The following is a 60948-nucleotide window of genomic DNA, read 5'->3' as shown; positions in this document are numbered from 1 at the left end:
CAGAGGCCGAGCCCCGCGGCGGGCGGTACCCGGGGCCGTTGCTGCCGTCGGGCGCTGCTCGGCCACGCGCCACCTCCAGAGGCGCGGAGCGGGGCGCCCCCTCCCACTGCGACGGCCCGTCCCGATGCCACGAGGGAGGCGGGGAGGGCTCCAGGGCCGCGCACCTGCCCGTGCCGCCCGGTCCCGCCGCCATGGAGGAAGCAGCCGGGAGGGCACGGGTCGCCGCCTCCCCCTCCTGCCCGCTGCGGCGCGGAGCCGGCGGCCGCCCGCCCCCGCCGCCGCCCGCGCACGTGTGTGCGGGGAAGGCGCTCGGTACGGCTCGCCGCCCGGGCGGCGCTTACCCCCTCCCCTCCACCTCCTCCCTCCTCCGCGGCAGAGCAGCCTCCGCCCGGCGGCACCGGGGCCGCTGGCCGACGTGCAGCCGGGACGTCCCCGCCGCCGATGGCCGCCCCGCGGCCCGGTGCACCGCCCGACGCCGGGCGGGCGGCAGACCCCGCGGGTGCCGGCTCTCGCGGCGCGCTGCGCTCCCCGAGGCCGCTCCCCCGGGCTCCGAGCGGGGAGCCGCCGCCGCCCCCCGACAGGTGAGGCTTTGGGCCGCCGGGAGGGCGCTGCGGAGGGCGGGGCGGCCCGGCACGGCAGGGCTTGCGCGGGGTGCGAAGTTGCCACGCGGTGCTGCAAATGCTCAGCTCCGCCGCGAGAGAGGCTGGCGCTGAGGAGAGAGTTAAAGGCGGGCGGGAGGGCTCCCGGTCCCGGCTTCTTCCCAGCGGAGCACGCTGAAAAGTTGCTAGGTGAGGTTTTATGAAATGCGGTCGATGCGGAGCATCTCCCGCTGCGGGCGAGTCTCCCGCTGTCCCCAGTTCTTAAAAGAGGTTTCCCTGTTTGAGGTGAAGGGAGGCGGCGTTGCCCGCTCAGAGCGAAGCGAGCCGCTCCTCGATAGACAGCGGCTGCGGGCAGCGCCGGGCGGAGCGAGCCTGTTCGTGCCGCCGGGCTGGGGACGCTGGGGCTGGACCTTAAGGCGAAGAGCTCTGGTTTTGGGCGAGGAACGTGTGAGGTTTCATGGCGCATCTGATCGATTTTGGTAGACTGGAGCGCAGGATGTATTGAAGGATTGCATACAATAAGTTTTCACTCTTTCTTAGTGCTTCATACCACTTTAAGTGAATGTACTGTGTGGGTTTCCAGAAAGAGAATCATTGCTGTTCTGCACTGCTACTGTACTCTGATGGCTTTCCACACTTTTATACCAATCAGTATGCAACATCGAGAACAACGATGATGAATGTACTGAAGTTAAATATCAAGCTTGGAGCTATCAGCTCACATGTGCAGAAGGGTCTAATTACATGTTGGCAGGCTAAAATACCTGGGGTGTTTGGGGTTCTGCTCCCCAAATGAAATCAAGCAGAAAAAGTGCTCCCTGATAATTTTTTGTGTGACAGCTGTGTTCTGTAGCACAGCATCATCACCATGTTATTAATGCAGTGCTCTGAGCCAGTGCCTAATGGAGCTCTTCTGCAAGTACAGTAGTGATTATCTTTCCAACTCTTGCAAGTGCTGCTTGCTGATATTTGTGACACAATTAGATTTAAGTCGCCAGAAACTACTGAGACATTTGTTTTGTGGTGGAGCTAAGGAGATTAAACACAAAAGCAATTGGAGACAGAAATGAGTGTATTGCTCTGCACTGTTGTGTCTTGTCAATCACTTTGACTCCTGATTCTGGGGGGGGGGGGGGAAGTTTCAATTTGATGAATATATAGTTGCGATGTGCATGGGAAGTATGACTGAGAAGTTACATGCGTCTGCTATCGTAATATTTGTACATAGGGAATGGCATGAATACAGGAACAACAAAATATTTACCAATGTCCTTAGGAGCCAATATAAATATATCCGTGCTCTTACTCTGCAAAGACTTACCCGTATTCAAACAACTTTATATTCAGAGCTGAATACTTGGATTGCTTTCAAGTAGAGTTAAGCACTGTATGTTAATAGATTCAGCCTACTGATAAAAAATAACTGCACAAAAAAGCTAATTGCTGCAACCAGCAACTCTCGGGATCTTGGTGCCTTAGCATGGCACACAATGTAGTTGCTTCCTGCAATTTCAGTGGCAGCTTTTGTGATAGTTATTATTCTGTGTTTTATTGAACAGGAGAAAAAAGACAGACGGCAAGACTTTGGAAATCCCTTCAATTCCAAATCCTTTTCCTGAGCTGTGCTGTTCTCCATTTGCATCAGTTTTGTCAGCAAGTCTGTTGCCCAAGGCAACTTCAAGAACTAAACAGGTAAGATTTATAAATTATCATTTGACAAATACTAAATTGGTTTCATGAAGACTTGGAGAAAACCCAAGTTACCTATTGCAATATTTTTCTAATAAGGATGTTCCATATTTCTGTAATTTGGTGTAATTTTCTCAGTAGACCATTACTGGTTATAGAAAATGAGGTTTCAGAATCTGTGGCTTAGAAATTGACTGTTCTATCACAGACCGTAAATGTGACTCTGCAATTTTTCTTTTTATAAAGAGGAACGAGGGGCAGACAGTATTTTACATCCTTAAATAAGAAGTTAATTTCTTTCTTCCTCTCTACCTTCAATTATTGTCATTAGTGCTATAGCATGGAGAGTTTTGACAATCACTCAACAGCTCCTTTTGTTTGTAGGTCTAATTTTGCTAGGATAATTGAATGAAAAAGTAACTGCCAGGGAAGGAATAAATGCTGTGGACATGGCTGTGTTTTATATGTGTGTGCGTAGTTGATATTATATATAAGTGTATATCCATGTGTATTTTGTATGCATGTTTATAATGTTTACATGTTTAATATACATATATATGTATGACGTTTATATTGTTATGCATGTATATAACGTGTCTTGTTATTGTGCTTCTATAAGTACCCTAAAATGTAAGCAAAGGGGAGCTGTGAGGGGGCATACCGACAGGCCTTGTGTACTCCTAGTGCAGTGTATTCCTTGTCCCAGGCAAGGTAAGAGGATAAAGAGGAAGAGCTTCCAATAAATGGAGGTTGTAGATGTTGAAGATTTATTTTACCCTTTAAAAACTTACTTGTCTCGTTGCTCCCTTCTTATTTTGAGACTGGAAAGAATTCTGACATGGAGCATTCATGCAATTAAGGGTGCTATTCTTTCACAGTCTGTGTTTTGGTGGTCTATGAGATTTCTGTTTTGATAATTTTAGGGGCAATAATGGAGATATAAAAGCTTGTCCTGCTGATATTTATTCTTCTTCTTTTTTTTTTTTTTTTCTTTTTCTTTTTTTTTTTTCCATCATGAATTTGTATAGAAGTTAAAGTTTCTTGTAATTGTACTGACTTTACTGACTTTTCTGAAAGTGACCAGCTATAGCTGTTTCTGTGTGCCTTCTGTAAAGAATAGATGCCGTGACTTACCTAGCAGATTGCTGGGCTGATGCATTAATGAGATACCTTTTCTTTTTCTTTCCTTCCCTTCCCACCCCTCCACCCTTCCCCCCATTATATCTGGTGAACCCCACAGATTCTGTCTTGCCATGTGTTACATATTCTCTGAAAATAACTGTGGTGGCTTTCTGGACTATTTGTATTGCTTTTGTTTTTCTTTCTGCCAACAGCAATACTAATGTGAAGTATTTCTGGTCAGTTTATGTAAGCAAGGCTGATACGGTAGGGTAGACTCATGCTAGTTTCATGCCTGGGCAAGGCTGGAAGTATTCATAGTCTTTTCACAGAGGCAGGAAGAACACCATCTTTCAGAACATAAGGACTGGAAGCCACATTTAAAAAAAAAATTGTTCAAATTACTCATGTTGCTGGCTTAAATTGTGCTCATTGTGGTGATTTTTCTGCTTGCAACTGAAAGGTATAGATTTCCCAAGCATGAATTAATATGGAAAGGTCAACTGCCTGCTTTTGTGGCTTGCCATGGTTAAAATTACTGACTGGCATGATCAGTTAAGCCAGCTAAATGTAAGCTTCAGGCTCTCAGAAGCTGAAGTTCCTGTCTTGACAGATTTCACTTCAGTTTCTTTTTAAGTACTCTTGTTATACATTTTATGACAGTTTCTCCTTGCAGTCCTTCCGTTTCTCCTGGTTTTCAACTAAAGAATATAGTACTCTCTTGTAGAAGCATGAACAAAAACAGCTAGTTTACTTGCCAAGGTGAGTTAAAACAATAATAACGTGCATGGAGGGCCTGATCCATTTTCCAGAGTGCTGGAAAATTTAGAGTCTGTATGTTTTCTGGAGGCATTCTTACATGACCATGGTTACTGTCTGAAAGCCTTTTACCTAGGTGTGGAGAAATGGTGCTGGGCTAGGTAGGCCATTTGGCAGTCTCAGCATCACTGGTCTTTTGTTATTAATCTAATGTTATTAAAGTGTAAGCGTGAATGGCAACTATTGAGTTAAACTCGTCTATTTGAAATTCAAGTTGAAGTCTTCTAATATCTTTGTGGAATTATTTAACTGTGGAAATGAGAGGGAGTGATTGCTAAGTGGATCTGCAAATAGGAGGAGCAAACTGGCTTTGGCTTTGACTTCCAACAGTTGGCTGCGGAGGCCGTGCTTTCCATAGGAGGCACGGTATTTCCATACCATGTTCAGGTTTTGTCTACTTAGCAAAAGCTCTGTCTGCACGTACCTAATCAGTGTGCACTGAAACCTCTAACTGAATATAGCCCCAAGGTCACACATTACTGTTGCAATTTCCTAACTTTTAAGATAAGTGAGCTAAACTTAAGCACTCTTTTTACTTGCTCTTCTGCTACTTTTTTGTTCTTTGTGTACAGTGTTGACAGCTGCCAGAACATTTGAATATTTTCTGCTGCCTCTGTGATGATCTACATGTGTTTTCAGTTATTCTTATTTTAGATAGCTTTCTTTTTGATTTAGTTTGTGCTGTGCTTTTAATTTCAGGAATTATGAAGAAAAAAATACAGAATGAGTTTCTACTTATCTCTAATAGGTAACTATTATCAAAAGTGTACAACTCTTTTGTCTTATTTTTATCTCCAGAAGAGAGAATCTGTTTCTAGGGAATAAAAGAAGTTGTCAGAAATATCTGTCGGTGCCATTACCACTCTCATAACATCTATGACATCTGAAGGGATGGAATACTTAATTATCTTTCTTTTTCAAAATATGTTAGTAACATTATTTTCAACTCTTGTTTTCCTAAGCTGAAGTTCTTACTGTCTTTTCATGGTCTGTTACCATGAGCCTCTTAAAACATTGAACGTGCTGCTTGCACAGCATGTCTGTTTGTAGGGCTGACTTGATGGAAATAAGTTTGTATAAGCAAAATGGTAAAAGCCACATAGCAGAATAGTGGGTTGCCTCTGTGCTTGGAAAGTGGGACGTCTGTGTGTCTGAACATTGTTCAGTCTGTCTCATCAACACAGCTGTTGGTCTTATTTCTCCTCTGTTTGGGAAGTGTTTTGTGTTATATTCTCAGACTCATAATCTTGACATGTTAACAGTAATTAAAACAAGCTTACTTTCAGAGACAAACCTGACTATTTATTGTCTTTCTTCCTTTCTCCCTCACTTTCACCTTCACTTTCCATCTCTCTTTCTCTCTCTCTCTCTCTCTTTTTTTTTTTTTTTTTTTTTTAAAAAGAAGTGAGAGGGAGATGATGGGGATGAAAATAAGAAACGATAGAGTCAGTACAGTGACAAATCTGATTGTCCCACAGGAGAACTAGGAATGGAAAGAAGAAGCCTGCATTCAGCATGCTGAGACATGCAAACCTGTGCCACATCTGACTTCTTCTCAGGGGAGCATTTCATGGAGATGGTTGTCATAGTTTTATGTTTTTTCCTTGGTGTTCCATATCACAGCATCATGCAGTGCGCTGGGAGTTAAAGAGTTAATGCTGCAGTTCCATGGCTTGTCAGTATTTCTGGTCTCTTGGTCTCAGAAGTATGAACTACAACTCCCAGAAGACATCATTTGTCACTTTCTGTTTTCTGTTTGGAGGGAAAGATAAAATGGTCTGGGAGTCACAAGACTTCCCTCTTTGCTCCCTGGCTGCTTCACCTACAGCATTAGAGTAAGAACTTTAGTTTTGGAAACTTTCTCATTTTATTTGATTTAATAGCTTCAGTTCCAATCATATTGTATTATAATGTGTTATCTCACATTTCACTACTGTATTTAGTAAACTAGGTTTTTTTCCCTTATCTCATTGCCACTGTTTTCCTTCATCCAAGTTCATCTCCCTACCTTTTCCTTTCACCCTCTTCTTACCAGAGTGTGGATCTGTGGGTCCCTTTGCCCCCTTTGTCAAGAAAACTAGGCCTAACTGTGACATGGTCTCATGGAACTGATCACACCTGTGTTTGGGAATGGGTACTTTGAGGTGCACCATGAAGGGGAGTGAGTTTCCCTTTTTAATATCCTCACCCTTAAAATGGTAATATGAAAATGAAATCAGCAGCTGAATGTATGGATGGTAAAACTATTTTGTGGATTATATAATCTACTCTGTATGAAATCATCAAGTTTGGTGTCCTTAGAAGAAAGATAGAAGGGGATTGAGTGCTTTTGATGAGCAGTGGATGTTCTTTACCTTGACTTCTGCAAGGCTTTTGACACTGTCTCCTGTAATATCCTCTTAAGTAAGCTCAGGAAATGTGGGATAGACCAATTGTCAGTGAGGTGGTCTGAGAATTGTCTGACTAGCAGAGCTCAGAGTGTTGTGTTCAGAGGTGTGGTCTAGTTGGAGACAGTAGCTAGCAATGTTCCCCAGGATCCTGTGTTGTACAACATCATAAGTGACCTGTGTGAAGGGACAGAGTGCACCCTCATCAAGTTTGCTGAGGATACAAAGCTGGTGTGTGGCTGGCACACATCAGAAGGCTGTGCTACCATTCAGCAAGACCTGGACAGACTGGAGAGTTGAGTAGATGGGAACCTTTCGATATTCAACAAGAGTAAGTTCAGAGTCTTACACCTGGAGAGGAATAACTGCACATGTCAGTACAAGTTATTAGCTGAGCTGCTAGAAGGGAGCTCTGCAGAGAGGGACCTGTGTGTTGTGTGGGAAAACAGGCTGACCATGTACCAGCAGTGTGCTCATGTGGCCAAGAAGGCCAGTGGCATTGGCATCATAGGGTGCATTAAAAGGTCAGTGTTGTGCATTAATAGGCCAGTGAGTTGCATTAAAAAGAACATGACCAACAGGTTGAGGGTGGTGATCCTCCCCCTCTACTCTGTCCTGGTAAGACCATATCTAGAGTATTATCAAAAAAGACGGGTAACTTCTAGAGAGAGTCCAGGGGAGGGCCACAAAGATAATGAGGGACCTGGAGCATCTCACTTATGAGAAAAGACAGAGACATGGAACTGCTCAGCCTGGAGAAAAGAAGACTGAGGACTACTCTTAGCAGTGCCTACAAATATCTAAAGGGAAGGTGTCAAGAGAATGGGGCCAGGTTCTTTTAAATGATGCTCATCAACTGTACAAGGAGCAGTGGGCATAGCCTGAAGCTTAGGGAGTTCCATATGAACATAGGAAAGACCTTCATTCTGGGGATGACAGATCCCTGAAACAAACTACCCAGAGAGATGATGAAGTCTCCTTGTCTGGTGATACTCAAAACCTTCCTGGACACTTTCCTCTGAAACCCACTGTAGGGAAGCTGTTCTGGAAGTGGTGTTGGACTAGGTGATCTCCAGAGGTCCTTTCCAACCCCTGTGATTCTGTGCTAAGAGCATAGTGGGAAGTGTTGCCTTTCTTGACAGTATTTTAGGTGTTCGCTGTTGTTAGATGAAACCAATGAGCTCACATATGGAAACCTAACTGTGTCTTGTCCGTGTTCTGTAAGAACTGTTAAGGAACTGAACATGTGAAACAGTTGTGCATTTGCTATTATAATTTTCAAAATTAATAACTAGTAGTATTGTCTCCAGTTAAGATCAAAATGGATATAAGTAGGGTAAAATGTTTCTCGTAGGAAACAATAACTTTCCTTTCATTAGTATACTTTCATCTTTCTTTGCTCAAATGAACTAAAACCAACTCACTATATATTTAATATTGATTTTTAAGTCTTCCTGAAATCAAAACCTGAATAATTTGCATTGGAGTGCCAGTTCTCCCCCTCTTCAAGGATAAGCTGAAGAAGTGTTTCATCACAAAAGTAGTTCAAGGTAATTAGTGCCTTGTTTCTTTAAATTCAATTAGAAGTGCAAAAATAAATCTGAAGTGAATCTCAAGGGGAAGAACACTCAATTGTTTTGGTATATTTTCTTGCCCTGTTGGTATTCTAAACAAGTAGATATTTATATTGTTTAGAATTCAGATACACTCTCACACTGTTATTTCCAGGAAATCATTTGTATTAAAAAACCCTCAAATACATATTTGATTGTATGTAGATCACTCCGAAAGTAATGCCTCCTGTTTATTTCCACAGAAACTCCTAACTCATACTGAGACCACAATAACACTGATAGAGCAAATTCTCAGCTACAAGACACTGTTATTCAGCAGAGTCACCACCATTAGCTGTGCATTTTCATCAGTGATGAACAAGACACTATATGACAAGCTTGTAAAAATGTGTGTGGCTGTCTGGAATGTGGCTTGTGTTTCACCTCGCTTTTGCCTCTGCTGAAACATACCACCACCATCTCACTGAGCTCACATCCACTGTTTGGTCTCCATAAACATTCAGCAAGCACTGATGAATGTCAGTGGGTGCCATTTTTTCCACACGGAGTGATTCAATGTTAGCTCTTTGCTTCATACGCCTTTCCATGTCAGACACCATTTTATCAGACTGCCCCTCTGCTGCCATCTGTTGCACAGCAACAAAATGTAATGGGATATTGGTGGGAAGGTTCAGCCTCTATTGCTGTACCTCCAACATATGCCTCTGAGGTCTTAGGCCAACATGATAAAACAGGTGATAGTACTTCTGGATCCTGCAGTTGAATGGCATTTCCCTTTTTGTATTAACAGGTTTTCACATGAAGCCCTTTGGCAAGGAACTGAGAGGTTATGGCAAAGAGTAGATGTTTCTTTAAATGTTTGCTGTTCTAATTTTATGATTTATGTTGAGCTTTGACTGTTGTAATTGGAGTAAAATTTTTAGTTTTTTGCTGTTATAATTCAGAGTTTTCCAGTGTACCCTTTTGAAACCTCATTCTTGAAAATTTTACAGACAATTCTATAAACTGATATACATTGCTAAGGATGCAATACATACTCTTTTAGTGATAGATGTTGTGGCTGAAATACTCTTGTATTCTCTTGACTTTTAAACCGTGCAAAAGCACAAGCATTTTTATTGACCTGTAATAACTGATAGATTTTCAAGCAAGTACTTTTTGGTATGCTAATCTGGAGTTACAATATTGACTAACTTTACTGTTGCTTTAATGCTTTTAGAACTTAATTTGAAAGCCAGAAGTATTTATTCATTTATTTATTTATTTGGTGCTATGTTAACCTTTATTCTGGGTAATAAATGAGTGCTTGTTAGTATAATTGTGTTAGTGTGTACACTCTTTGTGTGGACAGGGTCTAGTTTGTGTCTCCATTTCCTCTAAGTAGTCTTTTACTTCTGTTTTCAAGCTTTGAAGGATAGGAACTCTTTCTCATGTTTGTTTCCTTTATTCTTAATAGGGCTGTCAAGCGAATAATTCTTTTGTTTCTTCTTACAATGAAGAGTATGCTATAGCGTCTAATGTGCATTTTGGGCACTCGAAGGGAAAAAAGTTCCAACCTTGTAGGACATGGATGCAGAGTGCTGAGGCATTTCCATCTCCTTTTAGTCTATTCTGCCTACCTCGTCTGTGCACAAAATTGTGTGTGAACACCCTAAATGTGTTAGCACTGGAAGGTCATGCCAGAGGTACCCATTTTTTATATATTTACTTTCACTGCTTGAATTAGATGTAAGGAGGTCTGGAAACTGCAGTTTAAATAGCATTGCTCCAGGGTTTACACTGTTTTTAACTGTCTTAGGGTTGAAATATCTTTTCCAACCAAAAGATGCATTAGTTAAATTTACTCTGTAATTCCAGTCTGTCTGTTTCTTGCCAGATTTCTTTCTGGGCTGGAAACCATTGCACATATTCTCTTTTATCAGTCTTTTTTCTTTCCAGCTCCTAAACAAGTCTTACTCTTCAATTACACACAAAAAAAGACAGTTTGAGATGCAGAAGGAAAGGGGAAAAGTCTTTGCAACCAATTTACAGATTAACAGAAAAAACATCCTACAAAGAACCAACTTAAAGAGCTCAAGATTTTTATTTGAAGTCTCTAATATGAGACCAGATTAAGTTGGTCTCCCTTTTGCAGTGACTCAGCTGGTGGTTTTTGCTCTAGTTTCCAAGCTCTGTTCTTTGTTTAAAGGGCTGTTCCCTCCCAACAAGGAGAGGTTTGTTGCTGTTACATTAGATTAAAATTATTTAGAGTACTATTACAACTCACCATTTTAATGCACACACCTATGTGTTTTGACCAGTCATCTCGAAACTGGAATAAAGTCACAGGTTTATTTAGACAAAAAGTAAGAAGGCAGAGCTGAACAATTTCAGAATTTACCAAAAAAAGAATATTGCCCGGCTTATGGCCTGGCTGAAACATCACCTTGGCAAAATGTCATAATAATCCCATGTTTATGTCCTGTCTTTTTGCAGTTTATTTTCACATTGGTTCATTCATTATTGCATTTATTTTTTTTTTTTTAATGAGGAAAATAAACTTCTTTCTGTGAAACTTGGTATCAACCCTCAATGTTGTTATCAGTTAACCTTGTACTTTGTTGCTGTCCAAGAACCACCCAAGCAAACATTCTAACTTACAAAAAGACAAGCTACTTTTGTTTATTTGTTTGTTTTTTTCTCCATTGTAATGAATAAACAAACAAGGTCAGTCTAACTCTACTGGTTACTAAGGAATTGCCTCTGTAAGCTTGTTGCTTGATTCACATTTGTCAGAACTGTTATATTTATTTATTTGTATTTGTAGTGTTAAAAAAAAAAAACAAAACACACAAAATATCATCAGTACTGTCAAAGATTCTGGTCTTATTTTTGCCAGCGTTTGTCAGATTTGAATGATTGTGATCATTCTTTTGTATTTGATTATTTCAGGCTTCATCAACCTGAAATTCAAAACTGAAGTTTCATATCTTCCCTGTTAGAACTGTTTTCTCATTACAATAAAATACCTCCTCTGAATCATTTGAGAAGGTACGTTTGGAGTGACAAACATCTGGTACCACTGCAGAGGGTTCTTTGTAAAGAAAACCCCTGTAAATTTATAAACTCTGATTCTCCAGAAATGTGTGTTTGGTATTTATCTCCTGAATTCTGAGCTGACCACCTGAGATTTTGGTTCCATGGTCTCTCCAAGGTACTGTATAATTATGAGGTCACTGAAGAAAGCAATAATAAAAACACTCAGTTTCTTTGAATATACAAAAGACTTGACAGTTACAGCCCACTGAAGCTGCAGGGAACTTCCACTTTAACGTTGCTGAGTTACTTCTGATAATTCAGCTTTCTTCACTCTGGCTTTAAAAGATTAACCTCTGACCAATGGAGCCTGAATCCTCATAGAATATGTGGTAGGTAGTAACATTGTTCTTACTCATTAATGATACCAGCAATGGCTACATTTATATAAAGTTTGTATGAAGACAGGATAACTGAGATGGTTAGGCCATTCTTTTGCAGCTTCACACCTTTCATTGACAGATGAAATACAAAAGACTACATACAGGTTTTCTAAGCAGGTATTTTTTGAGGCGTTTCCTCATTGATGGTACTGTCAGTGAGTAAGTGAGACCCTTGGGAAGGGGATGCCAAACTACAGTATTACAGCACCAGAAAGCTAATGATATCTTCTCTTTATGGATCTCCGCCTGAGCTGTCTTTTGTTCCAAACAGATAAACATTTCTATCTGACTTCACAGGATTGCACAGTTTGGGTTAATTAGAACAATGCTTAATAACATTCATAATTTTGGATCATTTATTCTAGGTTATTATTAAGATGGATATTGAAAAATTTTGTGGATTGCTGTTTAAAGGCCTTTTTTTTTTTTTTTTTTTTTTTTTTTTCTATACAATCATAAAAGAATTAAACACCAGTGTTTTGAAAGTAAAGTTCTAGATGTGCATGCTTATGTCTGCATTGCGTGAGAGCTCCATAGGTCATTTTTTCTTTCTGGTGCCACAGCAGTTTCAATTTTCAACAGATGAAAATAGGACACATGTTTTGTGTTTGTTGCTTTTTTTTCCCTTCATTTTATTTCTCCTCAGTTTTTTCATCTTGCCTAGCAAAGCCCTCAGTTGTCTTGCTCTGATCTGCTTTGGCAATCTGACTGACTAGTATTGTAAACATATTCTGCTAATTTTATAACAAACAATTTAACGAAGTATTAAATGAGATGAAAGTTGTCAGTAGCAGACAGTTGCGTTACTCAAAATACTTCAGGTTTTGTGGTTTTTGTAGCTTAATCATATGATGACTGTCACGTTTACAACTTTTGCCTCCTTTGAATTAAGAGCTGTGCGACAGGTAGAGAGAGTTGCTGTATAGTAGAATCTGTTGTAAACTACTTGGTACTTCTGTAAGTTGATCAGAAATCTTAGATTTTTGATAATGTAAAGCCTTGTTATCCTAGCATTCTTTATTAAATGAAGAGTAGAGCTCAGACTTAAATTTCTGTTCTGAGTTTTAATGTAGTTCTTAGAATATCCTTGAATCTATGCAGTTCAGATATTCTGAAAGTTACTGTTTGTTCAAATCACAACTTGAGAATTGAAGGAACAAGCTGAGAAATATCGTATTTCTCAGTGTAAATGTTGCCACAATACAATAATAAAGATTTTAAGTACATAGAATATACCTTCATGTAAACATCATTATTAAGCCTGATTGATTTTTACCAGGTGGAATTATCTTGTGATTGTTAAACAATTTTATATTCACTATACATGTGCATCTTTTTGTCAGTTAGTTACAAGAAATATCTGGGAACTTACTTGTTGTGTAATGTGTTAACTCCAAAGCCACTAATACAGTATTTGGGGTTTTTTTCCTCCACTAATTTTTGCTTTGTGGTCTTTTTGCTCTTTGCACAGGTACTCTGTGCTACAAGGGCTGCTCCAAAAGTAAAGTCTCCCATTTTATTATAATGACCCACAACATCAGAGGCAGTATGGGGGTATGGCAGTAGAGGCTGAACCTTACCACCAATATCCTATTACATTTTATTGCTGTGTAACAGATGCCAGCAGAGGGGTGGTCTGACAAAATGGCGTCTGACATGAAAGTGCTTATGAAGCAAAGAGGTGTCATTGAATTCCTCCATATGGAAAAAATGGCAACCATTGACATTCATTGATGCTTGCTGAGTATTTATGGAGACCCAGCAGTGGATGTGAGCACAGTGAGGTAGCAGGTGGTGCATTTCAGCAGCAGCAACAGCAACAGTGGTTTTCCATGAACTTGTAGATTTTTATGAGCCTGATAGGTAGTTTCTTGTTCATCACTAGTGAAAATGCACAGGGAAGAGTGGTGACTATTTTGAAAAGTAGGGTTTTGCCACTGAGAATTTGCTCTATCAGACAGTGTTATTGTGCTCTCTGTATGTGTTATGGTTTCCATGGAAATAAGTACGAGGCATTACTTTCAGCTTGATCTACTTACAATCAAATATGTATTTGAGGGGTTTTGTTTGTTTGTTTTTACACATGATGTACTGATACAGCTTTCAATGGGGTTTTTGGGCCGTAGGGATTCCAGAGTTTTCTAGCAGCCGATCATTTGTATTAACAAGATGAGACATTTCTCTATCAAATGGTAAAACCCCGTAATCATAAGCAGGAGATGGCTGTTGACCACTGCTCATATTCTCCTTGTTTGTCTTGAGCATGTTTAAAATGATTACTTCTAAGGGAATTAATTCCTTTATGAATGCCTTCAATTAGGTAATGAAGATAAAGGGAAACCTTCAGGACGGCATACTTAATTAAGTAAGCCTCTCACGTTAAAGTCCTGATAGGAGTCACCTCAAGTAGAAAGATTAAAGAAAAAATGCTAATCAGGCCAAAGAAAATGTTGCAAGAAGGACAATTGTGGGAGGAAGAATTAAAAGGGAGGAAAAATTAGACCTTTGCTCTGATAACAACATGAACTTTCTTTTCTCCAGCTTCAGTCACAGAACATTCATTTACAGTTAATCAGCTCATATTTAGCCCAGTAGTATTCATGATACTTAATACCTAAATCTTGAGAGAGAAATTTGTATTTGTTGTCTTAGAGATGTGCCTGTGCTTCTAATTTGTTTAGTAATGGATTGTTCCTATTTCTGGTAGGTATGTATATGCTGCACACTGGTATTTCTGTCTGTTTGCTTTTCAACTTGGTATTAGATCCACAGAAAAACAAGATATAGTAGATTGCCTTGCAGTCAGAATTGGATTTTTCAATGAGTGCATTCTTGGGCTATAAATAGCTTTTTTATATTAGTTTTGTTTTGATAACTCCTGTTACTGATTACATTAAGGCCTTGAGCTTGTGAACAGCTGCAGGCACTTGATAATGACACAGTAATGGTATCAAATGTTAAGAAAACAGGCTAGAAGTTTACAAGAATTTCTTGTAATCACTAGAATTCACTGCTATATGGCGCTCTTACAGTATGAGGGTTTTCTTATGACTTGATAGAAATGTTGTTAGCAGTGTGTGTTTCAATTTGTTTTGAACCTGTTGATTCCAGAAGTAGGCAGCTAAAAACCTTTGCAAGGGCTATTTGTGTAACAAGGATTTCAGATTCCACAGGTTGGTAGGGAGAATTGGAGAACATGCAGATCTTCACGGTGCTCTTTGATGCTTTCAAATTTAGAGCAGCATTAATGGATAGTGTTCTGCTTTTTACTATTGCTCTTACAATGTGAACACTTCCATAATCATGAATTACAAAGATAAATAGTGTAAGGGGAGATTCCTTTTTTTCCAGACTTGTGTGATTTTTATTAATAACAGTAGCTTTCTGTAGCATAATAGAACCCCTCTTGGATTAGTGCATTGCAGCATTATGTGCAATTTTTGTCTGGTTGCACTTAAATATTTTATATCTGATAGTTTTCATTATATTTTTGAAGTGTTTCTTTTAATTTAGATTTTTTTATTTTTTTTTTCAAAGTATTGGGTTTTTGTGTGTGACAGGAGGTAACAGATATCTAATGTCACGTTGTCCTGGTAGGCTGTTTTGTTTCCTCTGTAGTACTGTATTAATGTTTGTGGTGAAATGTTCATTTTCTGGGTAAAACCTGAATTTCACAGCTTAAAAAACATTTTTTTTTTTTTTTGTATAATTTGTATGATTAGTATTCCGATAGATAATGGTAAATCACATTGTCATATTCATATATCATATTCAGATAATTTGAGAACACTAACTTCCAAAGGAAGTTTGTGTTTTGTCTCCTCTGGAGACTCCTCTGGGCAACCGGACAGCAGGATTCATTTCTACCCAGGTGTCCACAAAACTGCTGTTATGATCTGAAGACAATAGCTTCCTCATTTATGGGACTTAGGAACAACCAAGAAAAGAATACATTGTATGGATGTTTTGTTTTATTTCCCATCTTTCTTAAAATAAGATCAGAAGCAAGCTGGAAGGATTTTGGAGAAGTGCTCCTTTTCAGTTACTTCTAATACAGTTTTATGCTTTGTCCTTTGTACTTCTGCCCATGAGACAATAAGCTTTATTTATTAACACTAAAGATTAAACATTAATATGTTCCTGAATGAAGTCAAGCATTATAATTTGTTCTTTTCTAGCAAGCACTGGGCAAACAGATAGAAGGTTTCTATGTATGAAAGTCAATGCCAGATTCCTGTTATGCTTCAACAGTAACTGGTGAAAATGGATGCCAGGAATAGAATTGAATTGATGTGCAACTGGAATTTGTAACTGCTGTGTCAGTCAAGATGTATGGAAGACATAAGATGTTCTAAAGCAGTAAATCATTGGAACTGCTGAAGGATGGACTAACAATAGTTGGATGCTACTTTTCCCAAATCTTGAATGAGTTTTTAAACAGAAGTGACTCAGCTTTCAGGCTATTTCAGTCTTAGAATCCTAGAATCACAAGGTTGGAAAGGACCTACAAGATCACAACTGTCCTCCCATCACCACTGCTACCACAAGCCACTAAACCATATCTCATAGCTCCTCATCCAGATGCCTCTTGAACATCACCAAGGATGGTGACTCTACCACCTCCCTGGACAGCCATTCCAGTGCCTTACTGCTCTCTGAGAGAAAAAGTTTTTCCTTATGTCTGATCTTAACCTTCTCTGAGACAACTTACTGCCATTTCCTTGGGTCCTGTTTGTTGTCTTGGAGAAGAGGTCAAACACCTCCTCGTCGCAACCTCCCTTCAGAAATTTGTAGGGTGCAATGAGGTCTCACCTGAGCCTCCTCTTCTCCAGACTGAACAATTCTCTTCATACGGCCTGTACTCCAGACCTCTCACCAGTTTCATTGCCCTTCTCTGGACACATTCGAGGGCCTCAATGTATTTCTTGTAGTGAGGGGCCCAAAACTGAACACTTGTTAAACTCTTCCATTTGCATTACAGTTTTGAAGTAGGGATTATATTTATTGTAATAATATAATAATAATACTTATTAGGTTTTCTAAGTATGAAAATTAACATGTGGAAAATTATTCTTACAGACTTCTCTAAATAAGATTTAAGAGGATATTTTCTGTTGTGACTGAGATAAAACACATTTCCAATTCAGTCCAAGCAGTCTGAGCATACAGTGAGGAAAATACACTGTGGAGCTCTCTCGCTTGACTGCCTGCTGCTGTTCGTTGGTTTCTGTGTAACAAATACTAACATACTAACAAGGCTTCTGCTTCTGAAATGAAACTAGCTCCTTCTGAAGAGCAACATACGGAAACAGCAAAACCAAAGCCAGCTTTTCAGTACATATCTTCTCACTTTCTTCCTCCAATCCATATTTCTTTTTGCTTTAATTCTGTGTACGTATACTGCTAAACATATTTTCTTTTGAAAAAAGACTTGGTAAAGTGAAGCGTTAATCAGTTCGTATTCTTGACTTTCAGAAAGTAGTTTCTGAGAATTTTTCTCCAAGAATCTTTTTTTTTTTTTTTTTTAAATATATGTGTGTGAAGGCCAGTTTGACCTGGTTATATCATAGCTATAACAAGGGAGAAGAAGAAAGCTGACAAATGGGTTAGTCATTCGGTGATCAGGAGATCAGAGTTTGTGCAGTGCTTTCTTCTTTGCCAGCAAAAGAACTCAGTCTGCTGAGAGCTATGAAATGACAAATGTGAAGGTGTTTTTTCAGTGCACAGTTTAGGACGTAGAGTTATCTTGTTCTGCAATTGCACTGCTCCATCATGATATGTTCTTCGTAATGCCTACTTTGTATAAGGAAGAGCTGTACATATGGATTGTGCTGGTTCTTTTATTTTTATTTTTATTTTTTGGTTACACATTTGTCTCTTAAGATAGAATCATTTTATGGGTAGATAATTGTATAAAGAGGCAGAAGAGTAGAAATCATGTTGCGAGTTACTAGATAACTTGCAACTTGAAGTTACTAGATAAGTTATATGCATGTTGCTTTACAGGTAATCTATTCTAGAGTTTTTGCATAGAAATCAGACATTATCAGAGCTCTAAGACAGCATATTGCATGTACTGTTTGAAGAATAAGACCTTATGTTTCTTTGTATGATGGGCTGTAGGAATAGAAAGTCTCACATCACTTCAAAGGCTTTCTTTTCCTGTTGGGTAACCTTGTTGCAGCCGTAAGGAAACAGTTACTCGTCAAACCTATGCAAAAAACAGCCTGTATGTATTTCCACAGTTACGCCAGCTTTATGACTGATCCTTCCTATAATGGAGAGATGGAATTGACTGTGCCAAGAAGACAGGAGTACTTTGTTAACAAATGCAGGCTGTATAACAAATAACTTAAATAACTTAGCTAATTTTACACTGACCCAGTGTAAAAATATTCTGCCTTAGGTTTAAGAAAAATTAAGTACAAAAAAGTAGTGTCAAAGCTGTTTGTAAACTTTAGTGGAATTCTATTCTCTGGATATTTTTTAATCTACAAGGGCAAAAGCTGTGTCTGATTTGTTTGTTACCTATAAATGCCCACATTCCTGTTATGTCTGGCATAGCCAGGAATAAAATCAGCTGTTGTGACTCCATAGCCAGTGCCTTAAGTACAACACTGACCTTCCTCTACTAGCTGGATATCTCTGTTTCACATATTACTATAAAGCATTGGAGCTACTAACACTTACCAAGAGCTTTTCAATTCTTATCCAGTCAGTTTATTTATGTTTTCTTTAGTGACAAGAAGCAGAAATGGCTTATATTTTGTAGTATCTGATAAATATCTGAACAGTGTTTTCAGAACTGTATCTGGAAACCAAAATGGGAATGAAAAGCTTCATAAATAAATGGATCTTACTGGAAAGAGAGCTGGATTTGATTTTCTTCTTGTCCACCAGTAGAATTACTTGCAGACCTGCCGTGGACAAGTCAAATCCTTTAACTGCATAATACAAGGTGATTACATATTTGCCTTGAGGCATAAGTGACTTTAAAACCTATTTTTAATCTCACCTTAATCAACAGTATTCATCTTAGCTTTCATATGGTGAACTGATTCTGCAAGGTATGCACTCAGAAGTTGAGATGGCTTTTTTTTTTTCTTCCTTTTTTTTTTTTTTTTTTTTTTTTTTTTTTTCCTAACACAGTGTTTGGGAAATTTAAGAGACGAACATATTCCTTGATCTATTATCTTGTGCAACTGATGTGTGCTTTCATTAGTAAAAGTATATGACCAGAGTATATTTTTTGTCAAAAGTCAAATGATATCAAATTATTGACATTTGTAAGAAAAGTCAAACACAAGATTAGGTGTTTGCTTCTTTCTAAACAGATCTGGCCCTTGTATGTGGCTGGAGAAGGTTACAAAGAAATAGTCTTGCTGAAGAAAATGGTTCCCTGTTTTGTTTTGCAGACAAATAGGTCAATATTATTCATAGAACAAAAAGCTGCATGTGTTTTGGAAGGACAAGGACCTTCAATACTCAGGGTTAGGGAAAAATGGCTTGCACTATTTTTGTTTCTTTCCTAATGAAAGCCACTAATGCAGCACACTGAGATTTACAGTTATTGCTTCCCAAACATTTTTTCCATAAGATCCAAGGAAAAAAGATTGCAGAGGGAGTTTGTTGCTCTGGTGCTGCAGATGTGTATATATAACATCCCTAAGAGTAAAATTCCTAGAGGATCAAGCCCTGGTACCATGAGTTGTTTTCTGAGTTTTACAGCAAAGTTTTAAAGTCGTGCTATAAAATTTTGAGAACATGCTCTCATAGGAAATAAAAACTGTGCGCCTGAAAGGTAAAAACCTAATTGCAAACACTTGACATTTATCATAGCTGTCTCTACTGGAAAAGAATATTACAGAATTAACACTTAAACATGATCTCCAGAATAATTTTGTATTCCATTGTTTTCTCAAAACAGTCATAAGAATTTTGGACTGGAGCTTGACAGAAAAATAGAATATGTATAATATGTTATACTATATGTAATATCTAGAAGGCTGTGTACTGTGGATTCATTGCTGCTGTATGCTCAAAGTTAAAACTGGGCATTAATTACTGAGTTGTGATTCTTTGGTAGGGATGTATTACTGTTTAAGAGCTGCAGGTAAAGCTGTCAATTAATGGCAGGTTGTTGTTTTGGATATGTATGTTTTGTTGTTTTCTCCTGTTTTTATATTGTTCACCAACAGAACTTGCCTGAGGTGTACTGATTGTAGGATTTCAGAAAGGTAACCTAGCACAAATCTAAAGTATCTTACTGGTGCCAGTAAATTGTTGTGTAATTTTTGCTATTTACAAAACTCCACAGTAGCAAATTACATAGTTCACTCCGAAATTAATGCTTACTATTTATTTCAATGGAAACTAGAACTGATACAAAAAGCACAATAAAACCATTTAATAGAGTAAATTCTCAGCTACAAAACACTCTTTTTTAATATGGTCACCACCATTAAATATGTATTCATCAGCAATGATCAAGAGCCTGCACACTGCACTCACAAAAATCTGCACTAGCTGAGGTAGCCCTTGGTCACTGCTGCCACTACTGAAATGCCCACTGCCTCACTGTGCTCATCTCCACTGGTGGGGCTCTGTAAATGTTTAGTGAGCATCCATGAATGCCACTGGGTGCCATTTTTTTCCGCATGGAAGAAGCACTCTGCTACTTCATAGGCATCTTCTGTGTCAGAATCCATTGTGTCAGACTGTGTCTCCACTGCCATCTGTTTCATGGCAACAACATGGAATGGGATATTATTGGCAAGGTTCAACTTCTGCCATCATACCAACACCATCCACTTCTGGCATTGTTGGCCAATGTAATAAAATAGGAGGCATTACTTTTGGACCAGCTCTCATACATTAGACACATGGTTAACCTTTAAGATGCAAGTATATAATTTTTTCTCTTGTAGCTCATACTTTTCTCTAGACTGCATTACTTTAAGCAAAAGGAGATCTGTGCCTTTGCTTTGAAGAAAGTACTTTAAGCAAAAGGAGATCTTTGCCTTTGCTTTGAAGACAGTGATTCTTTGATAAAGAATCATAGAATGGATTCAGTGCTCTTATGCTCCGTTACCTTTCTGATGCCCTACAACCAGGAGCACTGATTGAGAAATGTATTTTATTTCTTGGAAGAGGCCAGAAAAAAAAAAGTTCACTGCTATAACCACTCAATAACCACTGGCAGAATGCAGTCTTTAAGAGGCTTCTTACTTATTTATTTTTAGTGTTTTTTATTATTATTATTTAATTTTAAATTATTATTAATGGTGTGTTTTTGAGTATTTTTGTTGCTGTTTTTATTAGGACAGTGAAAACAGGATTCTTAGTGATAGAAATGTGTGCTGTCCTGCTTGTTTTCATAGACAGAGATATCAGTGTGAGCCTTCCCAAGGACAGAAGACAAGTTTTTAAGCTCTTTGGTTGGTTGATTTCTGGTTAGTCCGACCCCAGGGCCTTACATAAGTGCCTTTGTGTAGGACTGGATTTGCATAAACAGAGGGGCATTAACTGCATCCTGACTCTGTTCTCTGCACTGACTCTACAGGATTGGGGTGATGAGAATTTAGACGTCAAGGAATATTGCAAAGTATTTTGTTCTGTTTCATGTTATCACCTGAGTGAATGTTGTCAAGTACTAAGAAAAGCAGACATGAGTTTGTTTTCAAGAAGAGCGACGCTGCCTGCAGTTATGCCAATAACTCTGCAGAAATGGGTATGGCATTTAAACTAGTCTTGTAACTCTCTTTAGTATGGGTTGTTAAAGCATTTGCTTAGAGTAGATTAACTGTGTTTTAAATAAATATGCTTATATTTACTTTTTTTCTTATTTTGTTTTTCTTGACTAGTAAGAATTTTTGCTTTCTGATAAATGCAGCTTTTAAAATTTCATTACTTAAAATATTTTTGTGTGCACACATATGCATGTTTAAGTATATTTGTTACTGTGCTTATTTTTCTCTGTTATGATTCCGTACTTTATGAAAGAAATTGATTTTGATCACATCCTTATATAATTTTTAAATATAACATGTCTGCATTTCAGAATATTGAAATTAACCTCTTTAATATACTGTTAGTAGTGATCTCAATGAAAGCTGATTGGAGTCCACTTATATAGACTTTGGGTTTTTTTCCACTCTTTCTGGCTTGCATCTTAGTGGTGTGTGGTTCCTGCACTCAGGGAATCAAGGTAACACTGTACAGTGCTTTGTAGTTGCCACTGTTTTCTTGTGTTTTTTTTTGTTGAAGTTGTTTGGTTTGCTTTGCTTTGGCTTGTTATTTTGTTTGTTTTAATCTTACTCAATTGGGGGAACAATGTAAAATCTTTTTGGCTGTGTGTACTAGGTTTGCCCTGAGTAATTCGGTGCATCAGCAATAACAGTAAAGTTAAAAATACACATGAACTATGGAAATATGTCACCTCTAAGCCAGTTGTATTAACTTACAAAAAGTTAGTTCAAACTGACTCTAAGTCATTTGTTAGTTTGATTTATTTGGTAAATGTGTAGATATCTTTTGTAAGTCCAAGTCCATTGCTGCATAATGTGCCTAGATCACTGTTAACAGACTCTTCTGCTACTCAGAGGCTTTTAATACACCAGTGATGTGAGGTATGAAATTTCACTGAAATACTGCTATGGTATTAAATGGTACTCATGAGCAATTCACACAGGATGCATCATGTACTTGTTATGGCATGAGTCCAGCAAGTCTCATAGCTCTTACTGATCTAGGATTTATGTTAGTCTGTATGATTACTTTATTGTTTGGGTTGCAAGGGAAGCCTGCAGAAACACACTCTTAGCATTACTGTTGTGTAAAGATTAGGTTATAGTTCAATCTCAATTATGTGATCATAATCTACTTTTCAGATTCAGACACGTGCAGGATGTGAATCTCTGCTAGACTCTTCTAAAACAGTATTTAAAAAAAATATATTGGAAGTTTAGCTTCTCAGCTCTCATTCTCCCAGCCCTGTGGTTCCCTACACTTCCTTTCTTCCTGCCTTCCAGCGCCCCTGTCCCTGTCTCAAATCTTCAGTTCTCTTAATTATTTTATTTTCAGCTGTTATTGGGTTACCGGCATGTTAGGCTCTTGAAGTGTTGTACTGGAGGGTTGTATTGGACTCCTCTCGTATGCTCAGAGATGCGTATAGTGTTGTGTGAGAAGGAAGAGGTGTGCAACTTTGTTCAATCTAATGTTCTGAAGGCTAGGAAACTCAGTTTTAACTGTATTGTATATTTTATTTTTGCTCTTGAGAGCTGAGCATCATTCTCCAAGCAATTTTAAGCTTTTTTCCTTTCTCTGCTAAGACACAGTGACTAAGTTTTCTGTGCATTCTCTCTGATTTTAAAACAAATATTTTCACACTACTGTTAAATTTGCAGTCAGTAATTATTGGCTTTACTTCTCTCTGACTGTGCACTTTGCAAGCCCAAAATAAAGATAATGGAGATGGGAAGAGGAAGCAGCACAGGATGTTGCATTAGGTGGGTAGCTATTGGATTGCACACAGCTGAAAAAGTTCTGAGAGATCTTTATACTCACTGAGAGCTCACAGATCAGTGCCGAATTTTTTGACCAGATTTGCTGTGATGTTTATATCTATGTCTATAGATGTCTCCCTAAATGTATCTCTTCTCTCTATTCAGAAGATTCTCTTTGTTATTTCTGTAGCACTAATTTAATTTCTGGAGAAGAAATACCACAGGGAAGAAAGGAAGGCAGGCAGCAGGCAAGAGAGTCTTGCTTGTAAGGTTAATATGTGTTTGTGAGTGCAAATACATTTATCATGGACATTAGAAATGTAGAGATCTAATTCACTCTCAGTTTCTTATCCTAATATGTAGTGTCTTCATGCTGATTGTGCTGAATTCTAGCTTTAAGTAGTATATTCCAAATAAATAATGTCTTTTTTTTTTTTTTTTTTTTTTTTTCTTCACACTTTCTGTTTTAAATTTGATAGGAAGCACTTATCACAGTTGATATGTTGTTTTTTTTTTCTCAAATAATATATTTTTAACTAAAGCTACAGAGCCTCATTTAGATTCTAAGAATCTTTTAGCACAGGCAGAAAAATGACTTGCTTAAAAAGCATAGGATGTTATCCATATTGGATATTATTATGACTAGATTTATAAATCTAGTATATTATCTATAAACTAGATGTATAATTAATCTAACACAATTAAATGTTTTTTGTTGTTGTTGTTTTGTGCAAATACCTTTGTGCTCCTCCAGAAATGTTTTTAAGACATTAGATTTAAAAGATCATAATGTTTTCAGCACATTGTTTTACAGCCTGTTACAGACTAGTTATTTATTAAAGACAAACATCTGCAGAAGTGCTATGTATGTAGATAAGTAGAAGAGTACTTATACATCTGATGCTGGATGCAAAGTGTAAGAACAATTCTGTGTTTTTCTTTTTCACAGCAGCTGAGAACTTTATAGAACACTGTAGCTCAATGTGAAGCAGGAACTATATTGTCCAGTGATTCTTGAAGGGATTACATTGTTTTTCCTAAATTGAAGAAATATTTATTCAGAAAGAAATCTTAGATTGAATGATTAGAAGAATAAATTGAATACTAAAAGAATGATTAGAAAAGGAGAATCTATTTTAGATTAAATGCTGGATTTCAGCAATTTCCAAGATGCTTTTGGATCTTTATTCCAGCTATTTTTTTCTGGACTGAATTTGTGTCCCTCTGTAATCAACATGCGCACCTCCCACCAGGTATGAGTGGTTACTTAAGTCAAATTGTATTGAGAACTAGCAATGTCTGTCTGCAAGGCTAAGAGTGTGAGAGGAAATTTTCAGTTTTGCGTTTGGGTTCCTCTAGATGAAAGGTCAATGTGCTTGTCTGGAAATCGTACATAAGTGCAATTTAAGTGACATCATAATGGTGTCATTAAATGGACACCTTTTATAAATATCTGGAAACACACAAAGTGTTCATGTATGAAGCAGCTCTTTATAAGGATAGTTTGAAAAATAGTCATTTTAAGATATATAAGCACCAACCATGCCCTTTTTGTCTTTCATACAGTATAATAAGATGAAGAGCAACATCCTGCTTCCTCTTGATAATATTAAAAACTTTGTGAAACTTTTTACAGGTGTTTATTTAGAATCATAGAAACATAGAATCCTCAGGGTTAGAGGGACCTCAGGGGGCCATCCATTCCAACTCCCCTGCAATGAGCAGGGACACCACAGCTATATCAGGCTGCCCAGGGCCTTATCCAGCCTCATCTTGAAAGTCTCCAGGGAAACTTCTTGTCATTGTTTTGTAATTTTGCTATCAGTATTCTGCATCATAACATCATTCTTGCCTCAGAAGCTTGTTTGATGGAGTATACAAATATTGTGTTAGCTATGAATGGATGAATTCCCTAGAATTCAGTCATCTTTCTTAATGTACTTGCAGATTTTAAGATAGCTACTTGTTCTGGAAGTTGACGTGACTGTAGAGATTATTTGTGGATGACAGTGGAGAAAGAGGGTGACAGACTTGCATTTTCACTTTGTGGAAGAGGTCTGGTTTGGTCCAGGAAATGTTCCAGAAAGAGCTACTAACAGGACCTGTTTTAGTGACCCTCTTTTGCAGTAAACAACCTACAAGGCCTAAATTCCATGCCCAGATGCTCACTATCTTGTCTGTGTTCCTGTAGTAGTTTGGGTTAGCTGGCAAACTTGGTGTTATTTAGAGACATAGTCTTCTTTGCTTCATCAAGAGATCTGTTCTGCTGAGAAACCAGCAACATAGGTTGAAAACCCTGGTAGAAACAATAGGTACTTCTTTTTATAGCCTGTATCTCTTCAGAAACACATAGTGCAGCCAGAACGCGGCAGTAACAGATTTTCTTTCTCTTGTGCTGGAACACAGCATTCTATTTATCTCTGACAAGTGAAGGGTATGTTAGACAAACTGCACTATTAAATACAAAAAGCCTCTTTTAAATAATGTTAGCGCTTTGACACAAATAGGGACAAGCTATTCAATCATAAGACTGATAAATTTCTGCCCTTAACTTTGTAGTGCACAGAAAGCAAGAGCCATGAGTATATTTTAGTGGCTATATACTAAAAACCCTTTCTCCTTCAATCTTCATACATGACTTCTTTGGAAAATGTAGTATTTTGTAGATAAATTCTATCATGTTTCTAGTTTGGGGAATAATGCACACTGGTGTACTGAGAACCATTTATATTCTCATTTTCCATTTCTAAGACTTTTTTTAAGAAATGAAATACTGAAGTTCCTTCTTCAAGTCAGATTCTTTGAGTCCTCTAGTATGATTTTCCATCACTTCTTCTGAGTAATAAAATCACAAAATGGCTTACAGTGGAAGAGATCTTTAAGGTCATCTAGTTTCAACCCCCATATTGTGGGTACATTTGCCTTCCTCTAAATCAGGTGCTAGATCAGGTTGCCCAGGATCCCATCCAACCTGGTCTTGAACACCTCCAGGAGTGTAGCATCTAAAACTTCTCCCGGCAGTCTGTTCCAGCACCTCACCACACTCTAATTTCCTCTATCACGCTGCTAGCTAATGTAATGCTTTTCATCCATGAGGTCCTTTTCCACAGGGCTCCTTTTAGTGAGTTCTTCTCCCAGTCCATACATATATTTGGGATTGCTATAGCTCAAGTGCAGCACCTTGCACTTGGCCTTGTTGAACCTAATTAGGTTCATGTGAGCCTACTTCTCAAGCTTGTCAGGTCCCTTTGGATGGTGTCTCTTCCTCCTGTGGTATCAACTTCACCACTATTTGCTGAGGGTGCACTTGATCCCATGATTTATATTACTTTTAAAAATGTTGAGTGGCACCTGTCTGAAGATGGATCCTGGGGGCATCTTATTGCTGACCTTCACGTAGATATAGAGCCATTGGCCACAGCACTAGCTGTGACCACTGAACCAGTTGTTTATCTGTCAAATAGTCCACACTTCATCTAACTGTTCTTGTAGTATTTCAGTTCGTCTAACTGGGTGTTTGTCCATCAGCATATGATACTTGTATTCTAAGATTTGTTATTGTAAAGTAAGAGCAAAATACAAACCTGTGAGTTATTATAATACATATAAAGTTAAAACTTAGGAGGCAGTGTGGAAGGAAAGGACTGAAGATGTTAAATAGCACAAGTTTACTAATAGGACTCATAAGCTTTTCATCTCCACTTGTCTTACCTATTTCATTAGCACTAAATTAAGTTTTAATGAAGAAAAATATACTTGAAAGTACACTCTTATTAACCTCTATGCAATAATCAAGTCCAGTATGAATATTGTTCTTTAAGTTGACCCATATTGCTTTTCAGCATTTTTGATGAAGAACTTGATTTCCAGGGAAAAAAATATGAAAATCATAGCCAGTAGCAAGATGAGTTTTGTGCCTTGCTAGTTAGTTCAGCAGTTGTCTATGCATTTTGTGAGAAATTTTGGTAGCTCCCAAGGAAGATAACAAGGGATAGGACACGTATATTTGGCCTAAATTACTTAATCTTTGTGTTGTGAACTGTGTTGTCTGGGTATAACTCAACCGTATAAGGGAGCATGGGGATTTTGTAACACTCAGATGTAGTGTTGCGTAAGTATAGGGGACCAGAGCTTGCTTACAAATGTATGTGTGTTCTAAGGATAGATTATGTCATATTCTCCACTGAATTTTGAAATTCCTTTCCCTTGCTTAGAGAATTCTGCTCAAGTTTCACTGCATTGTCTTCATCATTTACTAATGCAGGTCACTCCAAAAGTAATGCCTCCCATTTATTTCCATGAAAACTGAACCAGAAAGTGCTCAATAACACTGTTTAATAGAGTAACTTTTCAGCTACAAAGCACTCTTTTTCAGCACAGTCATCACCATTTAATATATATTTTCATCAGTGACAAGCAAGAGCCTGCATGCCACAGTTATAAAAATCTGCGCCTGTAGAGGTGACCCTCAGTTGCCACTGAAGTGTACCGCTCACCAGTTCACTGCACTCACATCCACTGTTTGATCTCTGTAAACATTCAGCAAGCATTGATGAATGTCAGTGGGTACCATTTATTCTGCATGGAACAATTCAGTGATGCACCTTTGTTTCATAGGCACTTCTGTGTCAGACACCATTTTGTCAGACTGCCCCTCTGCTGCCATCTGTCTCATGGCAACTAAGTGTAATGGAATATTGGTGGGGAAGGGCAACCTCTACTGCCATACCACCAATATTTACCTCTCAGAGCGTGGGCCAACATAATAAAACAGCAGACATTACTTTTGGAGTGGCCCTCCTATATATTTTTAGTGGATGAGATGTAAAACTCCATAATCAAGATCTGCATATCTATGTACTGGGTTTAAAATAGCCAGGGATTCATATGTGCCACTCACTGAGGTTGAAAAGTGATCTACATTTTATTAGCTGATTGTAAATAAGTGATACATAGAGGACAGGAGCAAGGAAACTTTTGCCTTTCTCATGGCTAGGAGTATTTTCATACGCTTCCATGTTAGATGTTAAAGTACACATTTAGCATTGCTCAATAATGTAATGCTATTCCATGGAATTTTACTACTTTATTATTATTATTGTCCATGTTGTTTAAATTCCCACACAAATTCCTAGTTTTTCATATGCACTTTACAAGTTGCACTTGGAATCCTGCTTTTCTTTGGGGTACCCATACTGGTGAAAACCTCATAATTTGAGACTTTTATTTAAATAAATTGTCCTATACGTCTTGCCCACTTTCCATGTAAATTTGTACATTTTTTAAAGGGCTTTATTACATTTTTTTAGTAGATTCCTTGGGATTTGCTACTCTTGATTCATTTTGGTGATGGCTGATTATGGTTTCACTTTCAGTGTTTAATCTGTATGTAATTTATTACTGTAGTTACTATTTAAAGTGTGATAAACTTTACAATGTAATTTTTGGTATTTAATGATCTATTTATAGTAACTCAGCAAAGCACCGTCCAACTGTAGTTGCTTTAAGAGTATCACTTTTTTTTTCTAAAAATAGCTGTACTTTGAGTTAATTGTCCGAAGTATGGAAGCTGCTTTCTCTAGACCTTCCCCTTTGATCAGTTTTATATAGAAATCTCAAATATTTTGTAGCTTTTATTGCTGTTTATAACTGCTTTTAGTCCTGAAGAAGTGCATGTATAAACTTCAGGATTAAATAATGATATTATTATTTTAACTTTATTGTTGTCTTTCAAACCTTGTTTCTCTTCAGTTTTACTGACGTTGTCTTTGAGATGACTGCAAGTCAGCATTGCACTCATTCTGCTATTTTTCTAACATTATAATGTAGTTGTCATAACCTTTGTTTGAAAGAACTTTGCTGGTATATTTCTGTACGTAGCTTATTATAATTAGGAGATCTGCATAATTGAACCTCATTTTTTATATAATACCACATATTTACACATCTAAAGCAGTAGTCATGAGGAAGTATAAGAGCCTTACAAATCTTAATGAGTTCAATCTGTTACTCTGCTGTACAAAAACAGATTTAATTTCCCATGCCCAATACACTACAAGGAAAGTGAAGGACTAATGATGACTTACCGAAACTCAGATGAAAAATGAATATTTTAAAGCTTAGTATCGCCTACAGGAAATCTCAAATGTTTTTGTTACTTTACCACAGTAGTACTTTAAAAGTTATGTGTTTGGTGGTGGTGTCTTAATTAAGTAATTAGTACCTCTAACAAGATATTCCACAGAGCAGTTATTCAATAAATCTCAGAAAAAAATTCATGTGTTTTATGTCGTGACAGGAAAAGCTGGAAGTTTTTTTCGTAAACGTTTTTAAATGGCAGATGTAGATTTCTGCAAACTGTAGAAATCCTTTCAGCCTAGAAATTCTCCTTTTGGATGAATGCTGGAGCTGACCTTTTAATTGCATGCTGGGATATCTGAGAGGAAAGTCTTGCATTCCTGTAGTTAACTTTACCAAAAGCTTTTTTTTTTTTTTTTTTTTTTCCCCCCTTTTTTGTATTTTTCTGTCTAGCCAGTTATGAGTTAATCTGTCCTTTAATATGAATTCAAAATTTCCTGGTTCTCTTAAAAGGAGGGTCTCTAAAATCCTATTGCTAGAAGTCATAAAATAGTGTAAGATGCTAGAAATTTCCTAACCTTCCTTTGTAGTTCAAATGAACTTCAAATTTTCTTGCCCTCTGCCAAGATAAATAAATGGGAGAAATAAACCAAACCAAACAAAAATATTATCTAGCAGGGGGCAAGGTTAGAAGTTGGAGAACAAGTGCTTCAGGCAGATAGCCTGACAGAAGTTAGCAGGAACTCTGGAGAAATCCAGCGCCCTGGATGATAAGACTCTTTGGGGCCTGATTTTGCATACTGTAACTGCATTTGATATAAATTAGACTGATTTTTTTTTTTTTTTAATATAAGTATAAAATGTACAATTACTTATTTATGGGGGTAGAATATTGTAAAAATTACAAGCTCAAATTAGATACTAGTGTATTTATTAATAAAAGTGGCTTGATATTTGACCATCTTAGTCTTAATGGCTGTCCAGGAGTAATCAATCAGAATCCTATAACTTCCAGGTCATCTGATGAAGGCACCCAAATGCAGACTCCGTGTGTTCTAAACTTCTTTTTTCTGTTGGATTTACCTGGCCTTTTTCACACTTCAGGACGCAGAGTTTGAAATTTGAAACTGCTCAATATAGGATATGGTCTTTCCATATGTTTATGTCATTTCTGCAGATTGGAACTTCCAGAACAGATGGCTTGAAAATTCTGAAGAATCAGACTTGGATGCTCTGTCTTAAAAGTCTATGAAACACATTATTTAATTATTGTAGTGGGGAGGTTGGTTCAATGTGGAAGAAAGCTTGAGAGACTTGAGTCCAGCCTTTATTTGCTCATTACACACTGCTCATTACACACTGATTGCTTTATATGCCCTTTTACTTACACCTTTCTTTTAATCAGTTTCTGATTTTTTTCTTCTTCCTCTGATTTTTGTACTATAACTGTCTTCTTTCCCTTTTCTTTGTTAAATCATGAGTTCAATTTTGAAACGCTTATTCTACATTCTGAGTTAAGATGATGAGTAACATAGAATAATATATTCTGTTTTGAAGCAAAATTTCTTAGCAATAGAATATTTGGAGAAATTAAAGGTACTTCTGGGAATCTGGCTGACTTTTAAAAGGTCTGTAGGCAGTGAAAATTATTGATGCTTGTCCTGCTCAGATTTATGCTTTCTTCTTTTAAGGAGATGTTGGGGTTGCTGGTTTCTTACTGCTAGTGACTTAAATGGAGAGTATTTAGATTATTTTTATTTATTTATTTTTCTTTTCTGGCCTTGGGAAGGGCTGAAATCACCATTGTTTATAAATTAGATGGGAAAGACTGTACGAACATGACTGAGGCAGCCTTTTTTTTCATTGCAATCTTCTAATAGTTATAGACGAGAGAGATTACACAGCTGGTTTTAGGAGTAAGCCTTAAAATGTATGGTGATGAAAATGGTAATATTAGCTTGCTCTCAAGTACAAGCTCTTTTCATGTGTGCTACTTTCTGGGAAAATTTCTAGGGAAAAAAAGAAAGAGAGGATGACTGGCTAAGCTAAGGTGTAATGGTAACTGTTAATAAAAATAAAAAAGTAGCCACTCAAGCATTCTTATCTTTATAGAAGATTAACACAATTGAATCTCTAGCATAGTCTTTTAAGTCTGGAATCATCTTCTTGGAAGAGAAGTATTTGTTGCAACACATTTGCAAGGAAAAATTGGAAGTTGATTTGATCCTTTTTCATGTGTTTCACTCCCTTTGGAACAAGTACATTCCCAGCAAATCTCACACTTGACACAGTTGAAAATGTGGACTGAGCAACTTTCTCTAATAGAAATCCCTCAAAGGTTACTCTAAATGATGAGATTTACACCATCCCATTCAATTCATTAAACTAAAACTGTAAAAAAAAAAAGTTCAGAAGGGTCTTTTAGGTAACTGCCTGTCTGTTGTCTCCTGCCATATTTGAATCCTTTGCTAAGAAGGGAAAAAATTGCAAAGCATGTATTTTACAATGTAGCACATGTCATAGCTGTGAGCTGGGGTGAGCAGTTGTCCAATACTTACACAGGATTTATGTCGCTATGCTGAGAAACTTCAGTGAGAAAACTCTCAGAGAATACAAACTCTTCTATTTTGTTGTTATTTTGTTTTGTTTTAGCTGTGCTGCTGTAGTCCAAGGCCACCTCCAAGGCTTTCCTTTCCCCTAGCTGAATGGCTGCAGGCACCTCATTATCATGACTTGTGTTGCTGTCTTCAGCATTTTAAAAAGGCTTTTTCTATTTCTCCAGCAATAAGAATCTAGCCATCTGCACTGCTACTCTTAACCCTTTTAGAAAGAGTTTCTCTAGAAATCATCCATCAAGGGCCTCGGCATGGGCTGTACGTGCTCTTGCTGTAAAGCAAGCCCAACACCTAACTTGATGAGTACTTGCAGAAAACTGTAGTTTCTGGTGCGTACTGACAGTTTCCATAGCCAGTGTACCAATGTGGTTTCTCATCATGTGGTTTCATAAATGAAAGCATGTGGAGATACATCTAGAAAGTCACTACAATCTTATTTTCCCCTTCTATAGTGTCTCTTTCTGGCGCTTTAGACTATACATTTCTTTAGATTCATCCTGGCAGAGATTTATCAGAAGACTAATGAAGCTGTCCATGCACTTTAGTACTTTCCAGAGTAGGACATGCTTTAGTCTGGAAGGCTGTTTTGTCTACTCAACTGTGCAGCTCGCCACCCCATTCACAGTGTACTCAGCCATGCTTTTGAATTCTCGTAAATACTGCAGGAATTTATATACTTCATGCTGATTTATCCTTGACTGCAAACCACAGTTTCTGTGTGTCTGGCATAGAGTTGTTTAAGTTGTTGTGGATGGGTTACAACCATGCTGCCAGCAGGCTGCATTGTTACCAGTCCAACTTTCTTACTGCAATTTAATAGCCAAAATGACAAAGATATGTCATGAAAGATTGTCTTGTTACCTCCTCCCTCGACACGCATTTGTAGCAGAATAAAGAAACTTCTAATCTACTGAGATAAAAAGAAAAACAACAAAAATTGTCTGCTATGTACTATGTTTTTTTTGCATGTACATCTTTCAGAACATTTTGTTTTCCTCTTCTCCATGTGGAGGTTGTTTCCCACATTGATGTTTTTGGTTCTGTACCTGTGTATATGTGCAGTTTTCTTCCCTTTTTTAGTGCAGCTCAGAACACAGTTGGCCTTCCAGGCTGCAAGCAAACACTGCTGGCTCATGTCCAGCTCCTTGTCCACCAGGAGTCCCAAGTCCTTCTCCACAGGGCTGCTGTCAAGGAGTTCTTCACGCACTCTGTATAAACACCTGGGATTACCCTGGCCCAAGAGCAATGCCTTGCATGTGGTCTTGTTGAACCTCATTAGGTTCACATGGGCCCACTTCTCCAGCCTGTCCAGGTCCCTCTGGATGGCTTTGCTTACTTCCAATGTATTGAGTGCACTGCTCAGCTTGGTGCCATCTGCAAACTTGCTGAGGGTGCACTCGAAGCCATCATCTATGTCATTGATAAATGATTATTGATTATTTACCAGTCCATTACAACTGTTTTAAAGTGGATGGACCAATCTATTCTGTAGATTCTGGACTGAAGATTAAATTTATGGATATTTCAGCTTTTTTTTTAATTTTTTGCAGGTAATTAAAGTATACAGTGAAGACGACAGTAGCAAAGCTTTGGAAATCCCATGTGATATAACAGCCAGGGATGTATGTCAGCTGTTGATATTGAAGAACCACTATATTGATGACCACAACTGGACACTGTTTGAAGAACTTACTCATACGGGTATAGGTAAGATGTTCTGTACAACAGTTTGACAGTAAAGTTGTGGGTTGTTGTTGTTTTTTAATTACACAGAGGTGTAATTGTAATAAGCTTGGAGAGAAAAAGATGAAAGAATGTGTGTGAATCTGTTCTTGAGGAGGGGATGTTGTTTCTGTTTCCCTTATTTTCTGATAGCATTCCAGTAAGGTGAATTTTGTGACGGTGAACTTGTCTCACACTGCTTCATCTGCATCTGTAAGAGAGATTTGGAAGGCACAGACCATTAAGGCTCTCTTTGCAAATTCTTCCTTGCTCTTCCTTGCTTTTCTTTGGCAATTCTCCCCCTTTCACTGGTATTTCCTGCTTATCTCTAGCAAGAGGTGGGATATTTTTACTGCAAATAAAATATTTCTTTTTCCCAGCATGTCTGAGTGAAATCTGACATCAAGGACAGAGAATGGTCACTCTGTGCTATCCTTTTTGGACAGTAGGGCTCAAGTCTTCACAAACAACACCAGAGAAAGCTATCTATTTTTCATTGTAACCAGTTTCTCCAGATTTATCGTGACTTTTGAAATGGTCCAGGGAAAAAACAAAACAAAACCACTCTTCTGAACTTACAGTTGCAGACCAGAGAGCTGTGCTGAGGTGATTTTATGCTTAGTATTCTAAGTTGCTAGAAATGAAACTCTTTGAATTCCTTCCACTTTCCTAGTGAGGAAAATAAAAAAACAGCCCACCTCTCTGTGTATTGTGCAGACGTACAATTGAAAGATCTAATATGTGGTTTCAGATTATGACTCTAATTTTAACTTCTGGTTTGTGTTACGTCTTGTAACATATAGAATAATTTTGCAGTATAAAGCACATTAAGGCAAGTTAAATACAGAGAAAATTGGAATGTTTGCAGAGGTCTGAACAATAGAGGGCACAGGAAAGCCTGCACTCAGCAAAAGATGAATTCAGAAGCCTGCTACAAAATGTATAATTAAATTGGTACTCTAATCAGATGGCTTCCTTTCACCGTACTACTGTTTGGGATTCTGATGTGTTTGGTTTTTGATTGGAAATTACAACAGAAAAATCTAGCAAGATTCATGCCATAAAAATGGATACTTTCAGTCTCCTATCACTCAACATTTTCATATTAGTTTTAAGCTCTGCTGCAGTGCCAGAGTTACCAGAACTTTTTCTACAACCTCATAGGCAGACTCAGCCAATACTGGTGTGAAGTGTGATCTATGGGGGGGCGTTCTGCATTTCAGAATATGTAGAGAACTCCTTGGATGCCTCAATTCTCTGAAGAGAGCAGCAATACCTGGTAACTGCAGTGCTGCCCGTTCAGAATAAAAATAAACAAACATTAAAAATATGTTCTGAACGTGTTATTAAACTCTCACCGTGTATGTATCTCACTGAGTCTGCAGGAGCCTGAACTCATGCATTTATGTAAAATAAACTTGACTGTGAGTCTCAAACTGTATTATGTTTAACAGTCATATTTAAAGATGAACTACAGAAGCTGGAAGTGTTTTTTTGCCCTTTTCTGCTGCTTTATCCTATGAAGACAGCCACAAATGATTTTTTATTTTTTTTTTTTCTTTTTCTTCATGCTTTGTAACATTTCAAAGATATTTATAACCTTTTGCACAGAATGTATCAGTTGCGAGATGCTTCCAGCTCAGAGTAAGGTCAGAGTTAAATCTGAGTCGAGACTGTAAATGACTGACTGCTGCAGAAGAGGAAGTATAAAAATGGCTTTAGACAGCACTACTGTATAAATACTAGAAGCTTTTTCTGTAATTTATAGTGCGACTGCAGTTTGAGTAATGTGTAGTAACTATTGAAGAATGCATTGCAGACAAGTATGGCAGAGTAACAGGGGCGTTGTTTCTCCAGGTTTGGTTATTTGCAGAGTACTCTGTCACTTGGCACCTTTGCTTCAATCTGAACGATTTACTGGGAGATTTCAGCATCAAATCATTAGTGAAATTGTTTTTCCCACGATTGTGGAGCTCTTGTGGTAGCTGGCAAGCAGGTGTGCAGACCTGCATTCAGCAGGTGGTCCGGCTGCTTTGGGCTTGATCTTAGAAAGAAGCGAAGTGCTCATTTCTGAAGCAATTTAATTTCCTAGATGGCGACAATGGGAATTCAGCACTGCTTGCCAAGGAGAGAAACAACCGTAGGCACCTTTCCTTTTTATAATACTGAATAATACTGGAATTATATTCATGACACTGATTTTTTCTGGAAAGGTTTTGCATGTTGATTTTGATTTCCATTGAGCATATTCTTAAGCAATGGATGAATAGCTTGAACAAAGATTTATCAAATGCTGGCTTAGTTTTGAATTGTCTGCTATTTGTCTGCTGGTAAGTTTTATCCATAGAAATGTGGACGGTCCTTTTCTGCTCCCAAGTTAAATGTATGTGTTTGAGTTTGGAAAGGAGAAATACCGTGAGAGAGTGCATCAGTACAAAGAGCTTAATAATTAATTTATTGATTGGCAAATATTTTCTTTAATATCTAACAGCTGCCTGAATGCTATTGAATTAGATAGGATTGCGATAGGATCTCAGTGCGCTGAGCGCAGCGTTCTGCTTTTAATCAAGATAGACATTAATTACATCACTGAAGCGTATCCTCATCTGTGCACAGAGATATCTGCATGTGAAGGTTAGAAAAGAAGAAAGTGAGGCCCAGCAGAGAAAAACCTTCCCCCCCCCCCCCCCCCCCCCCCCCACCGCGTAACCGGCCTCGGGGCGTTGCGGCGCCGCTCGCCGCTGCCGCGCCCCTTCTGGCCGCCGGGTGGCGCCCGCGCTCCGCGTACCGCCGCTCCGATGTGGGCGGCATCCGGAGCTGGCGTCCGGAGCTGGCATCCGTTACTGTAGCGCTGCACATGGCGTGATTCGGGCGCGGTGCTCCGGGAGATGGCCTTGTAGTCCAGGAGACTGAATTCAATGGTGCTGTACTCCTCCATCTCGCCTGGGACTGCTGGGGATGGCTGGGGAGTGCCTTGGATGATCTGTGTCCTTACCTGGGGGATCCGAATCACGCCTCCATTGCTATTCCTGTGCAGGGCAGGCAGTGAAAAAAGAGAGTTCCGTTTCCATAGCCGTTTCCTTCTGCAGAGGGAATACTCCTTACCCTGATTTTTTTCGTTTTTCTTTGTTTGTTTTCCTTGTTTTCCTTTTCCGGTGAGAGTATTGTGAAAGCGAGCAGTTCTCCTGTTGCTTTTTCAACAGATTTGTCTTCTGAGCTTCCCCTGGGTACCCCAGAGTCCCTTGGCCAGGCACCTGAACTGCCTGTCACTTCTGCTCTCCCATTTGTGTTAGCTGTCTGCGTTCACATAGGCAGCTTGTGAGAAGGCTTTTGGTTTCCCTAGATGGGAAAACGCTCAAAGCATTACCTATGCAATAGTATGGGGCAAAAGCATTTCCTGCTTTATTTTGCTTATCTCACTACCTCCTTGCTCCAGCTGGGTAGCTAGGGAGGAAACTACTTGGAATTTGTTCTGTTGCGCAGTACTGAATCTTCTTCCGTGTGCTTTATTTACTTAACATGGTTTAGAAGGATCTTTGTTTAAGACTGTGGCAGGTGGTTGTGGTGTTGCAGACAGTGGAGATGAAGAGCTAGCTGAGAGACAAGGAGGAACCCTCCAGTCAGCTGGAAGAGAAAAAAATGATCTAACTAAACCAAAGTGCAGCTTCCTCATGGCAACGTGTATTGATTTGACTGCAGGAATGTGTTCTGGGGTGCACTACCTCAGCATTTCACTTGCTTTAACAAAATGACTTGAATAAATTGTAAAATATTCGGTGATGTTATGCCTTCAAAGTAAAAACGACAGCATCTTTACCCACCCATTGGGGTGATGCAGAACGTCTTGTTTTTGTACCAAGAAGCAACTCTTGAGGAAATGGTATTTTCTTAAATGTCACAATGCCAAGCATTCAGCAGTTTTAAATGTCATCCTAGACGAGAGCTTTCTCTGAAAAGGAAAAAAAATGTTCCTTTTATGTAAGGTCTTCAATTCTTTAGTGTCTCTCCCCCTTGCAATTGAAGAATGTGTTTTGGAGTAGAACCGCCTGTCCAACCTTTTAAAATACTCTTCTTTATTTCAGTGTTATTGGGGGTAATTTTTGTGTTTTCTGGGTTGCTGCATGATTTGTCCATTTGCTTCATTTGATCTTCTTACAAATGCAAGTTTTGTATAGGATCTTTAAACTCCATCTTTATGGGCTTAAAGAATGAGTTAAATGCAATAGAAGTTTAACTTTTCCCTACTTGCTATGTAGATCATAAGTGTACTTTGTCTTCTGCTAGTGGCAAGCTTGATATTTTTGTACTGAGGCAAAATTTGCCTTCATGAGCATATTGTCTCTAAACTTGCTATCTGGAAACCTCCTGAAGAAGCTTATAGATTTGCAGGCTACAGCAGGCTGTTGCTTACCAGGCTTCACAGTGCGGAAACATGAAGCAGTGACTGATGAAGAAGGAGACTAGATAAGGCAGTAAAAGGATGCTGTAGTTCACAGAGGCTCTGTTGTGTTTTTTTCTTTTACTTTCTGATATTTCAAATTTGAGGTTTGAATCTGTTGTTCTTTTAGAAGGTTTTGTGTGCCACACTTCATGAAAGTCAAACTCTTTGTTTAGCAAGGACCACCTGCAAAAACTGCTTTTATTATGATGTTAATTTCATGTTATGCCTAATTAAGTGTAAAAACAAACAAAAACCCAAACAGCACTGGTTCACCTCCTACCCTGACTTTCCTGTTACAATTCTTACAAAGTTTTGAGCAACAGAGCATCAGAATTCACTTGAAGTGCATCATAGATCTGATAATGAGATGAAGTCTGGGAAATGTGATCAGAAAATTGCGTGAGTTGCATGATTTTTATAATACATTTTAATTGCCTTTTCCCTTTGAAAGTATGATCAGAATTGGATGTCAAAACTCCATAATTGGCAGGAAGAAAGATGTTTTGTTCTTAATCCTACACTGTGATCAGTCTCACTGCGTTACTCAGAGTATGCAGCCCTTAAACTTGCACAGCACATCTACAGAAAGGTTCTTAGATTGTGTCTTACCTTAAATGTGTATGATACTGCTTTACAAGAGAAAAATTCCATCAAGAGTATGTGCTGCAGGAGAAGTCTAAAATCAGTGAGAATACTGATTCTGCCCTCCTGTGCTCCTCCAATGTGCTCATAAAGTGCAAACAACTGAATTGTCTTTTCTTCCATTCCCTTTTACCTGCTGCTAAACCAAACCATACATTTTAGGATTCACTTAGTTGCCTTTAGATTTATGTTTTGTTTTCATTTTAGATTTTTTTTTGGCTTTCACCCTTTGTTTCTTGAATACTAGAGCTACACCTGCTAAAGTTCTCAGTATCCCTGGTTTGTGCAAAAGCATTAAAGTGCCCTGTGTGCATCTGCAGTTTCAGAAATGCTTTAGAACATTGCATGGACCAAGGAAGAAGGGATATGTTCCATGGTGTGGACAGTTTACAATTTATGAATGATACATTAGAGACAAAGGTGTCAGAAAACATTCCTGATGTCCCAGGCAGGGTGGACCGAGATGAACTGTTGAGGTGATCTGCTTCCTGCTGCCCTGGACAGAACATGATTCTTTTTTTCAGCCTTGATTCTGTTGCGTGGAACACGTGGATTGGTTAGTGTGATGTACTGACCCTGAACAACAAACAAATGCAAACAAACAAAACAGCCACAACATGAACTACATCAGACATTGAAGCTGGGCCCAATTCAGTAGGAGTGGAACAATAACTTGGTGTAACGTGGACCTAATTAATGGATTGCATTCAGATTACTGGTTTAAAGTTTTGTGATATGCATTATTTTGATTATCTGACCTCTCTGTTTTCATGGTTTGCTGTTGTGTTTTTAGGTGCAGATTATGTGCTAGATTAATATCATTTTGATTTATTTATTTATTTATTTATTTTAATAGGAAGAGCTATAGAAGACCATGAAGTGGTGATGGAAGTCCAGTCAAACTGGGGAATGGAAGAGGAAAACAAATTTTATTTTAGGAAAAATTATGTCAAATATGAGTTTTTTAAAAATCCAGTGGTAAGTCATAACATCTGATATGTGAAGTGGTGTACTTGCTGTTGCTGCAAAATAGCATTTTCGGTTAGCACAGGTAGGCTGTAAGGCTGTTAGTGTAATGTGAATCTAAAGGAATCATTTGGAAGGTATATAAAGAGTGTAAGACTATATTGCAGTGTATGTAGCTGTTGGCGAATAACTTTTTTTTGGGGGGGGGGAGGTGCAAAGTGAGAGACACAGACTTCCTTGAAATTTGCACGCTGTGGACTTTTTAACCTCTCCTTATTAGTGTAGTCACATTTCAGCTCTTATTATAATTCCAAGTAGACAATTCAAAACAAAACCCCCAAAAACATGAAAGGACTTGTTCTCTCTTAACAGGAGTTATAAAATATTTTGCTAAGATTCTAGTGTAATAAAAATAATAGAAAACTGTGCTTTCAGTATGTTGGTGTGTATCACCCTTACTTTGTAGCATGCTGAAACCCCTGGTGAGTCTTACTTGTCAACAGCAGTAGAAATTACTAGTAGAAAAACACTGGGGGCCAGGTATTGCAATGTGACTTGCACTGCTGTATGAAACCCTTTTGTTTTTGCTAATATTTCTAAGTTACTCAGCAGATAATACATAGATAGTCACAACATAGTCACAAATTTAGGAAGAAGGATACTAAAGTAAGATTTTTTTTGTTTTGGTTTGGTTTGGTTGTTGTTTTTTTTTGTTTGTTTGTTTCTTTTTACATCCAAAAGAGAAACAAAGTTTAATATTTATTTTTTACAGAACTTTGATACAAATTATTGTCATTGCAGAGCTTTTTTCCTGATCATATGATATCTTTTTCAAGTGAGACCAATGCAGCTGTTAAACACTCTGGGATTTTACAGGTACGTAACCTTTAGAGGAGATGAACCATATATTTTGCAATTCACAGTTGTCTGTTGGGTGAGCGTAGCTCTCTGTCACTGTAAGATCTGTTGGTAGTTTTTGTGTAGCTCAAAACATGGTTAGTGCCTTACATTCCCTATGAAATATGGAGTATCCCTTCTAGACAGTTACTATATGACTGTAGTTGGAAACTGGCACATTCTTACAGAAACAAATGTCACAGAAATGACTAAAATGCAGTAAAGAAAAAAATGGCCAGCACCTGTGTTGAATTTTTCAGGTAAAAGGTTTCTTGAAACATTGTAGTGGTGGAATAATTATGACATACAGCAGCACAACAGTAGAATGCTGAGAAATTGGTGATGTGATACAAATGGATATAAAAAAGAGTTAAATGTTTGAACTTAATGAGTAGAAAATTTAGACTGACTAGTATGATTTGTTAGCTTGAAGGCTACTGTAACCTTACAAAAAAAAAAATGGTAGGTCACTCAGTGTTAGTCATCTTTTAAGTGGACACAAGATTTTAATTTACAGTGGGAATAATTTCACAGAATGACCATATCAGGGATCATCATCTTACTTCTGAAAGAGGGGAAAAATGAGTAATAAAGGTGGAAACATGCACATCACTCTTGTTTGCTTGTCACTGGGAAATTTAATTAATAGAAGAACTTTCACTGGTCTTAAGACAACAACCCTGTGTGTGAGTTTTGGGGATAAAGAATGATTGGAAAGGCATCACAAGAAGATATATTTTAAGGTAGAACTAAAATTAACATGGAAATAAAAAAATACTGTTATGCATCTATACAATACATTCTACCAGTAAATGAAAAACATTAAAGAACTAAATTTCAAGGCATTCATCTGTACTAAATAGTTATATCCTTACAAATATATTTTCTAATATGTATCTATTTGCTAGTATTCTCTTATTTATATTTTAATACATGCATGTATATATATTTAATATAAATTTTTATATTTATGTATTATATATATTAATACGTAAAAAAGAGGATGCTAGCAAATAGATAACCCCCAAATGTAGTTTTAAAAGTTCTGCATAAAATGTAATTGATGCATACCGTGTTATATAAATCATTTATACGAACTTAAATACAAATTCTGTAACATCAAAAGATGCTGCATATCTGATAAAAATTGACTCAAATTTTATGTAGCAAATAGATCATGTAGTTTAATGCAAGCATTTAATATCGTCATCAAATCTTGTCCCCCTTATTGTGAGAAATTCTTTTTTTTTTGCTTGCAAACAATCTCATATTTGAGTATTTTAAGATGAAACTGTTTGCCATTTATACCCATGCACAGAACCTCTTTCAGCCCTCAGAACAGAACATATGTGGTATGTGGAAAATGTGCAAGGCTTGTGGATCAGATTGAGAATCCTTTTAAATATATATATAGTTCTTTCCAATTTTGTTAAACTTGAAAATTGCTTGTGATCCCTCATCTGTTGCTATTTTATGTTTTATTGCGTGTTTAATTGCATTTGGGGTAACAAAACTTGGTAGACATAAAGACCCACTCAGATTTGTAGCTACCACACTTGTTTCAGCAGAAGCTCTTCAGTCAATAGTTTACAGTGGGTTGCTATTTCCTTGGAAACTTTCATTAAGACAAGTTAATGGTCTTGTGTTATTATTTGTGATGTGCTCGGTCAGGTATCAAGAGAGACATTAATCTTAACAAATCAATGCTTTCAAATGATTAAAAAATCACTTCTGATACTTTTATAGCTTTTTGTGGATTGACCTGTAAGCAAGTAAAATGTTTTTCAAGTATGATTTTCTTGACTTTCACTGAAAGCAAAAGAGGAAGTTTTTTTTGTCTCATGACTTTAAATCAGAACATCTAAATGGCCTTTAAAAAAAAAAAAAAACAGCAGCAAACAAAATGTATACCTGCCTCCTCTCTATTTAGCATGTGCTAAATAAAATCACTGGTTCCAAAATATGCCAAATGTCTATGTGTAACAAGATGGGCTTTTAATCTCGGCTGTAAAGATCCTTAGCCTTAAAAAGTAAGCAAGTTTGTGATTATAATGCTTAGAGCATGACCATTCTGTGTGCATGTGTCTAGTTGAAGTCACTTTGGGTTACTTGGAATACATATTTACTTATTTTTGCAGTAGGATACCTTGAAATAAAATCAATGCAGTATGTAGATTTTAATTAGAGGCCTCAATGACAACGAAATATTCTATTATTTTTATGTATTGAGGGTTTTTTTGTTTTGTTTGAGAATTGGTAACTCTCACGGGTGGGCAACAAATTCATTCATTTGGTTTGATTAGATGTGAAACTTGTTGTGTGTAATTTTAAGTAGGACTTGTGACTTGTTTAAAATGTGGTCTGTTTCTTGGAGCAGCTCTTGGATGTGCATTGGCATATTGGTATCCTTTCATATTCTTATTCAAGACGGCATTCCTAATGAATAGACAGCAAAATATAGATAATGTTGGCAGGACTGAGTTCTTCATTGTTAGATGAAATCTTAACCTCTTCTAATTCTAATTCTAATTTCTTCTTAAATTATTTTATGGGATCAAAATTTTACATTTGTTTTAGGAATAAAATTTCTCCAATTTTTTGTTTTTAAAAATCTTTAATTTTTATTTTTATTTTTTTTATTATTTTTTTTTCCCACTTTGCAGGATGTCAGTTGCATTTAAATGCAGTGATGACACAACTTCCTTGTGGAAAGTTGAAGCTTTTGGGGCATTTATTTTTCTATTGTTTTTCTATTTTTACTTTAAGAATAGACCTATTCATTCCTTCTTGATTGTTGAACAGATATGAAGTTCTGTAGTTCGACTTAAGTTTGGAGTTCAAGACTCATATTGACCAGTTTCATTACTTCTTTCTAATAGCTTTTTGTGTATAATGTGAGTGCATTAGAGAGTTATTGTAGATAGCATCAGTCCAAGCCATCTTCCAGAGAAATGAAAAAAAAAACAACTTTCATGTGGTATAGAATAAATTAGAGAAAGTAGCATATATTTTTCCTGAACAAATGTAAAACATGAACGTTACATATGGAAAAATTAAGTTAAAGACAGAATGTAATTACAAAAGCAAATGCTCAGAATTTTGGGAAAGTTAGAATTACAAGATGATACAGTCTTTCCCTTTTGCCCTTTCCTCTTATTCCCTTCTTTATTTCCGTCTCATTTTCCATATTCTTAAGTGTTTCTTTGTCTAATTACAATTACTAATTACTAATTACAATCGTTTATCAGTTCCTAGGCATATTCTAACCTGCCCATTCCCTTTTGCCATCTTTCACAGTGGTCTTTGCTGGCTTTTCTCCCAGTATGAACCCCTCAGAACGACTGAAGTCTAAAGGAGGCAATAATACACATCAGTATCAGTTCCTTATTTGGTGACCCTCACATTTATTAGCATGTTCAGAGGAAAATCCTGTGCCCTCCTAGTAGCCTTGCACTGGGTCATGGACAGCAGTCATTGCATTTTTGAAGAAATAGTCATCAAATTAAAACACAGTTCACAGAGTCTTAGGAAAAAAACAGCCTCTCTGCTTAACTCTCAAAACTGTGTGTACCTGCTTGAGAAGCACTGACCTCAGCAAATAGTTCTCTTCCCCCAGTGCAGACATTCTTCCACTGAAAAAGTTGAAGGCATTATTAATGTCTTCAGTGTCTGAAAGCAGACAAACAAATTGTGTAGTTGAGAATGAAACTTCCAGTCTATATTCTGTTCAAGTGACATCTAGTATTTTTTGCGTTTTTTTGCTACTATATTCATTTAAGGCAGTGGAATGTTTTTCCTGTTCCACTGGTTTTTGTTCTTCTTTCTGTTTTCTCTTTTCTTTATTTTGTTTTGTTTGATATTCAGGTTGGTTTTCAGTTTGTTGGTCTTGGAGCAAGTCAGATAATAATCCAGTTCTTGGTGCTGCCATCTACTAGTGTCTGAGAGACATGGTGACATTTGACACACCCCACATTATCTGTATATTTCACTGCATGAGGGTCAGGGCACAAACTTATGTCAGAATATTGCTTGCAGCATAACATCGTGTAACTCTCCTCACTTCTTCTACCTACATGAAAGACTTTCCATATTTTTGGTCTATTTTGATTTTTTTTTTTCTTCATAAACAACAATCAATTTCCCTCATAATAGACTTTAATCTTGTAAGTTCTTTCATTAAAAAAAAAATAAAAAGACTTTCTACTGTATTTAGTTTATTAAATATATTTAGTTCTCACTCTAAAATGTATTTTCTCTCCCAGTCTTCAACTGTCATAGAAAGAAAGATGGATGTAGAATTGCCTTTTTTTTTAGCAATATTGCTACTTTTGATAGCATTGATAGCGTGAATTCAGAAGTGACTGTTGAAGCTGAGGTTTGTACTATGCTTGCACTCTGGCCTGCTGCGTGAGAAATGTGTTTTTCCTGATTGTTCTTCTGGTTGGAAGCTCTTAGATTTTCAGGAAGTGGCAGCAGATAGGAGTACACAACAAAGAAAGCTGCAGATATCAGCAGGGAAGCCCCTTGTTCCTTGAAGCCTAGTTATTGTTTATGTTACTACAGGCCAGCATGGGTCAAAAATCCTTGAAGAGAGTAGTAGTAATATGAATTCCTTTACATACACAGAAATTGAAAAGTTCTGGGTTAGTATGTTTAGGTGTGAGTCATAATTCTGATTGGTTTTACTGAAGGAAGAGGAATAGAACTGTGTATGTTAAATGGAATTTGAGTACATTTAACATTATTGACAAATTTTGTAGGTGCTTTTGTAGACTGAATAAAACTGTATACTTGGTCTTCACAAGGTGACAGCTGTATGGTCTTCACAAGGTGACAGCTGTATTGCTCTCTAACAATGTCTGGCTAAAATGGCTAAGCAGAAGTCAGTGGATGTCTTGAACAGAGACAGTGCATGAATTAGCTCCTTTTAGTGCATCAGTTAATTTCTATCCATATCATTCTGCCTTTCCAAGGGTCTGTGAGGGTGCAAGCCTATGGTTCTGAAGACAAAAGGGCCAATCTTCCTGAGTCTTTAAACTCCTCCTGTCTTGCTCCTGATGCAGATTTTTTCAGCCAAAAACTCTCCACCACATGACCTTGAATGCAGGCAGTAAATACCTGCTGTAGCTCTTGGTACAACTAAGGAACTTGCTTTAGCATCACATAAGGTCCAGAGACCTTATGTTTCCTCCTCTTTAGAAAACGGTAGTGTCCTCCAGACGCGTGTAGATTTGTGATAAAGAAATTTTGTCTGCTGAATTAATTTTAATTCCCATCAGTTCCCTTTTTTGGTCTGTGGCAGGCAGGGGTGGGTGAGGAGAGATGTCATTTTTTTTTCCGTCTGTTGGTAGCATTGATTTGCAGTTTTATAAAAATAGGGTCTGAGGTACGGGATCAGAACTTCTTACACTGGTTTTGTTGCTGAAGTCAACATATTGCATAACTAATGTTCTCATTTCAAACCATATGTTCCATATAAATATGTAGCTTGCCTTGCATACCTTGGAGTTATGTAATAGTCTGTGTGCCTTAAATGAGAGGTACTCTTAATGGGGTTAGATCCAATAACTGAATTACTGTGGTGTAATAGTGGCATCAGCGGTATATTCCTCTTAGTCTTGTCTGAATATGATAATGAAATAGCAAGATGACTTCAGATAAAAAGAGAAATGTGTGGCTGATATTTTCTTTCAGATGTTCCTAAGCTCCAGCACGTATCCTGAGATTCATGGTTATTTGCATGCAAAAGAGCAGGGAAAAAAATCATGGAAAAAATTATACTTTGTTTTGAGAAGATCTGGCCTTTATTTTTCCACTAAAGGTACATCTAAGGTAAGGCAAGGAAAAAGACTCCAGAGGAAAGAATTCTGAAGTTAGAGTACGTGTATATATATTTGTCATTTAATACAGTATTAATTCTAATTTAAATTATACTTTAATGTGATTAAAAAGGAAACTTTCTGTATTTTATCTATTGTAACGGGAAAGATTCTTCTTATTTATTTATTTATTTTTGCCTGACTTAATTAGAGTTATCTTGGATGATGGAGGTAATAGCTACAAGTAATACTCAACAGGAATTACTGCAGTGTGATGTTTTTCAAATTCTTCAAGTATATTTTATTTTGATGGTTGAAATGAATTCTACTCTCAAAACTTCTGACTTCTACTCCTATTGTGATGTGAATCTAGTAGATATTTTCCCAGAAATCTGATACCTTTTATACTTCATGTTTTCTCTCTGGAAGAACGAACTCTTTGACTAGTTTAAGGTATTTGTTCTCTGCATTAAGAAGTGAATTTTGAGTTGCCTCTTTCTAGATTTCATGAGACAGCATCACAGTTAAAACTGAGATGTAAGACCTTATTTTGGAACAAGAGAACTGCTATACTATTCTGAGTTTCTTATCTGGAGAGGCTAGCTAAAAGTAGTCTAACTGTATTACATTGCTCTTCTTTATAGGAGCCAAGGCATCTGCAGTTTTTCTGTGAATTCAGCAATAGTGATATATACATGTCTTTGACAGGCAAAAAGATTTCTGGAGCACCAACAAGCTATGGATTCTGCTTTAAGGTACAAGCTTATCATTCTGATACATATTAAAGCAAGCCACAGTTTTTCGGTAAGCTTAAGTTTCTTTAAGGCTTTTGAAAACAATGTTCAGCTGTCTGTTATAAAATAGGAGAATTAGTGGCTTTTATTTCAACAGGTATTATCTTCAAGATATGCATTAATGCTAAAAAAAAAATGTGCTGTGGCCTTCTAGCCTAACAAATCAGGAGGAACCAGAGACCTGAAACAGCTCTGTGCAGATGATGAACAAAGTAGGACCTGTTGGATGACAGCAATAAGGTTGTTTAAGGTAACTTCTGCATAGAGTTAACTTCTTTCTTAAGTTTACTGTGTGAAATTTTATACTGTGAAGTAGAGAAATAACATAATTATAGGTTCCCCATGCAATAGCATTATTAGTGCTATCAGTGTACAACAAAAACTGAAGTTTCATCTCAACAAACAGGCCAAATTACTGGAATCACCATAAGGGAGGGGATGATATCGCATGCACTTATATGTAACCTCACTGAATTTAGAGACAATGTTGGTAATGGCAAACAAAGCTAAAATAATACATGAGATGTTTTAAAAATGTGTTTGTGGAAAAAACAGGCGTAGGTCAGTTGATGTATTAAATGAGCAGAATTTCATGTAGAATGTACATTTAGAAAAACTAAAGAAAAAAAAAAAAAGTTGTTTTTCATTATCTTAACAGCATTTGTCCCTACTTTATAATGGTAAAAAATCATGGAATCATAGCATTGCCTTCTACATCTGGAAGAAGGTTTCTTCGGCTCAGGCTTATGGTTTAAAATGCTAACCATATGATTTTCTGTTTTTAGTATGGGATGCAGCTGTATCAGAATTACATGCAACCATATCAAGGTAGAAGTGGCTGCAGCCCTTTGAGTATAACACCTATGGTACGTCCCACAGTAGCTCCATGAGTAAACATACTGTTTCTGTAATCATGCTATTTTTAAGTGACTTTTGTCAGTTACACAACTGACCTGGTCCTGCAGATTTTAAATGTGCTTTGAATGTGTGAAATCTTTAGGGACATCTGGGTAGATGAGAGAGCTAATTAATTAATTTACTTATTTAATATGAGTTGGGCAGTTCAGACCGGTTAGCAGGCATTTCTCTTTTGTCAAATAGTCAGTATTTGGGGAGTTTATTGGCTTATTATCACTGTCAGTGAGGATTTTAAAAAAGTAGCAGAACTGTAAATGCATTACAAAAGAGTAACGTGCTTAAGGTTACATGTACTGTAAATGATGAATAAGAAAGCCTTAACAAATCCTTTTCAGTATACGATAATGCTTCTGTCTTTTTTCTTTTCTTTCTATTTTTTTTTTCTAATTTCCCCAAATGGTTATTTATTTAAATTGGATTTAACCTGATGTGATGCAGCCTGAAGCTCGGAGGAACACCATAATTTGGCAAAACTGGATTTTGGAGGAATAGCAGTCTGTAGACTGATGACCTGTTTGTCTCCCCAGCCAGATAATTTGGGATGGGATTGGCCTTCTAATACCTTGTCTTACTTATCCCAGTCACTTTTTTTTTGAGTGATGTATAGCACTTTGTGCTTTTTATGGCTTAAATTGTGTAAAAATTGCTTGTTGCCAGGATCCATTATGAAGATTCTTTTTGTTGTGTTTTTTGTTTGTTTGTTTGATTGTTTTTGGTTTTTTTGTTTGGGTTGGGGTTTTTTTGAGCTTTTTAATGTAGTTCTTTCTGATGAAACACTTAAGATGTGTATCTGCTTTTATCAGAATTCACAAAAATACTGTTTTCTGATATTGCTGATAAGCATGGCTTCACAATTACACTTAATATACTGACTGTATTTATATTGTCCGTTACAAGAAGCTAATGATAGCCAGCTGCTACTTTCATAATGGGTGTGGGAGCCATTATTGATTCTGTCTCCTCTTGCACAGCCACATGCACTATAGCACATGTAGATTCAATGCCAAATATATAACTGGGTTAAGTATGGTACAATTTTTGTACTTGTCTATAATTCGTGAGTTAAACAGAAATTTGATAAACTCAATAATTAAGTGACTAGGCTATTGAACACAGAGAAAGTATTTTCATAGAGAAAGTATGTTCAGGTGTTCACATTCCTGATTAGTTTATAACCATGCCAGCAGCAAGAAGTTCCCTTCTCTCTCCTAGAGTCAGGCACTGTCATTCTGCCCTGTTATTTTGCTTTTGCTGAGTGTCACAGTTACTCAGACCTTAGACTACAGTGGTCTGTAGAATTACTGCCTTCTGTTTCTCGTTACCCTTGTGCAGGGACAAAACAGAGCTCCTTTGGTTTTGGACAGAAATCTGGGCCTCCTGCATTCTAGATGTTACTTTAATTTATAGAATTCTGGAAGGTTCTTTTAATTGTTTGTCATAGCAGCGCCAGCCAATGCTTGAGACATTATGTTCAACATAAAACAAGTTTTTTATAAACCTGAATTTCAAAGTAGTGTTTTGTTGAGCATTAAGACCTGAAATTCTCTTTATTCTGTTGTTACAAGCTTGATATTCACCAGGAGGGAAAGACAAAAAACAGGCATTTTTTAAAAAATACTGGATTGCATAATTGTTTAATCTGTGCTTGTTCTGTGATGGCTAGAATTTGAAGGGGAGTATTAAAAGAGAACTTAATCTACAAAGAAGTACCTGTTTCCAGTGCTTAAATGTAGTAAACTTTGAGGGAAATTTTTTTACAATAAATACATAAATTATAGCAAAATACTTTAATTCTTTGCTTATATGATGATTATGCATAGGAATTTCTTATGTTATCTTTTTTTCTTGGACTACTTAAGGATAGTTACCTTACACATATACGTAGAATTTATGTTAGAAGTGTGTATTCATCATCTATCACAGTACTGCAAAAAAGATGGTTTGCCAAGCTGTGAAATTTAGTTTTGTAGCAGCAGACAGGGCTGTACCTGAGGTATAATGAGTTTGGCTGTGGTGGGAAATATTGCAGATATTTGTAACACTGTTTATGAAACATAGCACTTACTCAGAAGCTCTGTCTTAAAACATGGATCATTAGTTAAAATAATAAAATAGACAAACAAACTAAATCTGTTTTTCTTTTTTGCAGAGGAGTATTTCAGAAAATTCTTTAGTTGCAATGGATTTCTCGGGACACAGAAGCAGAATTATAGAAAACCCAACAGAAGCCCTTTCAGTTGCAGTTGAAGAAGGATTAGCCTGGCGGGTATAAACATCTTAGTTTTATCAGAATACTGTTTCTCGATCTGAACTTATTTATTTTTTTTAACACGAAAGTATTGAAATCATTTTTAATTCTCTCTCACACAGAGAAGAGGTTGTCTACGACTCAACTCACATGGCAGTCCGATTGCCATGTCCAACATGGGTATGTGTGAGTTATTTCATTACAGAAAAAAATGCAGTAGTTGTTTCAATAAAGCCAACATATATTTTTAAAATATCTTTATTTCTACAGCTATTCACAGATCTCAGTCATGGTTTCATCATAAAATCTCTAGAGATGAAGCTCAGAGACTTATTTTACAGCATGGGCTTGTAGATGGGTAAGCTAATTCTTTAAATAACCCTTCTGAGACATATTTCTAGCCAGCAATTCTACTTTTTATTGTAGGAAGGAGATGGAGGAAGAAAGATTTTGCACTTACCTAATAGAAATAAAAATTCTTTTATATAGGGCTATCAGGGGATCAGTTGGTTTCTATTTTATGTCTTTTGGAAGCATTAAAGTGGTGATCTAACACTTCAGTTCTGTCACTGACAGATTACTTGTGTTCTCTCAGAGCCAAGCATCTGAGCTGTGTATTTGCACAATATTCTCTGTGACCTTTCAACTTTGGCACTGTTCTCTTTTGTATCTCTTATTAGTGCTGAAAGAGTGAAGAAAACTTGGAAAGCTGCCTAACCTTATTCCAAAATGAACTGTGTAGGGATAGCCATTGGAAAAGAGTATGCCTTTACTTGTAAAATGAGTAAAGATCCAGCTTTCTCTTAGTGGTAAATAATGAGTAATTATTAAATATTAGGGTATATATATATATAATATATAAATATATATATTTATATATAAAAAATATATAAAAATATTAGGGTAAGGCTAATTGCTTCTATTTTTCTCTCATTTAAATATTCATTCAGAAAAAAATGACAGAATATACATTTCATTATCAAATCCTGATATTTTTCATTTCTGTGTTTTTATTTCTACTCCTGTATACATTTTAGACTCCTGTGTAAAATTGTGCCTCATTCATTCAGTGAGTTATCCTATTAAACATAGGAGCTATTTGCAGATAAGCACTGTGATTTTGGTGAGAACGATAATCCTGAGTGGTCTGTTTAGAATTGATTATAAAATAGTTGTATGAGCAATCATAAACTGGTGTTCATACTCACAAACTACAGTGAAGACATAAAGGCATTACAGCATGCACTGGAGAAAAAGTATTCAAGTTAAACCTTTTAAGGTGCTTAAAAGGTAAAACTGATTCTAAGCAGAGATCTCTTATGTATATGACATATACCATATATGCCAACAAATACTCTGTTTATGTGGCTAATAGAAGGTGAAAGGACTATTGTAGAAAGGAATAAAGATTTCAGTAGTTGAAATAAATAAATGACAGTTGCAGACTGCAAAAATCATATTTCTTTATAGCACCCCTTATTTCTTTTGGATCTACTGTTCAGATGTGGAAGAAACATTCTTTAAGGCATTCATGTAGCAGCATTGCAGATTTTGAACTTTACCCCTTTACATTTAAGGACTTTGCGGTGATAAGTGGTTGACAGGATTGCAAACTGACCAGCCCTCAATAGATGAATGGGATAATAGCATTTCCAAAGGGCCCATGACAAAATGCAATTGCTCATTCAGAAAATTCCTTTTATATTTTTGAGAATGTTTTTGGAGTCATCCTGCACATCTAAAAAGCTCCCCCTCCAACCAGTATTTCTAAGAGTACGTGAACTACAGCCCTTTCTTCATAATAAAATGATCTTTTAAAAGCTTCTTCAATTAAAGTCAGTTAGTTTTGATAGTGTTAGGAAAGAGTGAAGACCTTTTTATGTATTCCAGCAATCAAAATGACAGCAAAAATCCTAATCCACCTGCATCTTTTTCATACACTTTGTGATTACTTTGCATATTGTTTAATGTGGGTCATGGTATTTTCATATAGAGAACTCAACTTGGATGTTTGAAAATTGGCACATGCTTACCATTTTCTTTTTTTTTTTTCTTTCTGAAATAAAAACAAAGCCAGCTCTTAGTGACAAACACGTAGAAGATGTAAGTTTATGCGAGAGATCTCACTGTTTTGTTAAAAAGAAAAAGTAATTGATGTCCTGGAAAGGGGTGAAAAGCCACTAGATGGTGAGAGAGAGCTTATTTGGAGAACCTGAATGTATTGAGAAATATTCATCACTGTCTTACTGTTGTATGGTGGGTTGGCAATTATCCCTCTTTCATAACTGAATTAGAATCAGCGTTCTGAATTAGTCTGAATGAGGGTTTTGATAGAAATGTTCATCATTCTGAACTCAAAATTTCTTAATTTCAGATATTTTCTAATGTTTGTTCTAAAAACAGAACTCATAAAATATTTAGAATTAAAATAGTAGTACTCTGTAATTTGGATACAAGTTTTCCTTTCCTGTGAAAGTACACTGAAAGTTTTTGCTGTCTTCTTTCTTCTCCTGAAATCACTTCTTTTCATACAGTTGTTGTGTTCTTACTTCTGATTTGTGGTTGGGAAAAAGTAGGTGGCTGGTGCTTGTTTGACATCTGCAAATCTACATTGCCTGTTTCTTTTGCCTTCTAAAAATGCGAATGTTTCCCAATGACTGTCCCTTCATTTCTCTTCTTTGGTACATTTGTTAGCTGTACCCACTCCAGACAGTTCAAACTCTTCACTAAAAGGCCGTGAACCAGGTATTTCACTCTGCCCACCAAACTGTTCTTCCCTACTGATAGTGCAAAAGCTACAGTCCAATCAAATTAAATTCATCCTTTATCTGCACCAGATTACCCTACAGGGTTATGGCAAAACTACATATACAGTCTGTCTGAAATCAAATAAGTAGTTGCAGTGACACTGTTGACCATTGAGAGTGTTGTGATTTCAACAATGGAGCTGTGAAATAGACTGTGACTCTGTGGAAATTGGGAATGTTGACAATGTACAGATATGACTGTGCATTTATGAGTATGGGTAAGGAAAAAATCATTTTAGTATGTCTCGCATTACCTTTTCTGTAGACTTCCTCTAGAATTTTAACCTTTCAAATTTTCTTTTTGAAGTTTGAGATTTAGGTCAGAGTCCAAGAAAAAATTTGTTCAAAGCACAAACTGTGATGGTGTTTTTCTGTCTGATGCATTGTAATTCTATGCAGCGTAAAAACAAATGCCTGCAGTGTTACTCATGCGTATTTTTCATATAATATTCAAGGTGAAAAAGAATTGAAGGAAAAGTATTTTCAATGGCATTTTTTCAAAGGAATATTGATCAAAAGCATGAATTTTGTAATTAAGGTTATTTCTGCTTCTCACAATGCTTACTGTTTCAAAACTACAACAACTTCAGAGGATATTTACAAAAGCTTCAGAGTAATCTTAATCTGAAAATTTTCAATCTTTTTTAGGGTGTTCTTGGTACGTGATAGCCAAAGTAACCCCAAAACATTTGTGCTGTCATTGAGTCATGGATTAAAGATAAAGCATTTTCAAATTGTACCAGTAAGTAAAACTTTGAGTTTCCATTTACAAGTATCACCTGAATCGTAAATATTCTAGAGTTGAAAATTTATGACCTTTGAAGATGATTTGTTACAAATCTTGACTATCATTATGTAATCCTACATTTTGGTTTACCTAATAAATATCTTGCAAAAATGCACAAATCTATTTGAGCTGAAATAGAAGCAACTGTGATTGCATGAAGGATGTATTTTAATAAAGGTCATAATGGCTTTTCTTTTCAGATGTTCATGTAGGTAGATTTCTTTCACCTGTATATGTGTATTACTGCCTCATCTGTCTAAATGCTTGGTTATTACTAAACCTTTTTTTCAATCCCCTCTTTCACGATTCATGTTATTGTGGTATAATCATGCTCATGTATTCTTAGGGAGGACAATTTTAACAAAAAAAAAAAAATGGCTTACTTAGTCCAATTACTTATAGGTAAGCTGAAATTTCTTCACTTAGTCATATTTCCATCAGTTTTCATGACATCCAGTTCTGTCTGAATGGACAGTATTCCCTGTCCTTTCCACTTTCTCTAGAGGAGGTTTATACAGAAGGTATTGCTGATTTTTTTTTTTGTTCGTTTTTTCAGTCTGCTTCTGTTGGGATGAGAAGCCTTTTCACATTATCCGTTTTAGCCGCAGATGCTTGACATAATTGAGAATACTTGTATCATTTCTTCTATCTTGGCAAGAACCTTTCTTCCAGACCAAATCACTGAATCACAGAATCGTAGCTGTTAGAAGGGACCTCCAGAGATCATTGAGTTCAATCCCCTCTAGCTTCCATATGGTCAAATATGGTCATTCAGAAAATTTCTGTATGCCTTACCTAGGGATTGTACCTAGTGCCCTCCCCCCACCCCCCAAAATAATAATAATAAAATATTATATATATATATATGTATATATATATATATATAAAATACAATTTATTTATTTATATATAAATTTGTATAATAAGACTGAAGCATTATTTGAAAGAGAAAAGGAGGCAATCAGTGTCAAGTAAAATGCAGTTGATTGGGATTTTTGTTTTGTTAATTATGAACAATGAAAGAACCCTTTCTCCAAAGCTGATATTTGTGTCCTGGTTCCTATGTGAGTATCAGCATATACTCAGTGATCAGAATCCTAGGTTTAAGGTCTCTGTTTCTATTGACTATGATTGCTTCTAGTATTTACTTAAGGATAACTCTTGTGTGGTTTAGAAACCCTTCTGAACTCTGTACAAATACTGTATGACTCTGCTTCATTGAGATGTCATTTAACTCTTAAATTCAAGAAACCCCTTTTTCTTATCAGGAAACAGATATTCTTTGCTCTAAGAGCAGATGTGGCAGGAAGCTACCACAAAACAGCAGTCTCTAAATGTATTTTGTATTTCAGATTAAAAAAAAATCCTGGATGGGATGTACATCCTGAGAGTTCGAGTTTTCCCTGCTTTAATGCTTGTGTCATATTAACATTAATAATGTGCAACAGGTATTGCAGGAGGGTGGCAGGGAACTGATTGTAAAAAGTTCAAAACAAAGGAATTGCAAACTACTTCCAGACTTGGTAGGAAGGGGTAGACTAACCAGAAATCACAAAACAGCTCAACAGCTGCTTCAGATGAGAAGTCTTAATTACAGGTAAGAGATGAGTACATTTTCTCCCACTGTACTCAAGTATGATAGTAGCATCTTCCTGTAGTACAGCAAGTACTGCTCTGTGCTAGCCATAGTTTAGAAAGCTCTGTTCATTACTCTCTCAATCTTGTGTAATATTTTTTTCTTTCCTTTTTAAGGAAAAAAAGCTGTGTTTTCCACTTTCTTTTGCCTCTCCTGCACTTGGTCTAGCATGTACTTTTTGAGCAGCAGCAGTACTTTCTTCTTCAAATAGAACATATTATTACACCAAGAATGTTATTTTTTGATAGACAATTTTTTATATATAGTTAGTTTCAACCAGTAGACGAATGCACTAGTGTGTAGCCACATGGCACCTTAGAAAATAAGTAATACAGGAGATAGAAGTTTTATGGTATACTGAATGGAGCTAAGGTTGAAAAGTATTAGTAAGCTGAAACTTGGTTTGTTGTCACTCTGGTAAAACTGTACTTATATTAACTCTAAATATCACTCCAAAGCAAAGACATAAAATGATATTACCAGTGCAAAAAGAGTATTCTTATGCTTATCAAATTATTTTTAGCCTTTAGGCATGGATCTGTCTTAGAGGGAAGGTTAAAGAATACATTATTTTTGTTGCTCTTGAACTGTTTCTGAATGATCTCTTTTATTTTTCCTTCTATCCATAGTCATAAAATTATGAATACCTTGGTCTACAAGAAGACTTCTCAAACAAGTACTTTAATCATGAAGAAGTACCATATCAAAAGAGGATTTGATTCCATTTTGTTTTTCCATTTTTACAGTTGGAAGATGATGGGAAGCTGTTCTATACCCTTGATGATGGTCATACCAGGTTTACAGATCTCATCCAGCTAGTGGAATTCTACCAACTTAATAAAGGAGTACTACCTTGCAAGTTAAAACACTATTGTGCACGAATTCCTCTTTAACCAAAGCATCTGTTGCTTCATCAAAGGGAAAGGGAAGATGCCAGAATACTTTTTCTCCACAAGGCAATTTGCGTAGTAAGAAAAGTGTTACATTATAAAGAGTCTAAATTTTAACTACCAAAAAATACAAAGAACATTCAATATAGATAAGAACTTTGTGATTGTCAAAGCAAAATAACTCTGTGGTTTTAAAATAGATATATTATTTCCTATGTAATTCTTTAGTGTTCTCTTGGACTTTTTTTCTTTTTTCCCCAATGTAAAAGTACCTTCTACAGAAATACAACTGAAGAGAAGTTCTTTGTTCTTAGGTTTTTGGGTTTGTTTTGTTTGTTTGTTTTTGTCATTTCCAAATGTTTCTTATAGTTTCTATTCATCACATAGAAAAACAAAATTTACTGTGGTAAGGATAAGCTGAACTGCACATTTTACTTGTAAATAAAATGAATAAATATTTTGCATTATATTTTTGAATGCTACTTTGAGGATCATCATTCAAAAAGCAAAAAATCATTAAAACTACTTATAACTGGTTGGCTGTATTCAATTGTGCGATTATGTAAAATTTTTGTCCAACCCAATGACTAGACTGACACCTTTATACAGAGATGGAGCTTTGTTTCCTCAGTTGTGATATGTATAAATGTGTATGAAGAGGTACACCTACAGTCTCTAACACAGATACCCCCTGCTAAGTACTGTGGCTTGTTTTAGAGCTGAGAAGGGAATCAACTTCATTGGCCCTTAAAATGAACAAATAAAGGTGAATACAGTGATTTTTTCTTTTTGAGGCTTAAGTGGAATGAAGCTTGAATTGAAAGATGTTTTCCTGTCCTGATGCTTTGTTATTCCATAGCTTTGGTTTCATTATGAGGGTCCAAAGACCTGGCCCTGGAGTAAAGCCTGTAGTGGAAGGTAGTGCTTAGAGATGGACTATCATACTGAATCCTGGCCCTGTGTCCATTCCTGCTTTTGTTCTGGTATCATCAGACACACCAAGTATTCTGCTGCAGGAGTTAGAGGGGAGTGGAAGTGAAGGAGGCCTGGCGAAGGGACAAAGCAAATGGACCCAAGATACAGTAGTGCCAGTGCACATCAGCTGGCAGGGTTGTGTAAATGGGTGCATTAGAATATGGTAGCTACAGTTTATGGTTTAGTTACTGTGTGCCCGTGGAAGACAATCATAATAACATAATGCTGTGATACTTAATTTACTGACTTGATCCACACATCACTGACCTTTTCCTCTGGTATGCAAATAGAGTTTTTAAAGCTCATTAAAAAAGCAACTCTTCATAATGTGTACCAAAGATGCAACATATGTGGTGTCTGAGCTCATTACATTAGAAATGCCTTGTAAAACTCTTCGCAGACTAATAAATTTAACTCTTAAACCTTGAATATAATTTCAAATTGTAATTACAAAAATGTAGTTTTAATTAAAACCTTCTCAGATTTATTTTAGCAATGGGATTTCTTCTGAGGCCTTGTATTCTTTCAGAAATTGGCATAGAATAAAGAAAATGGTTGCATTCCCATTTTTCTGATTGTCTGACAAATGAAATGAGTTGTTTTCTCTAGTCTACCTGGACATGCGAAAGCTTTGCCATCAGTTCCATTTGTATTTACGTATTTGCCAGTACAGCTGGTAGAGAAACTAACCACTCAGTAAGTATGTATCTTTTCACCTTTAGAAAGGTGACTGTGAGGACTATTGAGAGATGTCAACCATCAAGAATCCTTGCCTGCTTTCTTCTGTTTGCACAAGTGGGAAAAAAAAACAAGACAAGTCAACACATAAAATGCAGTATTGCTTAATGAGCGTGGGTTTGGGACATTTGAAAGAGTTTTTAGCTGGCAAATATTCAAAGCACTCTTACCTGTAAAATGTTGCCTCCTGCATTCTGACAGGTCTTTTAATTAAAATCTAAACTGAAATCTTGCTAAGAATACAAAACCTTTTTGAAAAATAAAAAAAAATCTGCATACATTTCCTGAAATGTGTGGTTGTTTATGACTATACCAAAATAGTAAAATTAATGAAATCTAAGTTGGTGTATAAACGAGTTAACAGGCTACCTCTGTGTTTCAGTATTACTGATGGAAGAAGCATGGAAGAAGTAGTCTTAATTAAAAAAGACCAGCAACAAACACACACAAAAAACAACTCTCTGATATCCTAGACTACTTGAAAACATGCTAAAAGGTACAGGTGGTTGATGTATGACTTACAAGATCTTTGCTAGCAACCACTATTTTCTTGTCAGAAAAATGGCAAGTTTTTTTTATTATATCACCCGGTATATGTTTGACCATAAAGCTCTTTGAGGGCGTGGGCAATGCTGTTCAAACAGAATTTCAGTATGTTACTGTGGCTTCTAATTAGGAAGAGTACACTTCTTTGGTGCCCACCTTCACAAAGAAAATTGGCTAATCAGGAGTTGTTAACAGCTCAGGGTGAAATCAGTACTATTTTGGGCAGACTGGTCTGTCTGTCTCCACCAGCTAACTTCTCTGTAAAGTACGATTTTATGTCTACTTCGCAAGAGATATAAAGACTTAAAATTATAATAATATATATATATAATTGTGATTGATATTGTTTGGAAAGTTTTATTTTAATATACAAGAAAGAGATGTTTTTTCCTTTACTCTGGGGAGGTCAGAGTATACAGGCTTAAACTAATTAGAGAAAAATGAATGTCAAACTAGGTTTGAAGCATCATGTTTGAAAAACACTTCATAATTTCTTCAGATTTCAAAATCTAGACTTCTGTGAGTGTATCTATGTAGTGCAGCATCAGGAGGAGAGAAGCTTGCCATGCAGAGATACCAGAAGCAGTGTAACTGTGCAAGCACATCCTTCTGTCTGGGGTAATTAGCCCTGCAGGGGTGCACTCTGGAAGATGTGAGCTAGTTCAGAGATTGCTCTAAAGCACAGCATTGTATTTGTTGGCATGCCCTTTGTGCTTTAGCTTCCAATCTTAAAATCTTTTTGGCTCAAAGGAGATTAAAAGTTAATTCACTGGTGTTTCATAATGTACATACACATACGGCCAGCACTAAGGTTCCATGGGCAGCATTAAATGACATTTTTAAACTTGAATGTTTTTACTTAACAATCTTATTAAGTAGCTTAATGAATTTTTAGACATATAACAAGCCTTCATCAAACTTAACGTCTTGAAAGAGAGCTTTAACCCGTTAAATAAAAGAGGATTACATATGTAACTAACTACAAGTGGGGCCTTTCAAGGATAATTGAATTTCTGTCAGATATTGTCTGTTACATCCTGGTTATGAAATTGTAGTATTTTGTGTATCCCCAGGAGTAGAATTTCTCTGCAGTGTATGTGAGCTTCTTAAAATTAAGACACAGATCAGGTTATTTTAAAGCAATAACCTTTTTTGTTTTGCTATGTTGCTTTATAAACTTAGTCATCTTCATCTAGATAAAAGCCATTTCTTAATGTTTAACTGTTTGGAGCTATTTCATACACAAAGCTTGCAAATCAGTTTATCATTTGTCAGTAAGAAATCTCACATAGCTTTTATTTTAGAAAAATACAAAACAACATATAATTCACATATATTTTTGCTTGGTTAATTATTTTTATGATTGTTGTGATATCTGAAACTTCAATTCTTTGCCACAGTAATGTGTTTTGTTTTCAATTTCAATTTTGTAGCTGTCGTTTTCACTGAAATCCTCAAATATGAGATATGCCCGGTTACTTGAACATACTTGCAAGCTTTCAGAGGTTTAACACTTATGGTCTATGCATAATCAATGTGTATGATAGAGCAATTAATGTTAACTTTAATGAAGTGCATGAATATTTAAAACTTAATGAATCCAACTTTACACTGTGCTTTACAGCCCGCTTCTCACACGTGAACAGTGTTGACTGTTGGCCTCTGGATGTCAGCAGTGTATCACAAAATTCCTGTCATCAGCCCCTGTTTTCCTGCTGCCTCCCAGAAATATCTGTGACTTGTGGTCTCCGCACACCTCCAGAACACCCAGTGCTTTTTCCTCTTATAAATTATTCACTTTCTCTGTACCAATTAGTTCTACCAGTTGCTAGGTTTGTTATCAAGTTAAGCTCCAAGACAAGAACCTGAACTCAATGAGTGATTAAAAATTTATTAGCAGAGATGATTAAATATGCAGATAGTCTGTGAAGCTTGTTCTTGAAACCATTACCTTTTTAATACTAATGATTTGTATAATTAATTTTAAAAAAGCCTGAAAGTCTTTTAGGACATAAAAGGAAAGAGATTAAACGCAGAGGAGGCAGTGAACCTGAGTATTAAAACAGCTCATTCACGTGTATAGGCAATAAAGTGATTTCTTACAGGGATAGTTTGTGCTTTTTTTCCCTCTCTGCTAAGTGGATTATTTTATTAATCTTCTAAGCATTTTGGGGAAATTTGATCCACTAACGTGCTGCATTTTCAAAACAGAATTTTGTGACTAACGCTGATAATACAGAACATTCCTCTTTGCTTTAGAGTTTAAAAAAAGAAATAAAT

The 60948-nt window shown here is 36.9% G+C and overlaps 1 protein-coding gene across 2 annotated transcripts; it reads left to right on the top strand.

Moving 5' to 3' along the window:
* The first annotated feature begins 386 nt into the window (after positions 1-386).
* GRB14 (growth factor receptor bound protein 14) lies at positions 387-58280 on the top strand. 2 transcript variants are annotated; one of them, XM_072341936.1, is made up of 14 exons: positions 387-581; positions 2159-2291; positions 33393-33549; positions 39504-39625; positions 40415-40489; positions 46205-46342; positions 46974-47084; positions 47278-47373; positions 47909-47989; positions 50191-50307; positions 50412-50469; positions 50560-50647; positions 53745-53838; positions 56266-58280. In XM_072341936.1, exons 1-14 carry the CDS (start codon positions 442-444, stop codon positions 56410-56412), a joined length of 1557 nt encoding a protein of 518 aa, XP_072198037.1. In that variant the 5' UTR covers positions 387-441; the 3' UTR covers positions 56413-58280. The 2 variants fall into 2 exon arrangements, with proteins under 2 accessions (XP_072198037.1, XP_072198036.1); XM_072341935.1 differs by lacking the exon at positions 53745-53838 and having other exon boundaries at positions 405-581.
* Positions 58281-60948: the final 2668 nt, after the last annotated feature.

This window comes from Excalfactoria chinensis, chromosome 7 (assembly GCF_039878825.1).
Source record: "Excalfactoria chinensis isolate bCotChi1 chromosome 7, bCotChi1.hap2, whole genome shotgun sequence".
Taxonomy (NCBI): Eukaryota; Metazoa; Chordata; class Aves; order Galliformes; family Phasianidae; genus Excalfactoria; species Excalfactoria chinensis.
Note: the sequence above shows the minus strand (reverse complement) of the source record. Positions and strands in the feature narration are given on the sequence as shown.

Bases quoted from the DNA above. Each gene is read 5' to 3' on its own strand.
- GRB14 (XM_072341936.1), top strand. From the start codon at position 442: ATGGCCGCCCCGCGGCCCGGTGCACCGCCCGACGCCGGGCGGGCGGCA. The intron at 33,550-39,503 runs GTAAGATGTTCT...TTATTTTAATAG, and splicing joins ACTTACTCATACGGGTATAG to GAAGAGCTATAGAAGACCAT. The intron at 50,648-53,744 runs GTAAGCTAATTC...AATCTTTTTTAG, and splicing joins CAGCATGGGCTTGTAGATGG to GGTGTTCTTGGTACGTGATA.